The 70,620-nt window shown below is 29.1% G+C and overlaps 8 protein-coding genes and 1 long non-coding RNA gene across 17 annotated transcripts in view; 2 read left to right on the top strand and 7 right to left on the bottom strand.

Annotated features, from left to right (window-relative positions):
* The window catches only part of LOC145185631 (UDP-glucose 6-dehydrogenase-like), a 6,540-nt gene extending 4,148 nt beyond the window's left edge, over positions 1-2,392 (bottom strand). Inside the window, exons 1-4 of one of the 3 annotated variants that reach the window (XR_016455585.1) lie at positions 2,122-2,386; positions 1,621-1,722; positions 1,133-1,284; positions 54-102 (exon numbers count right to left, since the gene is read on the bottom strand). Coding sequence is in view for 1 of the 3 variants with exons in the window: in XM_090097602.1 (XP_089953728.1) it covers positions 54-102; positions 1,133-1,284; positions 1,621-1,722; positions 2,122-2,283 (465 nt within the window). In the remaining 2 variants the exon portion in view is untranslated. Of the gene's footprint in view, positions 1-53; positions 103-199; positions 270-1,132; positions 1,285-1,620; positions 1,723-2,121 lie in introns of those variants that run through there. The other 2 variants (XM_090097602.1, XM_090097603.1) reach the window with 2 other exon arrangements.
* Positions 2,393-9,958: 7,566 nt separating this feature from the next.
* On the bottom strand, positions 9,959-11,311 carry LOC149884115 (uncharacterized). Its single transcript, XM_090099149.1, has 4 exons — positions 11,202-11,311; positions 10,954-11,052; positions 10,520-10,616; positions 9,959-10,173 (listed from the first exon to the last, which is right to left on the bottom strand). The coding sequence occupies exons 2-4, from the start codon at positions 11,050-11,052 to the stop codon at positions 9,995-9,997; spliced, it is 375 nt and encodes a 124-aa protein (XP_089955275.1). The 5' UTR covers positions 11,202-11,311; the 3' UTR covers positions 9,959-9,994.
* A 7,155-nt stretch (positions 11,312-18,466) lies between these two features.
* Positions 18,467-19,402, bottom strand: LOC145185671 (uncharacterized). The gene is made up of 4 exons (XM_080061649.2): positions 19,313-19,402; positions 19,135-19,233; positions 18,936-19,035; positions 18,467-18,759 (listed from the first exon to the last, which is right to left on the bottom strand). Exons 1-4 carry the CDS (start codon positions 19,349-19,351, stop codon positions 18,575-18,577), a joined length of 423 nt encoding a protein of 140 aa, XP_079917775.2. The 5' UTR covers positions 19,352-19,402; the 3' UTR covers positions 18,467-18,574.
* Positions 19,403-28,419: 9,017 nt separating this feature from the next.
* Positions 28,420-30,031, bottom strand: LOC149884114 (uncharacterized). The gene is made up of 2 exons (XR_016456050.1): positions 29,908-30,031; positions 28,420-29,726 (listed from the first exon to the last, which is right to left on the bottom strand). It is a non-coding gene; the product is annotated as an uncharacterized LOC149884114 (long non-coding RNA).
* A 3,864-nt stretch (positions 30,032-33,895) lies between these two features.
* Positions 33,896-35,666, top strand: LOC149884113 (uncharacterized). Its single transcript, XM_090099195.1, has 3 exons — positions 33,896-34,054; positions 34,981-35,074; positions 35,435-35,666. The coding sequence occupies exons 1-3, from the start codon at positions 33,959-33,961 to the stop codon at positions 35,617-35,619; spliced, it is 375 nt and encodes a 124-aa protein (XP_089955321.1). The 5' UTR covers positions 33,896-33,958; the 3' UTR covers positions 35,620-35,666.
* A 7,490-nt stretch (positions 35,667-43,156) lies between these two features.
* On the bottom strand, positions 43,157-47,529 carry LOC145183439 (uncharacterized). 3 transcript variants are annotated; one of them, XM_090099053.1, is made up of 6 exons: positions 47,420-47,525; positions 46,460-46,664; positions 46,107-46,200; positions 44,904-45,507; positions 44,161-44,336; positions 43,157-43,531 (listed from the first exon to the last, which is right to left on the bottom strand). In XM_090099053.1, the coding sequence occupies exons 1-6, from the start codon at positions 47,507-47,509 to the stop codon at positions 43,369-43,371; spliced, it is 1,332 nt and encodes a 443-aa protein (XP_089955179.1). In that variant the 5' UTR covers positions 47,510-47,525; the 3' UTR covers positions 43,157-43,368. The 3 variants fall into 3 exon arrangements, with proteins under 3 accessions (XP_089955179.1, XP_089955178.1, XP_089955180.1); XM_090099052.1 differs by having other exon boundaries at positions 44,171-44,336; XM_090099054.1 differs by lacking the exon at positions 46,460-46,664 and having other exon boundaries at positions 44,171-44,336; positions 47,420-47,529.
* A 1,902-nt stretch (positions 47,530-49,431) lies between these two features.
* On the bottom strand, positions 49,432-56,052 carry LOC149884112 (uncharacterized). 3 transcript variants are annotated; one of them, XM_090098589.1, is made up of 7 exons: positions 55,837-55,901; positions 54,597-54,866; positions 54,065-54,205; positions 53,213-53,595; positions 52,568-52,925; positions 52,266-52,432; positions 49,432-51,003 (listed from the first exon to the last, which is right to left on the bottom strand). In XM_090098589.1, the coding sequence occupies exons 4-5, from the start codon at positions 53,555-53,557 to the stop codon at positions 52,758-52,760; spliced, it is 513 nt and encodes a 170-aa protein (XP_089954715.1). In that variant the 5' UTR covers positions 53,558-53,595; positions 54,065-54,205; positions 54,597-54,866; positions 55,837-55,901; the 3' UTR covers positions 49,432-51,003; positions 52,266-52,432; positions 52,568-52,757. The 3 variants fall into 3 exon arrangements, with proteins under 3 accessions (XP_089954715.1, XP_089954712.1, XP_089954713.1); XM_090098586.1 differs by having other exon boundaries at positions 52,266-52,925; XM_090098587.1 differs by lacking the exon at positions 54,597-54,866 and having other exon boundaries at positions 52,266-52,925; positions 55,837-56,052.
* Positions 56,053-56,209: 157 nt separating this feature from the next.
* Positions 56,210-66,819, top strand: LOC149884111 (uncharacterized). Of its 3 annotated transcripts, none has more exons than XM_090097655.1 (6): positions 56,210-56,368; positions 57,293-57,504; positions 59,553-59,825; positions 59,997-64,589; positions 64,770-65,102; positions 66,102-66,819. In XM_090097655.1, exons 2-6 carry the CDS (start codon positions 57,426-57,428, stop codon positions 66,221-66,223), a joined length of 5,400 nt encoding a protein of 1,799 aa, XP_089953781.1. In that variant the 5' UTR covers positions 56,210-56,368; positions 57,293-57,425; the 3' UTR covers positions 66,224-66,819. The 3 variants fall into 3 exon arrangements, with proteins under 3 accessions (XP_089953781.1, XP_089953783.1, XP_089953782.1); XM_090097656.1 differs by having other exon boundaries at positions 56,216-56,372; XM_090097657.1 differs by lacking the exon at positions 57,293-57,504.
* A 537-nt stretch (positions 66,820-67,356) lies between these two features.
* LOC145185632 (protein Wnt-1-like) lies at positions 67,357-70,208 on the bottom strand. Its single transcript, XM_090098505.1, has 4 exons — positions 69,990-70,208; positions 69,380-69,609; positions 68,451-68,722; positions 67,357-68,255 (listed from the first exon to the last, which is right to left on the bottom strand). Exons 1-4 carry the CDS (start codon positions 70,073-70,075, stop codon positions 67,770-67,772), a joined length of 1,074 nt encoding a protein of 357 aa, XP_089954631.1. The 5' UTR covers positions 70,076-70,208; the 3' UTR covers positions 67,357-67,769.
* Between the last annotated feature and the right edge of the window lie 412 nt (positions 70,209-70,620).

Below are 70,620 nucleotides of genomic sequence, written 5' to 3'. Positions count from 1 at the left end.
AAACATAGTTGTCACTTTTTAGATGTTCTATTTATAGATAAAATAAAATTTACCTGGAACTTCACATCATTTGTCTGGTTTGCACTTAAAATTCGGCTGATACTAAAAATGTAAATTAAACCATTAACTTAAAACTCATCTGATACTAAAAATTTAAATCAAAATCAGAAACTTAATTCACACATCACATTGAACTTACATCCATAATGTTAAGTGGGTGTTTATATTAGGATAGCTAGCTCAGATGATAGAGTAGTCTTCTTAGATAGCTATGTTTAGAGAAGAAAATGAAGCAAGATGGCCAGATTAGATATAATAAAGAATATATAGTCTAAAAAAAATCAGCACATGCCATTGGAGTTACTTTGAAGCGAATTGTAAAAAAGTTAATTTTTTTTTTTTAAAAGTGGTTTTAAATTTTGTAAATCTCTAGATTAAGTGCATAAAAGTCAATGAACTCAACAATATTTTTTTTTTGTTTTTTGATACTGAAATGGCAGCAAATTAAAACTTAAGAAAAATGTAAAAATACTTTTTTCATCAGAACTGATGTTTAAAAAATTTTGATTTCATATACAACATTGATAAAAATATTGAAAATGGAGACTAAAAAATAAAACACTTATTATCTTTTATAGACAGAATAACAAAGTGTGATACTTGATATTTTTTAGAATTTATTTAACTGTTATTGCAGATAATTGACTGTTTAGTATTGTAGTTATAAGATAATTATCTACTAAGGATGAAAAATTTACCCTTTGTTTATCCTTTAACACTAATAACCCTAAAATACATGTTTCAAACACTTAAAATAGAAAAATAAAGCAGTGTTTGGCATCAGATCTGTAGTCATAAACTAAACAACTTTAAACAGTTAAACAATCTTTCCCTCTCTGATAAGTAAGTTAGTCAAATTGATAGAAAAAATTTATAACGAATTCATTTAAGGATGTAGTTTTCCTAATCATAAAAGGAGTGGCAGCAAAAGATAATACTGCTTATTATATAAGGGGCTTAAAAAATTATTGAATACTTAATATTATCTATTCTCTGTTATTTATAACATTATTTATTTTTTTATATATGTTTTAACTACAAAGTCTTTTGAAACAACAACAAAATTCCCTACCTTTCTGCAGCTTTGACAGGAACAGTACTCTTTTCTACTATGATTTTACTTTTTTGGGCTATTTTAGCAATATTTCTTGCTGCAGCTTCTATATATTTCAAGTCAGGTGCTCGTCCTTTTCCTAGTCCATAGGTTTTAGTAGGAGTGTTAACCTAAATTTTATTAGTATTTGAGAAATAGAAGTTGATTCAGTCAATACTAAAAGAAGAAAAGGAACTTGAAAATGTATATATAAATTACATAAAATCTAAAAAAAAGGTGCAGGTTATTTTTTAAAAGCAAAACAACATTTTTATTCTATATTTAAACACAAGTCTTAAACTTATTTTAAAATAGTTCTTAGTACCATCTGCAGACAAAGACTAGTAAAATCTAAATTATTATTGGGGATTATAAACCAAATTATTACAAAAATGTAATAAACCGGTTTATAAAAATCACTATACATTTAATAAAATATAATGTATCAATAACATATATCCACATACTGAGATGAAAATCAAATCTGCCTTTTCAATAGCTTCATTTATGTTTGTTGAAAAAAACAAATTTCTTCCTCGACATTCCAAAACAACTTCTTCTAGTCCAGGCTAAGAAAATCAAAACAAAATAGAACTGTAAAACTTATATATTTGTGCTTGTAATAACCTGGCACTTCAACTAGCAAAAATTCTATCGTTTGTTTATTGCTAGTAGCAATAAAAAAATGATACAATTTTGTTTTAAAAACTACAATTAAACTTATTAGTAAATATGATTATTTTCAAAATGCGTGACCAACAAAATTTGGCTTTTGGTTGACAAATTTTAGTAAACTGTTGGCCCAACAGGTAGCGGAGTGCAACTCTATTAATGAAACTAAACACTAAATTAAGAAAAAAGAGTCACATAAATAAAGTTCATACAGATAATATTTTCTACCTGTTGATGAAAATAAAACTAAAAATATTTACAAGTATATTACAAATGAAACAATGTCTCCTATAAACCTCATATATTGGTAAAATATTAGAATTCCAAGCATCAATTCGAGATTGACTTAAATCTACTACAGAAACTGTAACATCAGGACATTTCTGAGCTATTATGCTACATGTGGGACCACCAACATACCCTGCACCTATGCACGTTATGTTCTTTATAACTACCATAGTTTAAGAAAACGATTTTCATTAAAAAACGATGATTAAATCTAAATATAAACAAAAATAATTAACGGCGAGCCACGAATACATTTGATTTCACATATATGCGCACACCTACCCAGGTTTTTTTATGAAGAAAAACATTAAAAACGTAAGACCACGACCATGTTCATTTTCAGTGACGTTAAAAATAAAAATTTCTGAGAAAAGTGTTAAATCAAAGGGTGACATTTTAGATATTTCGAGTTTCGATCATTCTTCTTCGTCATTGAAATACCAACCCGAAATTTTATTTTTTTAAATTGAACCGTCCTCAAATTTAGTTCATGATTTAGGGCAGGCCGTATTGTGACGTGGCCAATAGAATTATTGAAAACAATAAACCTACATTTCCGCTTTTTTTTCGAAATTGAAAAATTTCAAGTTGAAAAAAATCCGCATTAAAAGTCTCCTTCTAAACAAAACTTTCTATTATGAATAAAAAAACAAAAGAAAACAATTCATAACCAAATAAAACAATAATCTGGAAGTTTTTATGCCGATATAAATTTAATTATACAAATTGGGAATTATAAATAGACGTTTAAGTAACTTTACCAATAATAATACGGTAAAGTGAATCTATTTTTATATCATATTTCTAGAATTATGCAGAAGCAGACAATTTCTGAAGTAATTTACTTAAGTTTCAAAGCACAGTGGGACAGAGTATGCCAAAATACCCGAAAATCATTGTCAACATTACTGAATTGAACTGAAATAGCATAACTGAAGAGTTAACATAATGATCAACCTATGTTCATCAGCAGAAATACTTATCAAAATAAACATTAAATATTAATCAAAATGTTATTTCATCCGGTTATTGAAACACGAGTTATGTAAATGAGGTTTTTGCCATAAAGTTATAACAAAAAATTCACGTTCGGTTGATAGTCGGTCATAGTCGGTCGGTCATGCAAAAATAAATTTTTGATAAGTTGTTTTTACACGAAAATACCCAAATTACAAATACCCAAACACCTTTTAGCTAATACCCTGTTATCCAAAATGTGTAAATATAAATATATAGCGGTTACTTTTTTGACAAACACTAACAATCAAAAAAATACTTTTTGTTGTGTATTTGGCGGTTGTTGTTGGTTATGGTTGTTGCTTTACCCCGAAACAAAAGTTTAAAACTTTTTAACTTTTGCAGTAAAACTATTTTTCACATTTCCTTAATATACTAAGAATTTTTTTATATTTATGTCTGCTAGAAAAAATAAGTACAACTTTGTTTTTAGACAACTCTTTACAAGATAATGGCATCTTTACGAGATAATAGCATTTCTCCCAGTGGGCACGGCGATGTTGGTTTAACGTTTAGGCGACGTCGAGTGCGACATCGCATTAACGTTGGAAATGGAAAGTTGGATCGACGTTAATATTCGATGTCATCGCGATGTCATCGCGATGTAATCACGATGTAATCGCGATGTTTTACGTCGTTTTGACGTTGATTTAACATCGCAACTCGATGTTATTTTTCGACGTCATTCTCACGTTGGTACGATGTTGAATTTACGTTGGCGACGTCGCTAACCTAAAACTAACATCGAACCGACGTAAGATTGACGTCGATGCCCACTGGGCTATTAAACTCTTTTGGAGATAATACTTCTATTAAAAAAAATTTCAAAATCATGTAATCATTTCAGGGGCGTGTACAGGAATTTTTTTGGGTAAGTCGCAGTTTTAACCCCCCCCCCCCCCCAAAAAAAAAAAAAAAGTTAAATTTTAGCATCCCCCTCCCCCCCCCCCCTTCCTCATTCACAAACGCATATATGAGGTAAGACGGCTTAGCAATCGCCCGATATTTTATCGCACATGATGCTAACCATTATCAAACATCATCGCTTCGCACGCTATCTATTTTTAGAAGAAAATGATGATAACCATAGTCAGCACCAACGCTTAACAATTACACACGACCTATTCTTATATGAAGCAAAAAAAAATTGTTGAAAAACTGTCTAAACTTTATGTTTAAGAAATGTTTAATAAATACTCACTAAACAGGGTGTATGTACAAAGGGAAGTCCAAATTTTATTTTTAATGTTTAAAACCCTTTCTTTCTTTTTATATTTTTTAAAATGCAAGTAATTAAAAAGATACACAGCTTTGTATAAAATAGTTGGGGATGTCCATTGATATATTTTAATATATGCTTGTTGTTAATTACAGTCTTCTCCTCCTGATGATAAATATCAATAGAATTTGACTAAAACTTTACTCAGGGTGTAATTGAAAAGGGAAGTCCGGAATTTGTTCTCTAAGAAATAATAACTTTTATTTTTTTTAAATTAACAAAAGAAAATATTTAAAAAATGAAGTACCTTATAACTTAATAAAAAAAGGTATGTCCATTCAAGTTTCTTATTAATTTGTTTAAGTCAAAAATTAAAACAACCTCCGTTTAAATATATAAATCGTTTTTTTTTTTTTTTTAATAAACTTTAGACCGTTCTCGATTTGACAAGCGCTATGCGCGAGGTTAGAATTATTTAATTCTATCTCCTATTTTAAAAGTTGGGAGAAAATGAGTTATTAATTTTAGTAAGTAATGATTACTTCTAAAATGCGCTCTATTTTACAAGTTTTTTTCTAATTTGTTTAAACATAAATTATTTAAAGCATAAGTTATTATTTCTTTAAAAATTAAGACTAAGTTTTTAAATAATTATTACTTTAAGAAAAAAATCAAAAACTTTCTCCCAACATTTAAACTTGGAGATAGAACAAAATAATTCTAACTTGGCGTATAATAAAATACTAAACCGTAAATCTAACTGTTATCCCGGATTAATAACTTCTTACCATCCGTTCGAACAGTTAACCTTGTATAGCTTGCTTAATTATTGCTTTAGTTTATTATAATTATTCGCTCTGTTTGCTTTTATCTACCGACGCATCATATTTACTTAACGAAATATTGAAGTTGTGAAAAAATATGTATATATACATATTTTGGGTATGTCCAGCGACGTAGCAGACATCCCCTAGACACGCCCCTGCATTTAATAATTTTCTTTGAGTAGTTGTTTGATCAGAACAATAACAAAGTTGGGAGGTCAACACTTATGAATATTCTTGCCCATCTTAAATTACGCTGGAATATCTCTCAACGCACAGAACCTGTGTTTATTAAGAACAATCCTAAATAATTAGATTTTAAAATTAAATTCACTATATTTAATGCAGCTGCAATAACTCTACCTCATTCAAGTTCTACAAGAACTAAGTACCATCGTTTAAGCAAAACTTCAATAAAGTTAGTCTTCAAATGAAGAAACCAAAGTAGAAAAGGTAAAGTGATCAACAAAGTATGTATATATAAAAATGCAAAATCATCCATGCTTTTTGGAAATGAAGCAATGTCGTTAATACAAGATTCAAATATGATTAAAGCTCAATTTTAGCTCAATAAAAATGCTGCAATAGCAAAACAGTATGACCTGTATCCTTTATGTAACAATATTAAATGATCCAAACTTTTGTGCTACCCGAACGACATTATTTTTAGTAACTTTTTTAGTAACTATACTGCGAACATACCACTTTGCACATGTTCGCAGTATGGTTATTAAAAATAATGTCGTTCGGCAAAATCCTATTTTGTATATCAAGTGTAAATTGATGTCAGCAAGCTTTGCTTACCTTGTCTAAAAACCGTAAAGCTCTAATCTTGCTTCAACGATTAGTATTAAATCCCTCTGAGTCTTCACGAGATCCTAATTCATAGACTGGTCAGAAATAATAGAAAGTCTTGTTTTGCCAAAAGGTCTAATTAGTGAAGAAGCTAAAGAAGCTCGAAACATAAAATTAAGTGAAGAAAAAAGAAGATATTATGAAAAGACACCTGATCCAATTTACCCAGTGGGCACGGCGATGTTGGTTTAACGTTTAGGCGACGTCGAGTGCGACATCGCATTAACGTTGGAAATGGAAAGTTGGATCGACGTTAATATGCGATGTTATCGCGATGTCATTGCGATGTCATTGCGATGTCATCGCGATGTAATCACGATGTAATCGCGATGTTTTACGTCGTTTTGACGTTGATTTAACATCGCAACTCGATGTTAATTTTCGACGTCATTCTCACGTTGGTGCGATGTTGAATTTACGTTGGCGACGTCGCTAACCTAAAACTAACATCGAACCGACGTAAGATTGACGTCGATGCCCACTGGGTACATCCTATAGAAAATTTATTTTATTCATACAAAAAAGTTTCTGTCTGATAAAAATATTTTCGTATACAAGGACGAAGATAAAACCAATTCATAAAGTTTTTGACGAAATTTTTTAAATATAATTCTACTTTCTATATCCATTTTAATGTTCTAACAATAAATATGGAAGATAGGCGCTTGATATTACTTTTCTGGTGGCTTTTATTCATAAACCATAATAGTTCTGATAACAAAAATCAATAAAAAATTTGGCACAAAAAACATGACTCTTTTCCAATGTACAAAAGCCAAAGATTTAACATTCAAAGCTGAAACAAACTCCTCAATTTCAAAAAATATATATCCAGACTCAGCGTTATCAAAAGACCAAGGGCTGCAAAAATGAACAAAATGACTACTTCTGAAAATTGCAAGACTCTAGGCGCATCTAAGTCACTTGTTGATTACATTTCTATGTTTCGGGATTGATTCAGAATTTTGAAATAAAAGCATTTTCCCAAAGCAATATTGTGGAAAAAGGTTTTCTAAAAAGATAAGTGTTTATCGCATTTGAAAACTCATCCTTGATGAAACAAAAACATCATTGAAGCATTTGACGTGTGTATGGTAAAGCTATTTTGTCCGATACTTGATTATCTATCCATTTGCATAAAACTAGGACTTGCTCTTTACAAAATGACAATCAAAAAGTTCGAATTTTCTAATTGTTCTACCAAATGTCTACTTCCTGTAATCTAACTTTGGATATTCAGTTGCAAAAACTCTCTCCAGCTTTCTCCTCTTTGGATATTCAATTGGAAAAGCTCTCTCCAGCGGACGTTTTGCTGAAAAGTACCTTCATTTTTATATTAAACATTCAAAGTCGCATTTAGAATCACCAAATGAACTTAAATATTCGAAGTTGAATATTTTTTTGTCCGTACCAACTACAGCAAAAAGGATTCACTTCAAAAACTCAGAGTCAAAATGCTAAAACCACGTCCTAACGCAATGGTGCAATTGAGTAAGTCAGTGTAGAAACTACATACTTCGCTCAATAGACTTTGATGACGTAGTCAATAATTTACCTAAAATGAAAACAGGAAATGATATGTTATAGAAAGTGAGTCAAATTGAATTTACCATTTAGCAAAGATTATTTTTTTTAATAGAAACTTAAAAACCTAATTTTCTTGATATAGAAACAATAAATGTTTGCTCACTTACTTTTAACTTTTCTTTCGCCTTTGCAACTTCAATCTTCTTACCTTTGTAACTAATCCCTCTTATGAAGTTGGGTCACATGCTCACTATTAAATGTAATTGGGATAAAGGTTACAAAAAATCATATTGATTGAAGTTCAGGTAAAGTTCTGGAAAAATATTTTGATTCTGTAAATCTAAATCTATAACATTGATAACTTTCTAACCGTCTTAGATTAAACTCTAGCCACATGATCATTTAAATAAATAGATATTGTTCTAGTTGTCATATTAAATGATGCACAAAGATAGCTATACTTTAAGTAATATTTATAAGTAATATTTATAACATGGTTCTAATATTTATAAGTTAATCAAAAAAAATGTTGTTACCCAGCGGGCACACAACGTTGAAATAACGTTAAAATAACGTTGATCAACGTCGATTAACGTTATTTCAACGTTGTTTCAACGTTGTGTGCCCGCTGGGTAATTACAAGAATGCGAAAACACATTAAGAGAAGACATCTGTAGGGAGATGACTTCATTAAAAATCTTTAGGTAGTTATTAGTAGCAATGAGGGAATAAATAAAATCTGGTTGAGTTGTGTAACGTAAAAATGAGTTAAAACGTTTAAAAATAGAAAAAGATTTTTCATTAAATTTTTCACTTTCTATGACATGCTTTAATAACATTAATTCAAAGGAAGAAGTTCGTATTCACAAAAAAAAAATGGACATGACATAGAAATAATTTTTAACATCATTGTTCATACACAAGATTGGAAAGAATGATGAGCATTTAGCTGAAAAGTTCTGACAAGAAATCAGTAAAAAAAAGTAGTATTACTAAATTTACAAAAAAGAACTTAATGGAGCCTATGATGAAACACTGTAGAAAAAAAATAGATCGCTGGTCTCTGGAATATCCAAAGAGATGGAAATACTTTACAGATCTAGCTAATGGTTTGAAGCTAATTAAATCAAGTTGTTCTTTATGGAGATGATGTTATCTCTATTAATGCAGTTACAGTCACAACTCTATAGATACACTTGCATTTATTAGTCAGGCATTAAGTTTTTATTTTCAAATATTTAGTCTAACCACATCATCCGAAGTTGAAGTCTTTTAAACTTTTATCACTCAATGAGGAGTTATGATTTCAAAAAAAGAGTCGTTTAAATATTTAAGATTGTAAGTTTAAGTATAATATAATAAATATAAGTTTTTAATAGATATAAATATAAATATAAAATATTATATAAATATATTATATAATCATGGCCGCCGAGAGGGCGGGGGGTGGACGAATAATTTTTTAAAGTAATTTTTAAAAGATTTGAACAGTTTTGACTTTTAAAAGATTTTAATTAACTTTTATTTTTAATTTTCAATGTCTAGAGCACACTTCTTTTGTCCTGGGTATATAATTGAATATGAATATGAATATGAATATAATATATAAATATATAATATAGTGTATGAATATAGAGTATAAGTATAAAATATAATAAATATAGTATTGTAAATATAGCAAACATAGGTTTAAATAAATAATAGGTTCTATTTATTGGTATTATTGCAACTAGGTTGTTGTGTATAGCTTCAGTTGTGTTATGGTTACATTGTAATTAGCTCATAAGTTCAGCCCAAACTTTTTTTTTTCTCTTCTAAGATAAAGGATTAGATTTTTTTATGTTCTTAAATTTTCTTTTCTAAATTGATTTTAAAACAAATGATAAGTTCTGAATTCAATTTAATACCATGAAGGAGATAAGTCAATTTTTTTTGAAGGAAACAAAAAAGAATCCTGATCCGGTTGTCGCTTGCGCTGATTCTGAAAAGCTAATGAAAGAGAATCAGTTATCAGAGATGCTACTTTAGTTATTGAATTAGACAAGCATGACACAACATAGTTCAGTCATTATTCATTCAGTTTAGATGAGCGTAGAGCTTCCGGTTCAAGTTTTAAGCGAGTTGGAAGGAAAAGTATGACTGGGTTAAACATTATTGCAAGAAAAATAAAGCGTTTTCTACAGTTTGCATCAAAATTGTTTGAATAAAAATGCCTCTGCCTCGCCGTTTCTAAAGAAGAAGATTTATAAGTAGCGTTCTCTTTGAAACAACTTTTAAAATTGGATTCGAAAGTCAATCTTTTGACTGTTTTCTAACATGTCTGATGGACTTAAGATCTTAATTTTAGAAAGCTTGATTTTTTTAAGGATCGCAAGAAGTTTAAAGTTTAAAAAAAACGAGAAATGTTTTAACGTTTTACTTCTTCAATAATAAGTAACATTAACCAGCAAATGAAAGAAGCATAGGTATAAGCTTTACGAGTCCTGAAATTCCACCTCTAACCACGGAGGCAATAAGCTCTTGGTTGTTGGCAACAAAGTCCTGTAATTTATCACCGACTAATGGTATTTTGCTCAATAATCCAATTCGAACGAGAAAATCAAGTTTCATTTTGAGTGCTGTGAAAAAAAAAAAAAAAAAAAATTTTATTGTTTTGTGTTTACATTTACATTTTATTTTTTAATAATCTTATGTTCAAAAAATAGCCTTACAAGTGTAAAAAATACATTTATAAGTGTAAAAAAAGCCTTAAATTTGTAAATACAAATTCTTATGTGTAAAAATATTTTTAAAAACTGTTAACTGTTACAATCTGACTAAAGCTGACTAAAGCTGTTAAATTATTGGAACTTTTTTAAAAATTAGAAAGAAGTTTTTCTTATAAACAAGTTTCTAATGTTAAAAAAAGCCTTCGAAATATCGATGAAATTAAAAAGGAAAAAAACACACTAAAAATGATCTTACCGTTAGTAAGAAAATCGACATCTTGGTACCCATTATAAGCATATACAAAGCTGGAAGTTTCTATTTCTTCTTCAACACTTTTAAAAGCTGCGCAAACCTTACAAAAAATAAGTTCTTTTTAAAAACATTATGGTTGCTTTTCATGTTAACGCATTTTCATGATAGTCATCTTCTGATAGTCATCTTCTGAGTCATCTTATGATAGTCATTTTCTGATAGTCATCTTATGATAGTCATCTTATGATAGTCATCTTATGATAGTCATCTTATGATAGTCATTTTATGATAGTCATCTTATGATAGTCATTTTATGATAGTCATCTTATGATAGTCATCTTATAATAGTCATCTTATAATAGTCATCTTATTTTCATGATAGTCATCAAAAACATCATAGTTGTCATGGCATTAATTTGCACATAAACAAGAAATACCTCGCTACTGTAAAGAGACTCGCATTCCTCTTCTTCAATTGGAGCTGACAAAGTAATATTAGCAAAGAGAAGTGTGGCAAACAAAATTAAAACCTTCATCTATAAAGCATAAAAACAAATATTGATAAATTTTCTTATTTGATCTCATTTTCATCGTATTACTAGAAAATACCGTTCCGAGTCTTTAAAAGAAATAAAATAATTCATCTTAAAGAAAAGCAGAATGCTTAGAATGAAAGTATACTTACTTTGAAGTTTCTTGAACCAACTCAAAAACGCATCAAGTGGTTTTGTGTTATTCTATTCATCAATTTATTGAAAATGTATCTAAACAAACCTGGAAAAGCTAATTAAACATTTGGTTTTGATTTTTTTTGTGTGTAATCAGTATCACTTTGTATGTAATCAGTATCACTTTAAACTTGAAAGAGTTTTTATTACCAAAACCTCTGTGTTCAACGCAGGTGATGAAACAGTGAAGTTTGAAGCAAGTATGGAATGTGGAAATCTTAAAATAAACTAAATGTGTATTTTCCTTCCACATTCCTGGAGTTGAATTTCACGGACTAAATCCTATTTAAGTTCTTCTATAACTGAAAAAATACAAAGAATGAAAATATCTCATTAAAGACTGAAAATATCTCATTAAAAGCGAAAGAAGGACAATTTGATATGTTTTTCCGGAAAGGGTCGCCTTTTACAAAGCTGTTGAATTAATTTTTATTATCTCTCATTCACTCTTACAACAACTAAGGGCGAAATGAAGTTATAAAAGTTTATTAAAAATATGGCGATGGTTGTTTTTTACTTTCAAAAGTTAATACTTTTATTTTTAATAAACCCAAGTGCTTAACGGGGATATGCTTGTATGCCATTTGTTGCATATGTTGCATAAATTAGCATTAACTTATACAGCTAAGGAGTTTTCAAAAAAAAACAAAAAAGTTCCAAAATCTTAAAATTTCAAACGTAACATGTAATTATTAGGGCGATCAAAATTGGGATGCTAATGGTAAGCACCCATCCCACCTGATTTTAAGCAACACTAATATATCCTTTTTTGCCTTTAACCAACAAGTAATTTTGTTTTAAAAAAAAGCCCGAAACAGACTTGTAAAATGTGAATTAGAGAGATTACAAATGGCATGTGTCAATACGTCCATATTTTTTCATTACTGCAGCACCTTAGTAAGTGGATGCGATTACATTCGCAAACTGCAGCTCAAAGTCTGTCAACTTTTGTTTCACTATTTTTTCGGTTGTGAAAGCATAATAGAAACCGTCGATTTTCACTTGAGCCGACTACACTGACGGCTAAATTTTTGAGACCATTATAAAAAAATATGAAGGCTAACAAATAAATTAACAATTAACAAAATCAAACAAAACTTTTTTTAAGCTTTATTTGACTTATGCGATAACGTGATAAACTAAAAAACACAAAATAAAAAGGGGTATTACAAGATTTAAATAAAGATATGTCAAGACATGTTTTTCATAAAAAAACACCCTTTTGATTTATTTTTTTACAAGTAAGGGCAATCGAGCCACTAAATTGTTTATGATTTCAAATGATATATCGTCACGGCTATCTTTCAAGATATTTTAAATACCCGTATTTGATGACGAACACCTGTCACGGGTATCTCTGTCCTGCTGTCCCATAGAAATTCAATATCAAGGGTTTGTAGAGGCCAAATCATATTCTTTAAACATTTTCACCTGCTTTTCGTTCGAAACCTCTGCATGATTTGTAGTTATGATTGGGATTATTATCCTACTGGAAAATTAATCCAGCATCAATTAATCGTAACCATGAATTTTGAACTTCGATACGTCACTCAAAAACACTCTTTCAAAGTATTCTATTCACTATTCATGGTGAACCCATTAAAATCTTTTTCTTATTTTTAGGGGTAAAGTAAGGGTTATTTGAGAGAAAATCGGTCAAACAGATAAGAGTCTTTTAATTGTAGTAAGAGTTAAAGTTATGCCAGTGTATCACTTAGAGGCGATTTCTGGTGCTATGAAGTTGCCCATTTTATTTGCTGGCTACAACAATAAAGACTCTTCTCTTGTTGTTGTAGCTTTTGGTCTTCCTAACCGAAAAAGATCTTTATGACTTCTACTTTACCTGTACAGCTGTATCGCACGATGAATACAAGCCTTTGATATTTTTAGCTATGCTACAATATTGCGCTAAACTTTTTTATATTGTGTAATGTAAATTAGAATATCGTTTTTTCGACACTTCACGTAAAACCCTAAAACAAAAAATAATTTAAATTGATGCTTGTTATTTTTCTTCTTTTGGACAAATCAAGAAAAATTTGCTTTAGCTGTGGCTGTTTAAACATGTTGTGGTATTGTATGTCTACACTTTTTGTTACCTATGCAATATATTTATTTTTGTTACCTATGCAATATATTTATTATCTATAAATATATTGCATAGGTAACATAATATTTTTTATCTATAAATAAGCAAGAAAGTTGGTCACATGATCACGACTAATTTCAGTATTTTCTATCATTGAGAGATTTTTTAAAAATTTGTTGTCTTTCATTGAGTGAACATAATAGTGAAGCTTTTTTGCTTGCGTTAATTGAGACTTGGTTTGTCCTGAAGCATTTTCAATGCTTGAATAGTTTGCTGCTGTCAGCAAACATTCTAGAGAGAGTTTTCGACGTCATCAAGAGATCATCTGCGTACCGTCAGCTTAATATAACACTCCCAAAGTAAATTCTATTTTTGCAGAACAACTTTTGATTTAATTCAGTTGATACGTTTATTTTTTGAAAGTATATTGTTTGAAAAATGTACGCCTCCTCTATAATAATTCAAATAACACTTTCATTTATAAATGAGGGGAAAAAATTAAAAAAGAAAATCACTTGAAATATTTGCTGTATTACTATTAACTAAAGTTGCATGAAAAGTTAGTTCATTTCATTTGAAAATTGTTCTCATCTTTGTAGCTACCTTTACATGCAATATCCGCTTTAACTTTTGTGACATTCTGCATTACAAATTTTCCTGTTTATAATAGTCTATTTTATGCCACTCATAAGTTTTTTTGCCGCATTTTTTTCACTCTTGGAAATTAATCTTTTTGACGTTTCTGTCTAATTCATCCCTCACAATTCATCCCTCACAATTCATCCCTGACAATTCATCCCTCACAATTTCAATTGGGGAAAAATTGGGTAATCAGGGAAGCCAAATTATTCTTTCAATTATTTTATCATTTTCTATTTTAATCGAGTACATAGTTTTGAAGAATGCTTTTGGTTATTATATTCTTAAAAAAATGATTTGTTCTCTAATTATCCAACCTCTTTAAGGAATGGCGGGATTTTTTAATATCCCCAAATACATTTCTTTTGTTACTATTCCATCTTTTTTAAAAGTACCACCAATATAATTACCATCAAAGTTATCCTACACCATCACACTACTTCCACTATGTTTTACAGTTAGTACCACTCACCGCTCTATTATTCCCCCCCCCCCCCCTCATTCTTGGCGGCTATGTATATAATTATAATAACAAACATTTAGCTAGCAAAAACCACAAGGTAATAGTATTATTAAAATGAATATAACACAATAAATTGGAAAAAAAAAAGTAATACATTACAAACAAGAAACATTTTGCCAACAAACAAAAAAAACAACAGCATAAAAAAGTAAATGAAACTGACAAATTGAAAAATAATTTAAAAAATTCGATCACTGTATCCAATTCTTTCTTCGTTAGTTCGAAGTTTATTTGTTTGCGTAAGAACTTTGTTATTGTAATTCGATTTCTTTTTTTTATTATTATTATTATTATTTCATTTACTTTCCTTTTTTTTTCTTCCTTTCTAGTTTTTGGTTTCTATACTTCTCCTTTATCTATTGTTTTTTTCTATTTGTTCCTTTTTTATTTTTCTATGATTTATTTCTATCATATTTTTTTTAAAACTTTCATTCAAACATCTTTTTTTAAAATATAAAATATGCCTTTATAAAAAAGCTTCCGCCATCGTGGAAGTTATTGCATTTGATAGTAATATTTCATTTAAACTGTAGTCATTTACATTACGGTGAGTAAACTATAAATGAGTTAAATTGATGAGATATCGAAATATTCACAAAATTTCTTTTAACTGTTAAAAGATTTTATTTCGATATCTCATCAATTAAGTTTTACTGCATTCCTTTTCTTCTTTTAGTAAGTTGAGCAACCTAAGCAAAAGGTTATGTACTGAGACGAGTACATCAAATTATTGTTGTGAATCAGAGGAAGAGGAACCACGTTCTACAATAAATTTAAAAGACATTGATTTCAAGCTTTCAATAACTCTAACACCGCTGAAATAAAGCTTGAAATGTGCGCTTAGTTAAACTTTACGGACCACTTTACTATGGCCACCCCGAAATGAATATATTTTTTATTTCGTCCGAAATCAAAACTCATGTGAACAATTACGATTTTCATTCCGCTACCACTTTAACTTTTGTTTCGCCCGAAATGAAATTCCTTGTAAACGTGCTTTAATTTTAAAAACTCCCCAAGACTTTTTCTTTTACTTTAGAAATGAGAAACTGATAAATATAAATATAGGATACGAGAAAAAAAATGTATATATTTTAAGTTCATTATTGAGACCATTTTATATGAAATGTGTGAACCGAGTGGCTAGAAATAAACCATTTATTAGCAAACTATATCAAAAAAGCGAATTTTCCAAAAACACAAATCATTCTGGGAAACTTGTTATTTTTACTGATCAAAGTTTATTGTGTGCCTAAAAATTTGGATTTTAACATAATTTTTACTTTTGCAAAGACGACTCTAAACATACTTCAAGAGACAACCCCATGAAAAGTTGCTTTATAATTGCCTGAAACAATAAATTTCATAATAAAAACAATAATATTATTTTAAATGAGTAGGCGCTCATCGTAGAAACACTATGCAAAACATTTACCAAAATTTGATAAAAAGAAAAGGTTGACCATATTTTGATAAGTTTACAATAAGATCAAAACAAAAAAAAAGTGACATTTGAAGTTGCATTTATTAGGGTTAGTGCATGTATAATTTCGCAACTAATTTGATGTATGAATTTCAAAAAAATATTGAGAAAAGTTGTTTACATTATAAACTTAAATATTTTAAGTAAAATTTTGCGTTGCTTTATGTATACTCTTGTTCGCTAAATTCTAAAGAAAAAAGAACAAAAAAAAAAAAGAAGAAGAAGTAGGAACATCTTGAGCATCTCGACCTTTTGGAGGTTTTTTTTTTTTTTTTTTGAGTGAACTGCCGTCAGAACCTTGTTTATATCAAAAAGGATTTGCATTTGAATAAAATAATATCTATTAGTACTCCAAGAATCTTTTACTAGTTTACTAGTTTAACTTTAGGACCTGATGGTCAAAACCTTTCTGTGTAATCTATCAATTTTAAGCTTTATTTTGTTCTCTTTTTGAATTTAGGTTAGGAAGTTGCAATAAAAGGTTATTAATGTGCCTGTTAATGAAAGGATAATAGAACGGTGAGTGGTAGGTACTAACTGTAAAACATAGTGGAAGTAGTGTGATGGTGTAGGATAAATTTCTCTCGTCTGCTATGATTATATATATTTAATTTGATTAACTTGCATTAACCTGCTGTATTTTAATTTTTGTTTTGTTTTTTGGAATATGTCTAATTTGTATTTAACAAATCATTTAATGTTTATTATCTAATCATTTTATTATTATATAATTTAGCATTATTAGGTATAATTTACCATTAGCATTATGAGCGTTTGTCTGGGGTTTGCATGCTGAGCGTGCATCGTGAAAAAATACGCTACAGAAAAACTGAATTTATGGAACTAATTGTAAATAAGTTTGGCAGTGAACGCAGACGACTACAACTTCTATTTACTGAATAACTAATAACTAATAAACTGAATAATAAACTAAAATACTGAACTAATAAACTAAAATACTGAATAACTAATAAACAATCATTCAATTCTTGTGTTTTTATTTTTACATTTTCTTTAATTTTCTGTTGTCACTGGTCTAATAAATTGACTTGATTAATGATGCATTAATGTAGTTTTTGAAATGTCACTGTTGAATTTTATCCCCCCCCCCCCCCCAGCCTTGTAAAAAATCCTGACAGCGCCCATGTTTGTATATAGATTGTTATTTAGTAATTAGAAATAAAATAATACTATATAACAAATGTAGCTAGACATAGAATTGTAATTATAAAGAGCTTATTTACGTAAAAATTTTACTTTTCATATTTTAGTGCAGTATTTAAACTATACTTAATGATAACAATAATAATTTATATTACCTTTTGAAAATCTTTTTGGAAAATTGCAACTTAAATCGTCCATTATTTATTTCAAGTAGTTTCGCGCGTCAAATGTGACAATATTACATCACAATAAAATTTTTCGATTGTTTGAAATTAACCAATACTGCGTTAAAGAAAACGAAGTGTCTTCGTAGAGCGCAATGCGCTCTACGAAGGATAGGGATAGGGATAGGGATAGGGATAGGGATAGGGATAGGGATAGGGATAGGGATAGGGATAGGGATAGGGATAGGGATAGGGATAGGGATAGGGATAGGGATAGGGATAGGGATAGGGATAGGGATAGGGATAGGGATAGGGATAGGGATAGGGATAGGGATAGGGATAGGGATAGGGATAGGGATAGGGATAGGGATAGGGATAGGGATAGGGATAGGGATAGGGATAGGGATAGGGATAGGGATAGGGATAGGGATAGGGATAGGGATAGGGATAGGGATAGGGATAGGGATAGGGATAGGGATAGGGATAGGGATAGGGATAGGGATAGGGATAGGGATAGGGATAGGGATAGGGATAGGGATAGGGATAGGGATAGGGATAGGGATAGGGATAGGGATAGGGATAGGGATAGGGATAACATCAACAAGATTAAAAAAAAAAAAAACTTTAGCGCATGCGTAAAAAGTATTGGGCTCCGAGTAGCATATGGCTGCATAGAGCGCATTGCGCTTCAAGTAGCAACGGCTTAAAGAAAAACTAATGTGACTATCATGTAAATTTTAAGCATGCGCGTTTCGATTAAAAACTGTTTACATGATAAAAATGAAGCTCTCGCCAAAACGAATTTCATTTCGCCAAGTGAATGTAAACAGATATGTGTGTTTTATTAAAGACCGAAATGGAAATATTTCATTTCTCCCCGACATGAAATGCTATGTAAACGTGCTCAACGAAAGTTTTGTTGATTTGGTGCGATAAAAATATCTGATGATTACATCTGAATTGGGATTTATGATAAGAATTACTGAAATATTAAGAATTCTTGAAGACTTTTGAGCATTTTTATTTAAAAAGTTAGATTAATCTTAAATCTTTTTTTTAAGAAACTTGATGAAAAGATAAATGTTAAAAGAATTTTTGTTGAAAGTCAATCTTTTAAATGGATGCTTTATCTTACGAACCTTTTTCCTAAAACAAAACAATTTTTTCATTCTAAGATTTTTGACTTTATTTAGGAACTGGTTCAAAAAAAAATACATTTATTGTTCTCATTTTATTATAAATATATTCCATCATTTATTAAAAATAATTTATCCTTGAAGAGCCCTTCCAATGATTTTTTGACCAATTTGGATGAGGCCAAAAATTCCACCCTTTAAAGCGTTAGCAACGCCTTCTGGATCGTTAGCAACCATATCGTGGATAAACTGTCCAATAAACGGTACTCTTTGTAATATACCAAGGCTTACCAAGAAGTCTAATTTTGCTTTCAGTGCTTAAACAGAAAAAAGTAAGACATACGTATAATAGATGTATAGACACACACCTATGCAGCATTATAGACGAATTCAATTTTATTGCAAGAGATAAGTTAACACAATAAAATCATTTATTTTCAGCAAGTTCACTAGTTAATTGTGTAAGAGAAAAGGTCTTTTTTGAATATACTACCGTTTTTTAAGAACTCTTGGGTAGCCTCATCAACATCTCTTGCTTCACGTCTAACTTCACTCGAGATTTCATCATCAAGACTTTTATAAGCTGCACATACCTTTATAATAAATTTAAATAAAAAGCAACAAATCAAAGTCTTTTGTAGTATTTTTATCAGCAAAACAAAAGATTTTAAATAAAGTAAGTTACTCTTTACCTCTTTGCTAAAGAGCAACTCACAATCATCGAGATCAGTGGATGCGGATGACGAGAAGCTCACCAACAAGAGCGAAGCAATAACAATAGTAATCTTCATCTTAAGGCAAGCAAAATAATTTTACAAAGGTATTAAAATTCTGACTTTGAATCTGAATAAAAGATCAAATTTTACTTACATTGATGATATGAATCTCGATGAAATCCAAGTGATTCATATCATCAATCTCTCCTTTTTATACATGAAAAAGCAATCAAAGCTGGACAGATTGTTCAAATAATGTTTGCGTTTTTAATTATTTTGTCGGTAGTTTGCTTTATTTAGGTGCTAATATTAATTGTAAAGATCAATTTATAATTTGAATTTGATCAAATACAGTTGCAAATCATTTTTCATTATTTGTTATTGAAAGTTTTATTCCATTCTATATCAATACTACTTATCTAAAAAAAAAACCTGCTTTGGAAAATCAGGTAAAAGATAAAATAAATAAAATGGGTAAAAGAAGTTAAATCCAAATTATTTGCTGTAATATTTTTTCTGGGGATTTAAACATCTTTTTGATAAAAATTTAAAATTGTTTCTATCCTACGCAGGGGCCATAAAGTGGGAAACATTGTTTTAATGCTCAAGATAAATTATATATTTGTTACAAAATTCTATCTTTAAGATAGAATTTTGTTATAAATATATAATAACCTATAATAACTGTTATTTTTTAAGCTAACAAGTCAAGTATGGATAGAAGAATATCACCACTATTATTTTTTTTTTTAGAACTGCCTTTAATTTTGGAGGGAACGGACATCTTTGATATGTTTCAAAAATATAGAGCTTTATTAGTTCTTTTAACACAAAAAAAAACTTAAAAAAACCTTTTGAAAATTTAGTTTTGATAGTTACTTATTGTTTTTTTAAGTTTGGAGTAACACAAATGGATAAGGTCTCATCGATAGAGAGGACTATTTGATATTTTATTCGCTGTAATGTTAAATTCCATTTGCTTTTTCAAAGTGTTAAAAAAGTCTCATATTTTAGGCTAATATCTTTTTAAATAAATTTACAACAGTGTTTGATAAAACAAGCCAAATTTTCATCTTCAATAAAAAAAAATCCTTTATGTGTTTACAATCTAAAGAATATTTTACTCTGAAGATTTTCATTTTGTTAATTTAAAAAAAAAATTGTTTCGTGTTTTGCATGTTTTAAAAGGTATTTTTTTTTTGTTTGGTGGTGTTGAAATAAATAATTATAAAAGTGAGTTCTTAACTATAAAAATTAAAAAATATCTGTTATTTCCATTTTATCAATTTATTCTTTAAGAAACCTTATCATTAGAATTTTGACTAATTGTTAAAAAAAAAAAAAAAAAGTTCGTAAAAAAGTGAGCCTCCGTTAAATTTACGGAAAATCTTCCTTCGAACGAAATTCCGACGTATTTAAAAATAATTTTCAAAATGAAAAATGGATTGTTCATTTTGTTGCTGTGTTCGAGCAGCATTTAACATTTATGCGCGACATTTATCAAAGGATGTTTTAAGATTCTAAATGATAATCCTAACAGCAAAGAAATTGTAAAATCCCACAAGAAAACTTTTTTTTTGAATTTTTAAAACTTATCTCCTTAGTATTTAATCTTACTAATATTTCTTAATATGCAATTTTAATGTACTTTAATGATGATTATTTCCTCAAAAATTTGATATAAGCATAGGAATAAATTATAAAAGATGCTTCACCCTGATTATGCATTTGTAAAAACTCTTCAGCTTTGGAAATTTTTGACAAAAGTAAAAATACTTTTTAAATAAAGCTCAGGTAAGACAAAAAAAAATTCCTTTATTTTGATATATCTATATTAAAATTGGCTTATTTTAACAAATAATGCAATTTTAATATAACTATTTCAAAAATATTTGTAATTGTATAAATTTTTATTAAAAATCAAGAAGATTGAGTAAAAGAAATCTTGAAATAGAAAGTTTATATCTCTAGATCCGAGTAAAATTTTACCAGAATCAAGAAAAAAGTTGTGACAACAAGTGAACAACGAAACCTAAAGTTGGTTCTGGACTTTTCCTTTGTTTAAGTTTAATACAACGGAAGTTTTTTGAGAAAAAAATAGCATAAAAAACGGTCAAAAATACATTTGAAAAAACTCTTTGAAACTTTATTACTTGGTAATCAGAAATTGTAAATTTTTCTTTTGCATTTGTCAATATAAAATGAAGCCGTACTTGCTTGCATTTATTAAAATAAGTTGCTGTTACATCACAAGAAAACAGAATTTTGCTGAGTTCTTACAAAATTTATCGATTAAGAATCTAAGTTTTTAAAAACCAATTATTTGATATTTTAGCAACTGCATTAAAACACTATAATCAGTTTAAATGAATTGCTATAAACATATTGATTTTTAACAACACCATGAGAAATGTCTAGAAGATATTTATTTAATTAGCTTATGCAAATGGTCGTTTTTCAGAAAGATAAAAGAAAAAAAATCCACTAAATTCTTGTTTTCAAAATCCAATATTTAACAATATTTTTTTGAAGATTGTATTTGCTCTCGAAAACTAAGTATTTATCTTTCTTTATTAGTGTCCAAACCTTTATAGCTCTCTCTATATAAGGGTTACAATAATTTGATTTTTTTTTTTCACATATATGTTTATCCTAAACTTTGGACTGTTAGAACAAACTGGCGTCATGTATTGCTTCTTTAAATGCAAGAACTTTTTGATAAACAAAAATGCGTTACGTCAGTAACCATCATTTTCAAACAGGAAAACCTGTTTATTTAAAAAATTCATTTGATTAATAAATACATTTCAATATCCACTAAGATTGCTAAAACAAAATCAAAGGCTTCTGTAAATTTAGGTTTAAGAGATAAAATCGAGATGTCAGTTCAAAAATCAGTTTGATCATTGAGTTTTCAAAAGTGGAAAAAAAAAAAAAATACAAATACAAATAGAGATGGGCGTTATTCGCACCCACGCTTGGTCGGCCCGTCGTTGACAGAATTTTTTATGTTATATTCTATTACAGGAAAATAAATTAAAATTTATTTTAAGTCAGATTTTTATGAAAAATTACAATTCCTTAAACTATTGCATTACGTCAGTAACGTTTTTAAAAGAAAATTCCCGAAAAGAAACTTATCTAAAAGTTTCTTGAATAGAAACTCATGTAAAAAGCTCATTATAGACAAATATTTTTTTGCAAAGGGCTTTTATCAAAGATTTTTCTTGGATGTGAAAACCTGAAGCTTAAGATACAAAATGCAGTAAGTGAATCAAGCAAAAGTAACAGATAATAGCTATAAATAATGGTTCCTGGTACAGGAACATAGAAGCAGCATATAAATGATTAATCTCCTAAAATGGCATCAGAAATACTTCATAAAGAAACACTTTGTAAGTATATAAAATATCAGGTGGCATCTAAAGTTATTTAGGATCTGGAAGCTCAATTATCATGTAAACACGAGCACAAAAACAATATTACAATTTTTTTAGTAACTACTTTATTGTACCAAGGTAGTATGTTAGCGGTAAGATTGTTGGTATTTAAGGTTATATTAGCTTTAATGAAGCAGGTTTGTATAACATCTATATAACTTTAATCAACCAACCCACCTACACTGAGAAGCTAGAAAATTGCATGGTTCAATCAGCAGGTATTCTAATTAATTGAAACGAATGGTGGTAGTTTCAACAAGATTTAGAGCCTGGGCACACAGCTCGCTCAGAAAAAAATTCAGATTTAATTCCCCAGCCAGCTCAACTACCAGATTTTAGTCCAACTAAATTTATTTTGGTTTGGAACAACAATTGATGAGTCAAAGCTCAAATTAGTTCAATAAGTAACTTAAACAAGAATTAGATACCATTTGGAGAAGAGTAACACCCAAAATTTGCAGTAATCTTGTTAAACCGATGCAATAGAGATCATATTTATCAAAAAGGTATTTTAAATGATAATTTTGATGTTTATTGTTGTTACACAAATTTATCGTAGTTTATTATTGTGTTCAATAAGATTTTAAAATAAACATTGATGGAAATGATGATAAATACACCATAGTAATGCTCCTTAATTTTAAAATTTTACAAACTTTTATTGCTTTTTAAACATGTATTGTACTCTAGTTTTAAACAATATTATTCTGTATATTTATAATGGCAAGTTTAACATGAGTTCTATGTCAGTAGCGTAGCTTAGCATAACTGGCAACCGGGAGACGACACTTTTTTAACGATTCAGTCCAATAAAACATTAGTTAGGGTCAAATTCTTTGAGAACTGTATTACATGAAATACACTAATGCAAAATATTGTGTTGATATTAACATATGAAAACAAAAGTACGACGGATCTAAAATAGAATATTAAGTATAATATTGTTAACAATTAAATGTAATATTATGGACAGAAAGAGAAAATTCTTTTTAAATCTAATTCAGCAACTCAAAAACAGTGGTATCGAGAGATTTCAAGACAAATAAAGTGCTCTGTTGAAATGGTTTAGAACATCTTAAGCCTAATAGTGACTTAACAGAAGTTTAGAAAATAAAAATGACTTATTGAGAAGATAAATTGTTTTCTTCCAAAGTTAAAATGGATCCTTTTATCTCTAGCAACAACATTAAAAACAAATCTGAAACCAATTTAAATGTTATGCATGATTAATTTACTAGCAAAAGTATACTTTTATTGAAAAAATGTCATTTGTGTTGAAAAGTCGTTTTCATAGAAAAAAAACTACCGTCCATATTTGCAAGACTTTTTTTTTTTTGCACTAAACTATGTTAAGTTTATTTATTGTATATTTTATTCAGCATATGAAAAAAGTAAAGAAATGATCTTTACTTGTCCAAAAACTCCACCTTAACAACAGAGAGAATAAATTCTTGATTGTTGGCAACGAAATCATTGTGCTTGGTTTTAACTAATAGAATTCTGTTTAAAATTCCAATTTGAACGAGGAAATCTAATTTCGCCTTCAAAACTAAAACTGAAGAAAGAAATTAAAAAATTTGTTAAAAGTATGTAACTGAACAATTATTCCAATTTCTTTTTGTTTTTGCTTTAAGTCTCAATAATAGGGAGAATAGAGGGGGTTGCAGTGAACGAGAGGTTTGGATAATATCGCTATATAATAACAAAAGGGTATGGAAGCGCTTCTTTTAAAATGAATGTTTAAATAATTTGGAATTATTATTTAAAAGCTTATACTTTAAACCAGGGGGTTATTAACGAAAATTTTCTAACATTTTTTAGCCCTAACTTTCATTTAGTTTTGAAGCATCACGCTTCATAAAACGAATTTTATATCTCTCATCTCTCTTTTATAACCAGCACATACCTAATGAGATTTGAATAGGTAATTATAAACATAATAAAAAATTTTTTTAAAAAAAGTTTTTTTTATTAATTATGGTTTCAAAAAAAAGTGCAAATAAATGGTGCAAATAGATAACCTCATTGCTGAATTGAATCTCACAGCCATCCTCTTCAAGATACTCGATAATACGAAACTCATGAGAAAAAAAAAGCAATCTTAAAATTATATCTTAAAAAATAATTCTTTTTATTGAACTGATGCAAACTTGTTCGTATCAAAAACATAGAAGATTATGGTAAAATTAAGTTTTTCTAGCCACCGAACCTTTCTGTGACGACTTATGAAATAACTGAAAAGCTTAGCAAATAATATCCGTTTTTCTTCTTGCTCGATTTATTTTGAATATAATTGGATAATCTGGTAAAATATTTGATCTGTTTTTGTTTTTATTTTTTTCAAAGTAATAACAAGTAGTTAACTAGTTGTTCAACGCTCATAACTGAATTAAACAAATAAGAGTATTTGAAATCAGATCATATGTGCCTAAAGGCAAAATATATTTACAGGTTGGACAAACCAGTATAATGTATACAGTGCTTGAAAAACAGATCACATTGAGTACTATTTTCAATCAATCATAACTTAGACAATGGCAAACAGTTTGTAAACTCTTAACTGATGCTAGATCACAAAACATTGTTCACTGTTTAACATTTGTAACTGCATCATCAGGAACTTGTATCTTTACATTGACTTCTGTTGCATTCTTCCCTTTCGGTTTTCGGGCTCCCTTCCCCACGGTCCCGTGAATTTCCAAACCACGTTGAAAGTTCCTTCTCAAGCATCTCCTTGGTTGTGTCCTTAGTGGCAAAGTTTTGTTTAGCAGTACCTAAATACATATAAAACAATTATGTTGATGCCGCAGTATACATGGTAAATTATTATTATCATTATTACACCAGCAAGTTTTTTACTTTTCTAGGCTAAATGTTGTGATCTAAGTAAATAACTCATGATTAACATGTTGCTGTTAAATGTGGGTGTACAAATTTGAAGTGAATACTTACTAAACAAAATACTTACTAAACAAAATCTGAAAGTGTGGTAGTGCTTAAAATTTAATTTTGCTTTGTTGGCCAGTCAAGTTATACTGTCGCGCTTGCTTAAATGTCATTAAATAGGTCATGTTTTGCTTGATAAATTGTGTCAAGCTGCCTCCACCATTACTGACAAGAACTAGAAAAGACATTGTTACCTTCAAGTTCTACATTCGAACCAAGAATTGGCCAGAGAGAAATGTTTGAGCTGTTAAATGAAGGAATACCATAAGTATTTATGTGAGTTGTAAGCTGTATAATATCAGATGAAATTGAAGAATTATTTAGGAGCAAACCAGTTTTTTAATCCTATATAAGAATATTCACCATCAGCTACAGAAGCAATAATAATGTTTCGATCAGTTCTAAGAAGTGTTCTAGCATCTTTATGCAAACATAAATTTGATTTTTGAAAATTCTGAAGCAAATTATTTATAGCACTATGAGATATGTTAAATGCAATCGTCCATTGCTTTAACTCATTTGATACACTTTTATTCACTTTTGTTATGCAATTGTTGCCATCAATATCATCACTTTCTAAATCATCATGCAAATAAGCTTTCCATTCGATGTTATCACTAGATTCTTCTAAACTAATGATAGAGTTAGTAAAAAGTAAATTTATATTGTCATCCGACCAGCATTAATTTTTGGGAATTTTAGGAGAAGACTCGGGTAACAAAGTATTTTTGACAATTGGACATGATTTAGAAGAATTAAACACTAAAATATTATTCAACAACTCGGATTCATTGCATGATACTTCTTTCAAAATTCCTGAACTCATAGTAAGGTTACTTACATCTTCGTAATTTTACAAAATGTTTTTCTGTTAATTAATAAAATTAATTTATTAACAAACAATAAATAGATAATAATATAATAAAAAATAATATAAAAAAAGGATATGGGTAATAAAACCTTATTAGGTTATAAATATTCCCCAATTATCAAAATAAATTTATTATAAATTAAATGAAGATAGATTTTATAAATTATATGCGGTAAAAATTATTAACAACATATATGTTGCTTTCTTGCGGCGAACGCAACGTTTCAACTCTACATTTTCTCTTCTAATAAAAAACTCCCATCCACAAAAAATTCACCTTCAATTTATACTTTACAAATCAACTCAAATATGTCCATAAAAATACCGCTCAAAGTATGTTTATAGGATTTTAAGGAAACTGCGCAATGTCCACCCTTTGTAATTGCTTTCGCGCGTAGTGTAATTACAGTATCTCAGACAACTCAAAACCAGTGTTTTCAACTTAATGTTTCAATCAATTTGCAAAAATCAACATAGAATTATCTATAAATAATAACCAAAACATTATAATGAAACTGCAATAACTAAAATACTGTTAGTAAAAAAATTATCGTCAAAAAGATTTTACTATAGTCAAAGAGTAAAAAAATTGTTCTTATCCGACAATCGTAATCTAAAAACGGATAACTGCAACAAAATATTTGAAAAGTATATGCAAAAAAATATATACCACTATTTGAAAAAGAAACAACTTTAAAGCGTAAAAGAAATATAATATTAACAAAATATCGCAAAAACTTTCACAGAAAAAAATGGCAATTTCAAACTTCGCGCATGAGGTAAATTCTAATACAGTCGATATGTGGCGTTAGCACCCGCGAAAACCGTACGGTTCCCGTCTGATTCCCAGTGCCATAACCCGGATGATAACCATACCAGATCCCCGGTTCAATACCGTACGGGATCCGTCTGTATAGGCCAGCTGGGTTATGGCTTGGTGAGCCATTTGTTCTCGTAGTTTCAAAACTCAGCCATTTTTCACGAATGTAAATATGAGCTCCGACGTTTATGTGAAAGAATATTTAAAAAAGCAAATTATGCCAATGATCCGAAGGCATGCTGATCCGCCCGTCATCTGGCCTAATCTTGCATCTTGCCATTTCTAAAAAACCGTAATCGGATGGTATCAACAAAATGGCGTCAATTTTGATACCAATAAAAACAAATCCAGCAAACTTGCTAAAACTTCGAGTAATTGATAAATTTTGGGTAAACATGAAAGTGAACGGCATAAGAAGAGTAAAGTTGCGACAGAAATCAAACAAATCCGCCGAATTTGGGGTGTGGCATCATAAAATTTTAGAAAAACTGTTGCCCAAAAGCTTATGCTAGGTGTCCGCAATAAAGTGAGAAAATACTATAATTAGGTTCAAGATGATGTTTTCTAAAAGCTTTACTGTATTTGAAGAGAAATTTACTATAAAACAAACAAAATAAATAAATATATCAAATTTAAGTATTTCTCGAAATACTTCAAAAACTTCATGGATCATAACCATTCCGGACAGTTTTTACTGTGAAATCGCTAGAAAAATGGTAAGCATCTGCTTCTCGTTGTTTTTTTATTCGAGATGAGACGAGACAATGATCTCCGGGACACAATTTTTAAATCCCGAGACAAAATTATTGTCCCGATTTATAACATTATCCCGGACAGTTTTTTCCTTATTTTTTTCCGGGTCATTTCCGGGACATTTCCTGGTTATTTTTTTCCGGGATATTTTTCGTCTATCTACGGTTTTCCCGGTTCATTTCGAGAAAACGAATCCGAGACGCAGACCCTTAAAAAATGGTGCTCTAATAACACAGTTCAACAAATTTCAACTTTTTTAATCTTCAGAAATATATGCGTACTTTTCGTATAGCATTTTTGTCGCTGATACCAAATCTGTTCTTTTTTTTTTCTTTCACCAGAAGTTTTGAAAATATTCATACTTTAAATTTTCCTGAGTCATCAGTTTTAGCATTATATCAGTATGTAGAAAAATATAATGTTATTAAAAATTACTCGTAAAAAATATATTCATTTACATATTACATTTGAAACAATTCGTTATATATACCCAAATAAACAAAGCTATGCATAAAGATATTTACATTAAAAACGAAGGAATTAACTAAAATTAAATTAAGTTCCTTCTTTTAGCTTTGCTGCAACAACTTTTGAAAATTTCCAAGTAAGATCCAGAAAGCCTGAAGAGTATTTTTTTTCCATTGCCTTGCTCAAAGCTGCCCATCAGTTTTCGAATAATGTTGTTTAACATCTCTTCCACGCCATAGACAAAAGAAGTAGCAGTGTCTTGTAAATCCAGGCTACATTCTCATCAGCTTTCCTATAGCTTTGAGATCTCCACTAATGAACCAAATTCGACTTTCTTATTTAATTGCCTTCATTAAAATTTCCATATTTTCATAAGTTTCTTTTAAATGAACTGAATATCCAAAGGGGTATAGAAGGCAATATATTACAATTATGCAGTAAAACTGCTTTGAGACTCCTTTGCGAAGAATTGATAAAAAGACGCCAGTCAAAAGAATTGAATGGCTGGTCGATCAAAGAAAAGAGTCCCGGAATATCAAGACAAAAGCACAAAAGATCATCCACTGAGAAGAACTCTTTAAAATCAAAATATCTTTTTCTGCAGTATGATATCTTGACATCTTGCTCTAGTAGGTTGTTTTTTTTCAAAATCTGGATGCAAGAATTTCTTCTGGTTTGTTGGACTCTGAATCATTTGATAATGATTGACCGGGCAAATCTTCAGAATATTCTATTTTTTCATCTTCTCAACATAACCGGTAGTTGTGATTCTCTAGATTATAATCTGGATGACAGGGGATGGGTAACAACTCGTCATGTCTTAATGGTCTTCTAGCTAAACCCAAAACAGGGTATTGCATTGTTTAATCTTACCAGAAAAGCCGGAGATGTTTACAATTCAAAAAAAGCAGTAATCTACATGATTTCTTGGCTCCCTCCATATAATTGGAACAGCAAATGGCATTTGCTGTTCCAATTATATGGAGGGAGCCAAGAAATCATGTAGATTTTGAGGATTTCTTTTTTTTTAAAACAATCTCGCAATCCAGTTGAACAGTCTGAACACACATAATGAGGTCCCTATAGTTTATCTTGATTCTATAAATGACATTCGAAGTGGATTCCATACAGCTTCTTTGTGCTATTGCTCTTTGTTGGGGTTCGGTAGTAAATTGGCCTCAAATGTAACAGAATCTGTCTGATTTATTTTTGCATTTGCAGGAAATCTTGATAATTTTTTATTCGTTTTATATCAAATTTACAAGGAAAACTGAAATAAAAATATATTTTATCAATCTGCAAGTGCAAAGAACAATACACATTTTCAATAAAACACAACTAATACACTTATGAAACTAAGAAATATTTAATAATTCAAAAAATTCTTTTGATAGAAAAAAAAAGAACAGATTTGAAATCAGCAGAAAAAATACAATAAGATATAAAGTTACTTCTGAAAAAATTCGTTGTTGACCAGTGTAATTTAACTGCTTAAAATCGATCTGAGTTGAAATATCTTTAAAGCCTCGTTTCATTTTTTTCGATTTTCTTTAAAACTTTTTTATTTTATTAATTCTTAATGTAAAAAAGTTTAATTTTATTAACAAATTTTAATTTAAAAACAAATTATTATATAATAAATTATTAAAAAATTCCATTTTATTATGTCATAAACATTTATTAAACCACGCGATGACGTCAAGTATTTTTACAGTAATTAATATATGGTATGAAGTTGGTAATTATTATCTTATTTTTAGTTACGAATAATTGTCAACTATGTCAGATTTAGTATAAATAACGCTGTTTTCTTAATAAGAATATATATAAACAAGTTACAAAAAAGGCGTTGAATCGATCTTCCTTCCGTCAGTTAAAAACAAAGAAATATTCACAACAATTAAATATTTTTGCATTAAGAATTAAAAAAAAAAGTTTCAAAGTTTAAAATTTAAAGAAACTGAACTTTTCTTTATGACTACAAAAAGTTCATAACAAATATTAAATTTTAACTTTAATTTTTTAAATTTAATTTTTTGCAGTTGCAAAACTTTGAAGTGTACAACAACCGCTATTTTTTTCTGAAAAAATGAAAAACTTTTCATTTACCGTTAATTTCTAGGTTTATTAAAAACTGCTCATTAAAATTTTCTTCTTCTACGGTTCTCTCGGGGTCAATTTAAAGGAATTGTCTATGCTAGAACAACACTTGATTTAAGAAATATTGTTCTATCGAATATACGTAATTTTACTTTAAATATACGTAAAATAAGGAAAACCATTAAAGTTCCCTTATGAGTATGCTTTTATGGGACCGTTTCATAGAAATGCTATTTGGCCTATTCTGCATACATTCGTTAAAAAGCAAGTCTGTTTTATTTTCTCAAAAACTTTATTATCAATGAAATTTAAACGTATGTCAACACTTAGAACACAGAAACATTATACTGTAACACTTGAATTCCTGGAACTCTCCGATATGCAATATTACAATGGCTAGGGACAAATTTTTAGTCTTTAATAAGCTTTTGCTTTATGTAACTTGTTCTTTAAAAGATTTAAATGTCGCCCTTATTGCCTTGGGATTTAAAAATCTCTCAACATTGAAAAACACAATTCCCAATTATTTTGTTGAGTAAAGCAAAAACTTGTAGAATTTGTAGTAAGCTTTCTTTGTCATTTAACAAATGGACTTCACGTAAAGTTATTGCTATATGAATATTATCGTTCGCGTACAAAATTCTCAGTTACTTTGTGCGATTAACAGGTGCAATGCCAGCAGAAAAGTGTATTGAGTCGTTTGTAAAAAGCTTAAAGAGCATTGTCTTGATTTATCAAACAATTTGACGATAAAAATTTTGACACTAACTCGTTCAAGGAACAAGAAGTTAAGAAGGATTTGCAAAAAAGAAGACTTGTGAATTAAAATTCATTTTGGAACAATCATTGGTACGAAATGGTAAGAAAAATGATGGCGATGTTTAGGTGATTTTACAGTGATACATCATGAAGTTGGAAAATGAAAAATGAAGTTGGCTGAAGTTGGAAAACAAACATCTCTTTCAATACTCAAACAATTTTTTCAAACAAAAAAATGCATACCAAAAACATTAACTTATATTTGCCCTGTCCAGATAATTCTTTAGGTCTATCACATGACGAAGTAATAACAATATATATCAGAGGAAGTCTAACCGTTTCTAATTCTGTTTTTATTACAAGCATCACTTGGGCAACGACATATAACTACTTGAACGAAGAAAAGTGTGAGGCAGCAGAAACACCAGGTGGACACATACAACTGCATAAAAAATACAACAGTAAAATAATTGAATTTTAAAAATGCTATTGCAATAACGACCTGATATAATTGTATCCACATCGATAAAATGACAATGGTTCAATTAATAAGGTTGGCGACAGTTCTATAACTATTTTATGATTTTACTAACAAGTTGAGACAAAAGACAAACGTTTATCAAAAGATAACTGGCAGAACCTGTTTCAGGGTTTCAAAATCATGACTCAGAGATCGAAAATGTCCCGATTTATAACTTTATTTCGGGACAGTCTTTTCCTTTGTCTCGTTATTTTTTTCCAGGACATTTCTCGTCTTGTTACACTTTTCCCGGTTCATTTCGAGAAAACGATTCCGAGACGCAGACCCTTATTGTCTATGCTGGAATAACACTTGAATTAAAAAATATCTGCGGGCAAATAGAAAGAGGAAGAGAAGTTTTGAGAAATTTAGGAAGAAGAGGTTTTTTTGAGATATTTTCGAAAGAGAGACTTTGGGAAGAGAGAAAAAACGTTTCATAAGAGATATTTTTAGAAAAAGGAAGAAGCAGTAAAAAAACAAAAAACAAAAAAAGCAGGAGATTTTAAAGTTGAGAATAATTCTAATACAAGTAGAACATTGGTCATGAGTTTGAAAGTAAAAGAGAGAATGTTTTTTTAACGAGATTTGATTGCAGATTACTATCTGTATTTGTAAAGTTTTAAAAGAATATTTTTGAGCTAAACTTTTGAAAATATTTCTTATGTATTATAAAAGACGAAAAAGACCAGTAATAAGTATTATTATAATATTAGATCCGGCAGAAAGTTCTGTCCGTTTTTAGAATAAAACAAAATACAATTTTTTCTTGCCATCAATAAATTTTATTGCCTTTTATCACGCGGTGGCCCTTTCGGATGCCTTTCTACTCACGAATTCCACAAATGCTTAGACTTATAAACATCGCTGCGTCAAACAATTTGAATGACGCTTTACAAAATGATCGATCCAATGCAATCCTGTAAATTTAGGTAGAATATGTCAAACTTATTTGTATACAAAATAAGAGGTAGATTATTAACAACAAACTTGGCAAGTTTTTCCGAAAAATAACAACGTTTTGGCCACGTTTATCCGAGTATGAAATAAACCAAATAACTAACATCAAGTTTACTCATTGGAAGACCCTAATTTGCACAAGTATGTATGTAATCAACCATAATTACTTCTTCAAGATCCGATAAAACCTGCTTTATGAAGAGATATGATTAATCCTGTTAAATAAAGAGCGCCTTTTTAAACAGGATATATCTTTGGTTTTCCTACAGGCTGATCATGGCGACCATTTATTTTGATCTGTAGTGTCGAGCGTGGAAACAAATAGATTTTTGAAGGTTGGATTAAAGTTGCTTCGCCAGTTTGAATTTCATCCAGTGCTTGACAAAACGTTTCATCAGAATATTTAATACAATCATGTTTTTTGGACATATTTTTATATATTTATATATTACTTAAAAAAATATGGACATTATGTAGCACATAAAAATAAAAAGCAGGTCTAAATTAAGTGAAAAATGCTATTTTTTTATTGTACACATTTTACAGCAATTTATTTAGTTTCTAAAAAAATTAAATATGGATTCCATTTTACATTTGATAGGAAAAAATGTTTGAAAGGTTAAAATTTTGACAAAATGTGTACAATAAAAGTACTGCAAAAGTAATGTGCGCCGATAAAAGTACAGTAAAAGTAAGAAAGAAAAAAAATTTACACTGAGAATCTTTTTTTTTTTTCTTACTTTTACAGAACACTGTGTAAAAATTTTTTCAGCATCACCGGATAGGTGTATTTACAGAGATGTAATAAAAAACGATAAATTTCCAGAATGTTGTCAAAGTTAAATTGAAGGCAAAAGTTAGGCGATTCTACGGTAGCTTTAGAAAGTGCAGTTATCTCTCAAATAAAAAACTACTTTTAATCAATGTAAATGCTAGAAAAATAATGGTAACTATTTTTTACTGAGGGAGAACTTTTGAAGTTCAAACTTTTAGTATAATACTGAAATTAACTAAATTTTAAAACATTTTTTACACTGCAAACAAATATTTTATCTATTTGAACAACTTTGACAGGTCTTTAAATATCGTTTTAAAACTTTGAAACAAAGTAACTTATCTTTTTTGTGTATGAATATCTTTTTAAACCTTTTTCACCAGTTTCGAGGATGATATTAGAGTTAATATTAAGCTTTGTATTGTTTGATTGTTACATGTCGGTACCTTTAGAACGTCAGGGCTGCCGGTCGCTGTTAAGCAACAATGTAAGAACATTTTAAACTTCTTTTTAACTTATGTAAGACGGGAGGAAAAACTTTTGTGTAGGTAAAGTTAGTTAGTTTTTTTCAGTGATGTAGTTAAGGCCAGCGTTTAAGGCCATGGATAAGATCAGCATTCTCGAGTCCAAGGGCAAGGTTAAGGTCATTGCCATTAAAGACCAAGGTACATAGAGTTAACACCTGAGAGCCAGAGAATCGTAGCATTATTACCCATAAGCCACTTAACACATAACAAAATTTACTTTACCAACACTAATTAATATAAAACGAAGCGTTGTTCAAATAAGGATTTTAAGTAAAATGATTTTTATGAAGTTAAATATCAGATCAGATGAAAGCAAGTTTGTGATCTTGTTACATTCCCTTAACAAATATGATGTTTTCAAATGGTAATGTAACGTTCGCAAGTTTCATGCTTGATTTTTAATCCTTTTAACTTTTTTTTTTGAAAGTTATAACTGGTCGTAAAAATCTATAGCTATGGGCAATTTTGGTGCATGTGTAGCTTTTTTTGAAGCTGTATTTATCTTTAAATTAGACAGCATATGTTGATTACTGAAAAATCTTTAATTTCCAATATCTCTAAAAGTGCAAACACCAAAAACTTCCAAAATACTTCAAATTGATGTTATAAAACTATATCTAATTTTTTTTTTTTTTATTAATTGCAGAAATATTTTTTTTGTCCTAAAAATATAAAAGGAACAGCTGTAAAGTTTTTGCTGCTGCTTCAAAAATCAAGAAATAAGCCTTGAGGGTAAGGTCACGGTCTCTAGGACCACATCTCTGGTTTCTATTCACTTTCTTTGTTAAATTTATCATACCGTTCTAAAAGTCCAACCACTTTTAGAAGATCATAGATTTTGATTTTATGTAAGATTTTGCTATTTTATCTTCAAAAAAAACTTTAGGTTTGTGTTGCGTACGAAAACTTAGAGAAAGGCATTAACAGTGAACAAAAACGAAGTCAAACTGATAATGATAAAAACAGCTACCTGATAAAAGGTATGAAGAAAAATTTGAACTCAAAATTTTTTCAACGCAAAAACACGTCATGAACTTTAAAAACTTCTCAATACCGTTCTTCCTTATGTTAAACAAAATTCGATATTCCGCTGTTAAGTTCTGCATAAAGTGTAAATGTAAGTTCTGCATAAAATGTAAATGTAAGTTCTGCATAAAATGTAAATGTAAGTTCTGCATAAAATGTAAATGTAAGTTCTGCATAAAATGTAAATGTAAGTTCTGCATAAAATGTAAATGTAAGTTCTGCATAAAATGGCACCTTCGTTTCCAGGTGAAAGCTTTTTTTGTGATTTATTGAATGTTTTTCTGGATTTCGAAAGAAATTTTTTTTTGTTTCAGCGCTAATGTCTAAGTTGCAGTTTGCTATTGACTTGGGTTTATTAAAAGTTATTCCTTTTTTTGGAGAGACTGTACGTGAATTTGTTGTGAATCATCCAGATTGTGTGGAGCGATCCCTTAATGAAGGAATACGTGGTATAATTCGAATCGGCCTAATCATCTATCGAAGAACTGTATACGATTAGATAATTAGTTTTTATAAAAAAAAGTTTGCTTCAAATTTTATATATATATATATATATATATATATATATATATATATATATATATATATATATATATATATATATATATATATATATATATATATATATATATATATATACACACACACTCTTGTATTTGTTCTATTTTTACTTTTTTTTGGGTCCCTCGAGGTGCGCTACTGTATAAATGTATTTAGTACTTTGCTGTGTATAAATTAAAGCTTAATAGACTAAAAACTAAAAGATGAAACAAGAATTAGCTGTGCAATTTCAAAAAAATGAGGTACAAGACCATCTTGAATGATGAAAAAATAAAGAAATAAAAAAATTTCTCTCGACGATTATGTGCTATTTATGATCCAAGTGATACATGAGAACTAATTGTTTATTAAAATTAAGTTGCCTTAATTAGTTATTTTGGTGTAATATTTTTTCGAAATACAATTCTTAATATTGCTTAGGAATAAAATCTTTTGCGGTTTCAAAACTGCTTTGCGCATTTTCAATTGTTTCGCTTTTTTTTCGATTGTTTCGCTTTTTTTTCGATTGTTTCGCTTTTTTTTCGATTGTTTCGCTTTTTTTCGATTGTTTCGATTTTTTTTCAATTGTTTCGATCATGAATAAAGTGAGTGTACCTAGCTCAGATACTTAATAGGATGCTGATTTTCAACTCAATCATAGTCAGAACCAGTGGAATGTTAATGTAATGGCGCACCAATTTGGTTTCTAAGTTATAATTATTGTCATAAAGCGATAATTTAGTTGATTATTGTTTGAAAAGGGTTGTCACATGAGTTTGTAATTTGATCTGCATCTCAATCCGCTTCATGTTCTGTAAAAATTTCTTTTTCTGTCTTTTTTGTCATATTTAAACAAGCAAGAATTTGAATAACAAAAAGTAATAAAAAAAAGTCTACATAAGAGTAAACTAATAATTTTATACTTTTGTCAGAGGTTCTCACCATTTAAAGGCTTGAATTTATCTAATTAATATATAAATTAAATTTATGTAATAAATTTGAAGCTTATGAATTGTGAATATATATATATATATATATATATATATATATATATATATATATATATATATACACAATATATAATGTATTGTTATAGTATGATAATAAAAATACTCTTGTTCGTTTGAGAGTGCTCGATACTATTTAATAATAGAGCAATATTTATTTATTTATTTATTTGTATAAAATGAATAAAAACATCTTTTTATGGAACTCTGAGTTTCATGCCTTTCGGCAATCATCAGCCATAGTGTATGTCGTTACTTAAAAACCATTTAAAAATTACAAATTAAAATCACGGTAGAACGAGTTCTGACGTTACTAAACCGAAACTAAACAAAAAGACGTCAAAGGTTTTAGTCCCTGGTGTCGAATAAGGATAGCAAAAATTTCTTTGCATGACGGCACTTTGATATTATTTCATATCTTTTGTTAAGTAAGTTTTCTCCTTTGTATGATAATATATGAAATTTTTCGCGGAGACAAAGATTACAAACTTTTGCTGCTTGATTGTAGGGTTTGCATTGTGCTACAATCTTCCATGTAATCACCGGTTTCAGATTTTTAGATTTTAGCATCCATATTTCTTTGGAAAGTTCGGTGTCATTTTTATATTTAAGTGCGTTGAAAGATTTAAGATGGTTGGCATATCTAAGTTTAAATGAAGTTTCACTTATACCGAAATAAACTTTGTCTTTGAATTGAGGATCCCCAGAATTTACAGTGGCTTGGTATACGACATTGCTAGAAAGGCATTGGTTATTTAACGGACAATTTTTTTTGTCTATGCAGTTGCATTCTTTTGTTGTTTTATATTTATTGCTTTGAAGAATTTTGTTATTATGTGCATTTATTAAAGAATTGATATTAGGCATGCAACTATAACTAACTTTAATATAGTTTCGATTAAAAATTTTATGAAGCCTGTGTCCTACTGGAAAGTGTTGGTCGATTAAAGCTAAGAAGCGCTTTCCAATATTAGTTTCAACATTTTTGCTAAACGGGGGGTTATACCATATAATGTTACGTTTACGATGTTTACTTTGATGTTTGTCTATTTGCGGTTGGTAGGTGAGTTTTGAATTGTATCCTGATTTACGTAAAGCCTCTTCATACGGAAGAATAGAGTTATTGAACACAGTTTCATTTACTGCCATAGTTGATAATCTTGACTCAAGAGTGCAAGGGATTTCTTTTATTATATTAGGTGGATGGTTTGAATCAGAATGAACATACAAAAATTGGTTATTAGGTTTACAATATGGTTGATAAGAACTGTCGATCAGGTTCAATGTTACATCCAGATAATTGACAATTTTAATATTAGATTGAATGGAGATATTTAGGTTGTTACCTTTAAAAACATGCGTAAAATGCTTTTTAATTTTCTCCATTTGTTGGCCGCTTTTGTTTTCAAAAATAGCAAGTATCTTTATATTGTTTCAGCTTTCTCAATATTACGATAAAAATAATTTTGGCTTGTATCGTGATGACGGACTTGCTATTTTTTATTATCATACTATAACAATACATTATATATTGTGTGTATATATATATATATATATATATATATATATATATATATATATATATATATATATATTCACAATTCATATATATATATATATATATATATATATATATATATATATATATATATATATTGATTGGTTATGTATTATATCAAAATAATACAAAGCTCTTGTGCGTAAAAGAGTGCTCAATATTATAATAATAGAGCAATATATATATATATATCTGTTATTTAAATGGAGAAAAACAACATTTTAATAGTACTTAAAGTTTCGTGCCTTACGGCAATCATCAGCTATTAATTACAAATTAAAAACGTAAAAAACCGTTTAAAAACGAATCAAATTTACGGTAGAACGAATTCTGACGTAATGAGCAAAAAGACGCAATCATTTAGTCTTCAGTATCAAAAAAGGATAAAAGGAACTTGTTAGCATGTCGACATTTAGATAATATTTCGCTTCTTTTGTTGAGTAGGTTGTTTTCTTTATGCGATAAAATTTCAAACTTCTCGTGAAGGCAAAGGTTACAGGTCTTGGTTTCAGGGTTGGAAGGTTTGCATCGCTTTACAATTCTCCACTTTATTATAGGTGTGATGGCTTTTTCTTTTAATTTCCAAATTTCCTTTGAAAGTTCTGTATCATTCTTATACCTGACCGTATTAAAAGATTTTACATGGTTAGCATATCTTAGTTTAAATGGTGTCTCGCTAATGCCAAAATAAACTTTTTCTTTGAGTTCAAGATTTTCGGAACTCACGATAGCTTTATAAACGATGTTGCTTAATAAACATTGATTGTTTAAAGGGCAAGTAGTTTTGTTAGTACAGTTGCAAGTGTTTTTTGGTATGCTTTTTTGGTCTTGTAAAATTTTGTGGTTATGCGAATTAATGATGGATTTTACGTTTCGCATACAGCTATAACTTACCTTGATCGAATTTCTATTAAAAATTTTGTGCAATCTATGATTTACCGGGAAGTGAAGGTCAACCAATGCAAGTAAACGGTTTCCTATTTTTGTTTCCACGTTTTGACTGAATGGAGGGTTAAACCATATAATGTTTCGCTTGCGATATATATAATAGCTGATGATTGCCGTAAGGCACGAAACTTTAAGTACTATTAAAATGTTGTTTTTCTCCATTTAAATAACAGATATATATATATATATATATATATATATATATATATATATATATATATATATATATATATATATATATATATATATATATCCTTTCGATTTTAAAATTCATTGATTTTATATTTATAATTTCATATATAAAACTGTGAATAATTACAAACAAAAGTATCTAGAAATAATTTAACTAAACATGACAAAAAAAGAAAAAAAATAATACTTCAAATGTCCGCTTTTTGAATTGATCACAGAAGCATTTAGTTGGTATAAATTTGTAATAAAATTTTGTGAAATATTGGCTCACTTCCTTTTATTAACATTCGGAAACATTCTTCAACAATTTTGAGGGTATGTTCGACCTTTTTTTTTTATATTCGACCTTTTTTTATACAAATAATCCAAAACATGTTCAAAAATGTTCAAATCTGGAATTTGAGAAGGACAGTTTATTACTTCGAGAACTCTCTCCTCACAAATCTCCAGTAAATATTTTTTGGCCACTCGAGAACAATGTTTGGGATTATTGTCATGTAGTATAATGAAATTTTTACCAATAAGTTTTATTCAAGATGGTATTGTATGATATTTTAAAGTTTCCCCATATTGTTCTTATGTCAGTTTGCCATCAATTCTGATTTAATTACCGATTCAAATGATAACCCCTAACAAGATTAGAACCTATCCCATACTTCTTTTTAGATGTAGACAACCAGGGCTTCTCCTACCCTTCTTCTTACATAATGTCGTCTTCTGCTGCCGAAAAATTCAAATTTTGATTCAAGTATAGAACACGGTTTAACACTTCCTGCGTCCAATGGTTCTTTTACATAGTACATTTAAGACTTTTTTTTTATAATTCCGCGACATTAAAAAAAGGATTTCGATCTGCAACACAAGGTGTTTTTAACTCGGCTTTTATCAAATGTTGTCGAATGCAAGATGAGGAAACGTTGGCAACAGTCGCAGATTGAATGTTTTGGGGCAGTTCACTGGAGATTTATTACCGATTTCGCTGAGACACATTTTTAAATACTTTATGTCGTGTTTCGTAAGCTTTGGAGGTCTTCCACTTCGAGTTTTATCCTCAAAAGATTCCGTGTTTTTAAATTTTTCCCTGCTGTCCTTGAATACTTTGGTTTTTGGACAATTTGTCTTTGAGAAGACTTCTTCAAGAAGGACAATTTTTTTTACATTCCAGTGGTGGAAATTTACCCATTTAAACATTTTAAACATAATAAACACAACAATTAATAAACAAAGATGCTAGAGCCAACTAAAAATAGACGAGCTGTAAAATTCAAAATTTATTTTTTGGAATATTTAAAATATATTAAGAGAGAGAGGAAAAAATAAACCTGCTCAAATTAAGAACACTGCTCTCCTTAACTATTAAACAATAAGAAAAAAAAAACAATAAGAGCTTTTATCTTTTTATTGCGGAAAAAAGTTGCATCGTAGTAAATTTAACTCTCCTTTTTAATAAAACATTAAAAAAAAATTTAAACTTTAAATAATTGTTATGATATAGAGATTTTAAAAGTTCGTTTTAAACTGATTCATTATTTTGCTTAATTTTTGTATGAAAATTTGCCATGGAAAAAAAAAAGTTAGTCAAAAAATCAAACAACGTGTTATTGGCTTTAATGTGGGAGGTCACTCTAATAATGAAAATTCTCGAATTTTAAATTGTGTTTGACCTTCATGTGTAAGTAGAACTATTGCCAAATTTAACGAAACTGGTAACGAAACTGGTTGTTTACTGCTGACAAAAAGCGTTCTGGACGATCAACAATAACAAGTATAACTGGTGATTGTTCTATTTACAGAAAAAATCCTTAATACTCAGCAAAACAGATGGCACAAGAAGTAAACCTGGCACTTAAAAATCAAATATAAAGAAAAACAGTTAATAGAAGACTAATAGACCATAAATTGTGGTGTTATTTTGCTGCCAGAAACTCATTATTAAAACCAAAAGACCGTTTAAAAAGAATTGAATTTCGTAAAGCATTTTTAAAAATGAGTAATTATGAATTAAGAATTGTTTTTAGTGACGAATCAAATTTCGCCGCACAGTGAGTCAAGAAGGTAAAAAAACGGAAAAATTTATATAACCATCAGATATAAACATGTGATACATCAGTACTAGAACTTTTGGGTCAGAAAACCTAAATTTGTTATTAGAAATAAACTTTACTCATACCTAAGACGCGTACTACGCGCGCTTATGTGTTTCAGTGCCATTTATGCTCGCAAACAATCATTTAATTAAAAAAGTAGGATTCTTCGATCTCAAATACCACGTATACAATACATACCACATATTTTTAAAGTAAACTTAACGTGTATCTAAGGCGCGTACTACACACGAGTATGCTTGTGAGAGCATTTTACACGCACGAAGATAGATATAAACAAAAATATTTGGGTCCTTCAAGCCAAAGCGTCCAAATATACTAAAATAAAAGATTTGGATTTAAAAAACCAAAATACCGTACTATCTTACTATTATATGACCAAAACAAAAAAAAAAGAAAGAAGTATTTTTAGCAAAAACAGCTTTATTTTGTTATTGCATCATTAAAAAAGACGAAACATTAGGGGGAAGTGGTTTTCCATTTTCATATTTGTGGTTTTTGAAACTAATGCGGTTAATGAAACTATTATTTTCAGGGGTTGCCTTCTGCTACTTCTAACTTTACCTCAAACTCGACCAGTCAATTCATTTCAGCTTTAAGATGTTCATCTTCATTTCTGATCAACTCTTTCGTTTCTTTTTGATATTGGAGATGTATATAATAATGATGTGTACTAGAGGGTTTCTTATTCAACCATACTGTTTTCTTTATGATGGTTAAGTTAAGTAGAACAATAGCTGCCTGAAAAAGACTTTGTTCGTTAACTTGGGTTTCGCCAATATTTGTACCAGTATACTTTTGTTTACACACACTCAGGAGACACCATCTAAACCCCCTTTAAAGTAAAGTACACCTTAAAACCTTCCCCCACTTTCAGCAAATATTCTCATAGAGTCTTGGCGTTCAGTAAAAGTTAGAATCCTTGTCAGAGTATGGTTAAACATACTCTGTAGAGGAGTTGAAGCAGATATTTCTGTCAGAACTACACCCTCAGGATAACATTTCTGTCTTTCATTCTTAGTTTTATGAAGTAAAGGATAAGTATCTGCATTCTGTATTATGGATGAATTTCTGATCATTTGATGCTGTTCATCGAAATATCACACTGAATTTAAAGCTTAAGGCATCTTCAATCTTCATTTTTATTGGAAAACTAACCTCCATGCTTTTAACTTTGTCAGGATTTCCCAATAAGCAGACACTATTTGGTCCAATAGCGTACCAGGCTTGGCTGCCACGCTGTACCAGGTCTGGCACGCCAGTGCTGTGCCAGCGCCGGGTTGCCCATTGGTTTTGCAATGGCCCGGTATCCGTAAGCCAGTACTGGTTCAATTCATGGCCAAGGCTGGCAACCAGCGCATGTTGCAACGTGGGTCCATTAAAGGCCCACATTATGCGTTTACCTAATTATTCAATTTATCGTAATTAAACATATACTTAATTATTTAAATTATACATACCTAAATATATAATTATAAATAAATTATATAAAAATATTACCTAATTATTATATTTATATTTACAATATCTATTTTTAAATTTTTTTAACAAGGTGGTAAGTTAACAATAAAAAATAGTTAAAAGTGGTTAATAAATAATTCAACAATTTATGAATGTTTTCCTAATTATGTACTTTTTAGGTATTTTATTTTAAAAGTTAAAGAAATTCAAAAAAAAAAAAAAAAAAAATTACATGCTCATATACCATTAATAATAGAAAAACTTGTAAAGCTTAAAATAATGCCAAATATACAATTAACATACAAAACATATAAAACAGATAATGTAAGACACCCTAAGCACATTAATCTTTGTCAGATTCGTTAGAATTAGAGCGTTCAAATCGTGGTAATGATAATCGCGGTTTCGATGTTAATGATTGGACGGTATGGTTCAAATTACCACGACTTTCTGTTGAACTGGCTTTCAGAATTGACTTTCTTTCGGCTCTTTCTTTTCTGCCTCCATTTTTGTCGAGAGCTCCAGACAAGAAAGCCACAATTGCCTTTTGAATTTCGCTGTCTGTGGCATCTTTTGTTGGCAAATTTCTTCGTATTGCTTCTACAAACATGAAACAATCATATACAAAGTGTTTTTACAAAAAATTTTACAAATAATATAGCCTTTGTTTACGTACGTACTAATAGTTTTGTTATACTATACGTAAAATGTATTATACACGCTGTATTTTACACTCTGCATGCTTAAATTTTTATTTCATAATTTTTGTAAGTAAACTTCGAACAAATAGCAACTATTTGGTCGAATTACAACTTAAAAAAACAACAGATATGTAGTAATAATGTAGTATAAATACAACAGAAAAAGGCTAATATTATATATTCATTCTGATTTAATGAAAACTCTAAACAAGTTCATGCAAGTAAAACTAATCATGCAGTAATGAAGGGATGTACGATTTCCTAATATAAATTTACCGTTTCAATTGATAAATGTTATATATATTATATATAACAAGACAATTTTTCATTTTTTAAATATACATAACACATCCATAAATAGTCAAGGAAGCTAAATAATCTTTAAGATATTCACAAAATATTCTGAATAACGTCAAACATATTTAAAGATTTTAGTATATGACAACTATTAGAATTAAATAAATGACAATTAATTAAAGAAAACAATTGCATACAATTACTTTTAAATATTTATATTTAATAACTTACAATAACTTACTTTCAATAACTTGGCAAAATTTAAGAGCTCGGAAAGACTTTTTATTAAGTTCACCTTGTCCCGTCCAATTCAATTTTTTTGCCACTTCATTATTTATTACGGATGATAGCATTCGCTTTGTGGCTTCCTTGAGATTTTGCCTGCCTTTTGCTGCTACTCCCTTTACCTAAAAAAAACTGTTACTCTTAATAAAACAAATTTTTTTTTTTTTTTATTAACTTATAAAATCATTTGCAATATACTACAAATTAATTACAGATGTGATTAAGATTTTTTTGACTTTAGAAATATTTGATTAGCTCTTTCAATAAATCCTTTAAAAAAAAAGTAAAGTTCTATACCTAACCAATTACCAGTTGTAAAAAGATAATTTTTATGTAATTACATATATTAATAACCATTACAATTAGTTCTCAAACTTTCATAAGCATTTTTTAGACAACTTAATCAGTATGGCTCTTTATTGACAAAGATTATGTCTTAAGGTTTTACAATTTGAAAAAAATTGTAAATAGCATTTTTACTGTTTCAGAATCACTAATATATACACAAATCAATAGCCTCTTACAAAAATCATTGCTTTAAAATGATTATTTGAATTATGTTGTTAGGTTAAGACATAAGTCAATGGTCCGCTTGAAAATTTTAACTATATATAAATTAAAAAAACTTAAACTATTAAATTTGGAAAAATAATTATTAAAATCATGTTTGAAACAATTCTAAAGCTTACAAGCTTAATAAAAACAATTTTATCCTGCTTTAGTGCATCCTCAAGTTGCTGCAATTGTTCGATGTCACAAACCGGTAAATCAAGAGAATCAAATATATCATCATCATCTTTACCACCTTGTGTAAGAGTCTGTAACATGGCAGTGTTGTTGTTCACTTGCTTCTGTAGATTATTCATAGCAGCTTTAAGTTCCACCTGAAGAAGAATAATCTTGTTCAAAGTGGCATTCATTGATGAAAAGGCAGTAGTTGATGAAACTAATGAAACAGTTTCAGCATTGTGAACAAGCTCAGACTCAAGCTGTTCTCTATTAACATTATTATTACTGTCATTTGAGGAATTATTTTGAATCTGGCTAGTTAATAATTCTTCTTTTGAAACAACTGCTTTTATTAATGTTTGATTGGCATCAGGAAATGGAGGAGGTATTGGTGCACGAGAAGGAGATAATTTTTTTTTTGCTGTTCTATCACTTTTTTCAATCATGTCCCATTCTTTATTGACTATAGGAGTAGGTGGTAGCAGATAAGATTTTTTAAATTGTGGTTGTTCATAATAATCTTCAGAGTCACTATCATAATTTTCAGCAGGATACTTTTGTATTCTAAACAAATAAGTCATATGTTTAAAAATGATTTAAAGAAATCCATCTTATGGTATCTAATAAATACCCTAAAGTATACATTATGAAATGCCATATAAGACCTTAAGATATTATAACACAGCAGTGAAAACAATTTCAAGGTTAAACATTGACTGAGTAAATAAATTTATACATAGTCAACAAATAATAATATAAACTTAGTAAAACATTTGTTTTACTTAAGGCCAAATAAAAAAATATATATACATAAAATAAAGGTGGAATAAATACATATATAATGTGAATTTTAATAAAAAAAAAAGAAGATCTTACAAGGATGCATCAATATTTATGCAGCCCCGGTCATAAACCTGGCCCTGGCTACGTTTTATCAACCTGATAGCTTGCTACAAACAAGTAAATTTATTTAACTAGCAAATTAATGTATGGATAAATTTTTATATTTATTGGATTATGAACCAACCTACACAATATCATTTAACTAATTTACTGCTACAACACCAAGCAATCGCCACTATATTATGCAACAAGTAAAGCAATACATTTCACTTTAAAAATATGGTGTGTATCAAATTTACATATAAATTATAGTAGCTTACCGTTTGGGGCGCAATCTTTGGCTTTCGGTGTCACTCTGCACATCTGATGTGACAGTAGCTTTAGAAAGGCAAAATTGAGCCTTCCCATAAGATTCTGAAAATTGTAGAAAAATTAATAACACAGCTTAAAACCATTGTATTAAAGTAACTGGATTTAAATTTGTGGCACAAGTTTAATGGAAGTACAATTAATTAGATAAATGATAAACTATAAACACATCTAGACATCATTTAAGAAGTAGAATACCATTTTATTATACATTTTTAGAGAAAACCTAAAACAATAACTTTACATCCTATCATAAAAAAGAGAGTATTTAATTGTTTTTTAAATTAAAATATGAGTGCATTACCTTTTGTCCCTAAAATTCTGACTGAATGCTTTCTCCAATTATCAGTTGGCATTTCTTCCTCCTTGGCAGCTTTATTGTTTCTTTGCTGGCTTGTATAAGGAGGCCAATAACACATATCCTTACCGATCAGCCATGCACCTGGTACAATTGCAACATCATCATTTTCATCAACAAAAGCAACAATTGCAAAACAATTTTTATCCATCTACAATACAGAACAATAAATCCAACACAAAATAAACTTCAAGCCTTTTGTAATCAACTCAGTTAAATAAATAATTTAAACTTATCTTATTTTAAATGTGTTAAATTTATTTAAAGTTTAAATTTCAATTCTTATTAATCTTAAAAATAATAACCACATTACAAATCAATTATAATATCGTATAGGATACATAAATAACATATATAAAAAACTTCTTTCTTTATAGGTTTCAAATTAAATTATTTACTTTTTTCTTATAAATACTATTATAGTACAATTATTATTACTTAACAAATAATGTTATTAAATAACAATGTTATTTATAGTGAAAATTAATATTGTTATTAATAATATTATTATCGATAGTGAAAAAGTAATAACAATGATTATATTATTTATAAGGAAAAGTAAAATAAATAACTTACTTTGAAACCTATAAAAATTTTGTAACACATTTATTTGTGTGCTTGTATTATTTGATCCTCATATTTTATTTATTAATAAATTGTGAATAGATTTTTTATTAAAATAGCTTGTTTTTGATCTCATATATATATATATATATATATATATATATATATATATATATATATATATATATATATATATATATATATATATATATATATATATATATATATATAAACTATTAAAGAAAAGTGTTATAGAGGAATTGGAAGATTATATAATTTACAAAATAATAACATTAAAAAAATAATATCAAAATAAAACATGTAGTTATAAATTCAACAAACCTTAAACTTTTTCAATGGATTCAATAATGAATGGATAATAAAAATTGATCTTTTTATATCAGTCAAAAATAAGGAAGTCAGACAAATCATTATAATGCCTAAAATTAAAAAAAGTCAGACAGAAGAATCACACAGAGTTATTAATGCAATAAAACAAATAATTAGAGATAATTAAAAACATTTTACTTGTTAATACTCTTTTATTATTATTGCAATATATATATATATATATATATATATATATATATATATATATATATATATATATATATATATATATATATATATATATATATATATATATTTATACACACACATAATATGATTTTTAATTTAAAATAAATATTTATAGGCTGTATATATATATATATATAACATAATAACTTAAACAAAAACAAAATACACATTTTTATAAATAACTTTATTGTAGTAAGCAATATATACAAAAAAAATGTAAAAAAATTATATGGAAAAAATCTTAAAAATGTAACATGGGTATAGCAGCATAGTTAGTTTTAAAAGGTAAAAGAACATATTTCCTTTTTATTTCTGACAGTGAACAGTAAAACAATGCTGCATTCAAACACGATACTTTAAAAATGTTTATGGCTGATGAATTGCAAGGGTATATAAATAAATTTTCAATGTTTTCAAACACTCTATATATGATACACACATCATCAATCGCTTTCACAATATTCATCACTACAATTATTTTGTCATCATTTAAGCTAAAGCAATTATCACCATCAGTTATTTTGATACAAAAATGTTTCATTATAGTGTTAACACAATAATGAATTGGCGGTACGCCAATTGGCGTACTTAGCTGGCGTGCCACTTAAGATACGCTTATGACCCGATAATGGCTAGCCAGTTCTGGTGCGCCAGCTACGGCACTTAACTGGATCACACGTATTTATTCGGAGCTGGCTCCCCAGCCCTGGCTCAATATGGTCCTGCTCATTGGGTTGTGGCATTTTTTATGACAACAACAAAGTCTTATTGTACCAATATTTATTGTACCAAGGTTACAAGGTGGAGGTGGTTCAGTTGGTAATTGGGGCTGCGTCACATGTGATGGCCCAGCTCTACACATGTCATACCACGGTCGAATGGGCCAACACAGATAAATTGATACCCTTAAAAAATATTTAATGCCTACCAAGGATTTTTTTTTTGATAACGGGTCCGAGTGGATGTTTCAACAAGACAACGCTCTATGCCATAATAATGCAAAATCTGTAACAGAATTGCTAGAGCAAAACAATATCAAGATACTTCAGTGGCAAGCGTTAGATCACCTGATCTAAACCCAATTGAAAATATTTGGACCGTGCTGGACCGAAAACTTACCAAGAACTAGTAACTTCAGCTGAAAAAAAAATCGTTTTGCGGTTTAACAATTGAATATTGTCGTAAGCTTTTCGATTCTGAAGATGTACATTATATATAGAAAAGTGGTCACATTCCTTATTAAGGTTCGGCCTAAAAACCACTTCAAAAATCACTTCAAAAACCGAGAATGCTAAACATATGAGAAGCTTTTTTTTTAATTGCTTTTCTTTTTTTTTTTCTCTTAACATATTCTAAATATTCTAAAAAGTAAACTTTGCATGTGAACTAACTAAAAAAATTTATCTTTGCTTTCATTTTTAAGTTTTAAAGAAAAAAAATTTAATTACGCTGCGTGATAAACTTGTGAGTGGTGTTGCGTGTGTGTGTGTGTGCATATATATATATATATATATATATATATATATATATATATATATATATATATATATATATATATATATATGCCAATTATCTATATTATTTTATAATTTTTTTTGATAAGGGGAATATTTTCGAAGGGTCATAAAAAAAAGAAGTGTTCATATAACCTAGACCTCTGGGTAATATGAGCACTTCAAACAAGTAGATGAAAAAGTGATAAATTTCCCACAAAAAAAAATTCAAAATGATGCATTTAATAAACAAGTATCTAGAGGAAAAAGACAAAGCAACCATTTTAATATCTAATAATATAGCATCTCTTTTTAGACATAATTGTTTAAAGCAACTTTTAGTTTGCAGTTGCAATACAACAATAACAGATTTCTGATTACTTGTTTAATAACATAAAATATATTTATTATAACATAACAACATGCTTGTTAATTTATCACAAAATAAACATAAAATAATAACAATATTTCTTAAACTTAAAAATATTTCTTAAAAATGTAAAAATTTTTGTAATGTACTTCTTTTTTGTTTTAGAATCTTCAAGTAAAGCTTTATGTGGTGATTTGGTAACTGTATTATCATGTTGAACAGATTTTCATTTTCTTAATGTTTCTTAACAGATGCAGACTCATTAAGCAGTTGCACAAATGTTTTAGACTTGAATACTGGATTCTTCTGATATAGGGTATGTGCTAAATGCGTTGGGCTAGTAGATTGTTAATGTTTTCTATGAATCACTAATTCAAGTTGAGATATATTCAGTTTTGCAGACTTGCTCTGGTCTTGGATTATTCAACAAACATACTGTGTGCTCCACAAAAGGGGCGTTGTTAGAAGTGTTCTGTTCTTAATTAGTCACTGTAGTTGCTTTAAAATCTTCATATGTGATGATGTGAAAATTAAAAGGATGAAGTCCTGATTTAAGAGGTCCACTTTCATCTTTACTCACAATATAATTTTAATATCACTTTTATATTTTTTACATGGCTACCATGACCATCTAATATTAGTAAAATTGGTGTATTCCAATTTGATGGCTGTGTAAATTGGAAGAAGTAGTCAAACCGATATCAAACAGTTCTTCATTTATCCAACCTTTTTTGTTGCAATACCATGTGCTTCTTGGTGTGCTTGATCCATGAAAGATGATTTCATGCATCCATGTGAAAAAATGATCATGGGAGGTAAATATGCTATATTACGCACTCACACGACATAACACTGTAATATTTTTGCCTTTTTCAAGACTTGTTATTGCTTCTACTGATCTCTTTCCTCTTAGAGCAACAATCATACCAGGAATATGGCAAAAACTGAGAACCTAACTTTCATCTGATTGAAGATGCAACTTGGTGGGATAGCACCATGTTGATAAAATAATATTGACTCATAAACATCAGAATAGTGATTAACCTTCTATTTGTTAAACTCTGATGCATTTGCCAGGTTTTCTCGAGGATAAATTAGAGTAAGATTTTTATAATGAACATATGAAATTCTCTCTGGCACATTGCCTTTTTTTATTAAACTTATGTGGAATGCAATTTATCTCACAGAAACAATATACAAGATGCCTTATTTCCATTTTTGTTAACCCAAACAATCTTTTTTCAATTTCAATGATAATGCTTACTAGTTCAACTTCTTGAAAAGAATTCAGTATTCTTGGTTGACCAAGACTTTTGTTTAAATCAGCCCATTTTTAACTTTATCCAGGTAACTGTCTTGGTATTTCAAATAATTGCTGCATACTTCTGACTTCTTCAAAATATTAATTCATCATCAACTGCTTTTCTGAGATTTTCCAAGGACCATTTAGCTATTGAAAACTTTGATTTATTATTTCTTGGCATCTAAAATAAAGCAAGAAAAAAAAGCAATATATATATATATATATATATATATATATATATATATATATATATATATATATATATATATATATATATATATATATATATATATATATATATATATATATATATATATATATATATATATATATATATATATATATATATATATATATATATATATATAATCTTAATAAGCGACGTTAAAAAAAGTTAATGGCGACAAGCTATGGAGTTCATACATTAAAACCTAGACAGATCTTTTCATGTGTATGGAAAATATTTTAACAAACCAAATTATTTGCTCGCGTTTTAATTAGTTCGTTTAAAATATCAAAGGGGCGGGCTTTTACCACTCCTGTTAAAATTCTATGTATTTTTAAAGAATTATTGTTATATTAATTCTCATTCAAGTTCTTTGTGATACAAAAGATACACAAATGTTGGACGAGTTCAGGGTTGAAAAAAAGAATAAAAAAAAAGGAAAATAATTATTTCATTCTTTGTAGCAACCTTGTTCCGAGAAACTTTCATAGTTTTAACAATAGGATTGGGTTTTGAAGATAAAAACTTTTAAATTTTTTATCTTGAACGTTAAGTCACCACATAAGCCAGTCAAGCTTTTTTATGTTAACGTCTGTGTTGGTGGAGCGCCTAGAGTATTAGCTCGCGTGACCTGTGAGGTTTTTTGAAGCTTAAAAGAGAAAGCAATTATTCTTTTATTATCTTTTTCTTACATAAACTCATTTTTAAAAAAGCATGCAGTTTTTTTCCATATGATTCGGAAGTGCGAATGAGAAACGAAAGAGGAAAGAAAATAGCAATTCTTGATAATAAAAAATCACTTTTCTCTTGATTCTTTGAGTATTTGACTATTTAAGTTTGTACGTTTTTTTTTAATAAGAACTAAACTTTAAGAGAGATTTAATATATATTTGTCTTTCTTCTCTTTTCACTCCAGTTTTATGTACCTTTGATTCGCGTTGATGATGTTGTAACAACAGTTTCATTAAATCTATAGTTTACGAAAGTTCCTCCATTTTAGTTTTTTGTAGAGCTTAACAAAATTATGTTAAATGGTTAAAAAACAAGATAAAAAAAAGGTTCAGTTATTATTTATTTGAAGAATTTCAAAATTATTCAAAAGAGCTTGAAATATACAATAGATTGACTTATACTTTGTAAAATATAAATCAATATAAGACTATATATGCACAGTTTGGTTAAAATCGACTATTTCTTAAAATAGAGTAAGAATGTACCTCTGTTTGTTCCTTTTTCACCGGGTCTTTCCAAATGTGACTATTCGGATCGCTTAATTGTTCCTCAAAGAATAATTATGATGCTATTTAGCAAGTGCATTCTCCTTCTACAATTTTTCACGTTACTTTATCTTTCCTCACGTTCTGCGTCATGATCGATAACGGAGCTAACACATTTATATCATTAAGTGGTTATTTGTATTAGTGATTTAAACATATTTACTTGCATTAGACTAAGAGTTAGAGGATAAAAAATGGGTCAAAACATAAATTAACACTTATTAGTATAAAAATTATCGCACCAATGTGGTACAAGTTGTAGTAAGCAATTCGATTATTACAATTTTTTTTTTTGTATAAAACAAGACCATTTTGTAATTCTTTTAAATCGTCACCCAACGTACGCTAATTCTGATAAATCAGATATTATGCTTTTCAGTATCTACAGCTTCGGTTTTTTTATGACGGGTACAATGTACAACTCTCCGATTTTTATTTCTTCAGCTTTAATATTCCAACCAACATCAGAATTAAAACAATAAACAACAAACCAAATGTAAATCGCCGAACCAATTGGTTACTATCAATGTAACATCTCATGCGTGAGTCAGGTGACGAACGTCCCAAGTCGTTATCTTCCTCTTCTTCATTTTCTATATGCTAAAAATATATTTTAATAGTTTTGTAATTTTTAGTTGTTGTTTTTTGTTTTTTCTACGTTATTTTTCTACATATTTGAAATAAAAACAAAATTTTTTTTTCTTTTGGTTAAAAAGAAGAACAAAAAAAAGTTAAAAGCCTACCTCGATTCCGGGACCCGTAGGTTTTGAGGAAGATTTAGAAAAAAAAGTTAAAACTTCTTTGAAATAGTTCTGGAAACGAGATACGCATTTTTTAAATTTTTTTTATTTAAATTTTTCTTTGACCAAATTTTGTAAACAAATTACCTGCTCGTGATGCAACGGTTTCCCAGTTACAACCTCGTACCTAGGTGGTTCATCGCCTAAAGAATCTAAACTTTTATAAGTTGGGAGCGCCTTTACAGAGTGCTCTTTATCTGAGTGCTCTTTTAAATCTCTAAACTTGACCTTCCGTGTTGATTTGGTTCTTATAAAATTTATTAGGCCAGTAGACTTTTGACCTTGTTTGTCTAATTCTTCAACAAATAAGTTTTCTTTATTACGAGGTTCTGAGTAAGCATACCCTGTGACACATATAACCAGTTCTTTTTTGTCTTGACACGAAGCATCTTCTTTGTTAATCTCAGTTGCGTTCATTGCTGATTTCTCCATGTGACCATTATTTCACAAATCTTTTCTTTCTCTCTAAACTGAGAGCATATTTATCTTAACAAACAAACAAAAAATCTCAAAGTTGTAAAAAAAAAATCATAATAACAAAAAACATATCTCAGTAAACTTTTAATGTAGAACTTAGTGATTTAATTATCTATATAACGATTGATTGATTACTTTCAAAAGCAACTAATCTTTTTAATTTGTTTGCTTTCATTACAGTCGTTTATTGTTCAAAAAGATCAACACAAGAATGCGTACAAAAAACGGACTCGCATAAAAGCATAGTTGTTTTTATTATTTATAGAGTTTTTTGATTTTTTCATCTTATATTCTTCAAACAAATGCTAAATGTGTTTGGCTCTAAGCATCTGTTTTCAACTTAAAATTTTAAAGGATTGCTAAAAGTGAACTTACGAACTAACTAAATTTCATTCCTAGGGTTAAAAATTATTTTATTTGATAAATGCTCTTTGTAAATTTTGTTTTGCAAATGAATTTCACCTTCTTTTTGTACAATATCGAAGTTTACGAAGTTATCGAAGTTTAGTTTTTTTTCATTACCAATCGATTGCACCGTCCTTGTCTAACAGTTGACGCCAGCAATAATACCTTTTTTCACCAGAAGCAACTGATACTGGTAATCTGATAAAAAAAAAAAAAAAAAAACGTTGTGCTACTACGATATTAGAGAACATGGCAAATTAGATAAGCATTCTTTCGTTTTTACTTTTTAAATGTGTTTTAGTTTTTAAAATGAACGCCTAAAACTCTTTTAAGAAATAAAGTCACGTCAAGAATATCTTTCAAGGGCTCTTCTACATTTATGTTGTTGACATTTTTTAGTAATCGGTAATAAAACTTTGCCATTCAAGTTTTGAAATTCTCAAAGAAATATAAACAAACTACAATTGATTTATAATGACTGAAGGTGACTTGTTTGCATTAAGTAAATCATTAGGCGAGTCAATAAATAGTCAAAAACATTACTTAATAAATGACCTTTAATAGAAAGTTCATTTGAGATTTTTCTTACCGCTTGTGTAGTTCTTTTTTCACGCAAAATTTAAATTTCGTTAATGTAACGTGCAACATTATCGATTTCTGCATCAAGACATCAAGAGTAGTAGTTTATGCCCCAACAATCCCCAACAATTGGTTCGATGAACAATTGTTAGTATCTTCATCCATACAAATGACATAGGAATGCATTCAATTTTGTAACTCACTTTTTATTGAGACTGTCTGACCCTGGTTCTTGCCCTTCACATGATTTATTTACCGTAAATTGTTTAAAAAAAAACATCTAAAAAATAGGGAAACTTTTGTTTAGACTACAAACAAATTTATTATCATGTGTCATATTATTACTCCCCTCTGTCCCAAGATAATACTCCCCTCTGTCCCAAAATAATACTCCCCTCTGTCCCAAAATAATACTCTCCTCTGTCCTAAGATAATACTCTCCTCTGTATCGTAATTTTTTTTGACGTATCGGTGAATTTCTTTTGTTGATTTTGGTGCTTCGAATTATTTTTCAAATTTCATCAAAAAATCTTTACTCCTAATTATTATTTTGAGTGTGAGGATTCTGTCAGGATTATTTTGAGGATTCTGTCAGGATTATTTTGAGTGTCAGGATTCTGCTTTTGCAATAAAATTAGTGTTAAGAATTCTGCCTTTGCAGATTTTTATTGCAAAAGCAGAATCTTTACACTCAAGATAAAAATTAGAAGTATTATTTTTACTTTTTTAACAATAAATTTTGCATCCGAAATTTATTTTTTATTTCTACAATTATTATGGAACAAATTAAATTTATCAACTGCTACTAATAATTAATATGGGAGTAATAGTTTAATGTGCCCCTTCTGCTTACTGATAAGTCGTCTAAGTTGTTGATTACTTTATTAAATAGTTAATTAATGACTCCATATTTGAGTTTTCCGAGGACCAATGGGTCGTCTTTTGTTGCTTTTTAATTTGCATACTATCTTGTTCAATATATCTTTACATTTTATTGAACTGAAAATGAGCTAAGTACGCATCCTAAATGTGTCACCCAATTCATTAGCGTTGACGCAACTTTTTAAACTTTTTAAGACTACAAAACTTCGAAATTTTGTAATCAGCATTGTTTGTATTGTAATCAGTATATATTTGTATGTAATAGCTATAAAGTTCTTTCAAGTTACATAATACCAGTTGGTGACAAGCGCCAGCAAGTTTTACAAAAATTTATTATCATTATTAAAGTTTTATGAAGAATATCTTACTTGGGGTTCCTTTTTTTTTATAAGTTTCCACTGTTTCCAGGGTTTTCGAATTTTAAAATATTTGGACCCTAAAACATTATAAAAATAATTTAAAAAGATTTTATACTAAAATTATAAGTATCATTTAAATTTTCAGCCAAAATAAAATGATGACATTTTTCTTGCACTTAAAACACCGAAATTGTAATTTTTGGATTAATTGATCTAAATATCTATTTAGTTGTAATAACAACGTTGGTTTTACTACGAACTTCTATTCTGTATTAAAACGCTGCGCGATGTCTCCTCACGCTGCTCTCTCTAGTCTTAACTCATTGGATCTTAGCAAGGGGCATATCTGCGAATACTTTTACAAAAGATATCAGCTGGTTGCAAATTAAATAAAGCTGAAGCAAATTTCAACTTGTAGTAGCATCACTTAATATTAATCAAAGAACGGAGCTGTGAAAGAAGAAAACTTGTAGTTGCATCACTTAAATATTAAACAAAGAACGGAGCTGTAAAAGAAGAAATTTTTCAATACTTTACAAGAGCAAGTATTTCCGATATTTCACTGAAATTTATTTTACTCTTTTGGAAAGTTTGAATGAAAAATCTTGTCTATAAACGTTTTCTCACGCCATTTTAAATTTAGACAAAGCGTTAAGTATTCCATTAGTGAAGATAAAAATTTCATCTTCACTAAAGGGCTTTTTCGTCTTCACTAAAGAGCTTTCCTTAACGGGTTTTTTGATATTAAAGATCCTTGTGAATTGTTGGTATTTAAAGTTTTTTCTTTTTAATTTTACTTTAAAAAAAAAGATAGCAGAAAATTTAAAACGCTGTTTTGTAAAAATTCTAAATAAAAAAAACAACTTTTAAACCATTTTTTTTTATGACAAGAAAAATATTTTTTTGTGCATAAATTATTAGACAACTATCATTACATAATAATTATTAGACAATTATCATTACATAATATAACAGACTGTAGTAGCTTTAAACATTTTCTATTTTAAATTGATGCAATTTTCTGCATAAATTGATATAATTTTACATATATAAATTCATTGATTCATCCGACTACTATCAGATTAGTAACAAGAGTATATCACAGCGGTTGTTGCGCAAAAATTATACGCAACTATAAATTCTCATAGATGAGCGAGAGAAAATTTTTACAATGAAAAAAAAAACAGCATTTTGGTTTCGATTGATCACAATTTCTAACGTTTCTTTCAAAAGTACCCCCCTATTTGCTAAAATTCAGATAGTAAATATGAATAGAATTTTCATAAAATATACACAAAGCTAAACAAATAACGGAAATTTCAATTTGAAAAATTTATATATATATATATATTTCTATACATCAAATATTTTTATTTCATAACAATAATTTATGGCTTTATTTTGTGTATTAACTTTTTCGGACGCCGGTTTAGTTTCTTTAAAACAATCTTTCATATGCTTTCAGCAAGTCACGTGACTTAAGTATCACATCAGCTCTTCAAATAGGATATTATCGCAGCGATTCATTGAAATACAAAATGTCTTCTTGAAAATGAAGTATGCTACATTTCAAACTATTTTATTATTAGCAGTGAAAAATGTCTGCAAAAAAAACGTGTTCAAACTTTATTTGTGTTTTGCAATGGTTGTTGTTGCTGAACGAGTTGTTTGCTAAAGGTATGGCTCTTTCTTCTAGTTACGCTCTAATGACTTTTTAAGAGTTTGATACTCGAAGTACACATTAAGTGCTTTCATCTCAATTAAATTAATTTATATGTTTCTTTAATTTAATTAGATTATTGGAAAAGCGAGTTAAAGGGGTTAGTTGAGTTAAATAGATTAAATTTATTGAATTGGAAAAGGCAGTGGCTTAGCGTTAAATTCAGCTATTAAATTTTCCATGTCCTCTTAAAAATAAAAAATATTAGAAAAAAATAACTACGTAGATTCAAGAGTTTTTTTTCTTTACTTGTACATTAAAGTCAACTCTACGAACTTAGGTCTTTGAGCAAAACACCTCAATAATTTTATTGTCCAACGGTCGACCCTTGTACTTTCGCATACTTTCAATAGAAATTATTGACATAAAAAATAGTTTTCAAAAATTTCTTTTTTTCTTATATGCTTATGTTGTAGTTATTGGAGAATGTTTTGTTTTGGAACAAGAATTTTTAAAAAATTTTAAAAATTAGAATTTTATTGTGTCCCTAAAATATGAACGAAAAGAGAGTAACTGGTAAGCGAAATATGAGAAGATAAAATTCTTTATCCTTTAATTTTATAGATAAAAATGGTCATAATGATTTAAAAAAAAGAAGAGACAGCAAAAACTTCGATTTTTCTGATTTACTTCCTTAGTTCTGTGATTAAGTAATAGAAGAAAATTCTTCTGCCTTGTGTTTCTTTTTGTTTCTTTTTGGAAGATTCACATTGTTTTTCTTGACAATCTTCGTAAAAAATTTTTATTATAGCCTTGTTTTTAAATATCAGTATTTTACCCCAAATTTTTTTTACGTGGCTTCACAGGCTTCTATCAAAATACTTAGAAAAGTTGACTTGATTAAACCAGTTTCTAATAGCTTAATGATGGTTAAAATTTTTTTTGCATCTATTTTGAAACATCTTGAAACAACGTTATTTTTAGTATGACACGGCAAAACACTAAAATTACTATAAAATATAATCAAAATAACTCAAGACTTAAAAGTATTTAAGCTTCTAATATTTCATCTTTGTCTTTAGACATTATTTTTTCTAAAGCTTTAAAAAATCAAATCGAATCGGTGAAGTTGCTTGTTGACGTCATTCTATCAACACCAAATTGAAATCATACTTTTCTAGTGTTAACCACAAACTGATAACATTTCACACAACATTTTCCAATGCTTTAAGTTGAAGACAAAAACAAAAATATAAAAGTACTAAAATATTTTTTAAATTACTACAAAAAATTTTGAATTTGAATTGCAGTAGTCATGCTACAATATACGAAACGTGCTACAACTTTTAAAACAAAGTTCAGGCTAAAGCATTGCAGAGTACATATTCTGCAAGAGAACAATGTGTTCTGATTTTTGGTTGTCTATCATTATCAAAATTTTTAACATTAATATCTTTAGATTTTATACCATCATCTTTCAATTTATAATAAGCGAGGCAAAAAGTCCAGGTGATCCTGCCTTGTTATTCCACTGGGAAAAAGAAAAAAGATCTTAAACTGCAAAAGACATCTACAATTTGTTGTCAAATTGTAACAATTGTGTATAATTCTAATTTATTTAAACTGAATAATCAATACTAATTATTTAGTCTTAAACGTACTTTTTTTTGTATTGGTAACCGAAGAATATTAATATGTAAACAAACCTTATTAATAAATCTCTTGTACAATAAAGATATTGTTAAGTATTAGACTCAATTTTTCTATTTGTATCAGTTGAGAAAAATGAATAAAATTATACCCAAGAGCTGCAGACTTAAAACCTGTTGTTTTTTTAAAAGTATCATTGAATCGAGTGTAGAGAAGCAGAGATCGAGCAGAGATCTTTTAAATAGATATGCAAGAAATTTTTTAATAATGTAAGGTCTTGAACTTTGCCAGGATGTTTTCTATATGATAATATATGATAATTTAAGCAAGATATGATAAATTATGAAGAAGCTAATGTTTTAATAATTAAAGTTTCTGAACTTTACAACGATATTTTCTATATTTAAAATTTTAGAATGTACACATGGAGGAATACTAGAAAATATGATCTTAGAAGGAGGCATAAATTCTAAAAAATACACTATTGTCAAAGGAGTTAAATCTATCAATAGTTGTATCAATAAATGTTGCACGATTAAAGAATGCGATTTAGCAATGTTTAAAAAGAAAGTATGCTATAGTGTAAACTGCGCAACAGATGATTCTTGTCGAATATCACATTCTTCAAGTCCTTCTATAGAGAACGCACAAATTGCCTTTATGACAAGAACAAGAGAAGAAGCTTCAAGTAAGACATAAACATTAGCTTGTCTTGGTGGTGCTATATATATATATATATATATATATACATATATATATATATATATATATATATATATATATATATATATATATATATATATATATATATATATATAAAAGTAAATATATTTTAAAAGTTAAAATATTTTTACTTCAGGGCAACATCAAGAAACTAAAAAAACGCAGCACCAGAAAAAAAAAGAGAGAGCGAATAATACACAATCGAATTATGCAGAAGACGAACTAGAAGAAGAGCTAAAAGAATCAGGCCTTGAGAAAGACTTTTTGCCGGCCGGGAGTGAAGCGACGGTTAAAAAAATTTTATCAAAAAAAGAGCAATCCTCGAATTATTCAAGTATAGAAACAGATGATTCGGAAGGATCTTCTAAAGATTTAGAAAACGAACAAATAGAGTCAGAATTTTCAGACAGTGATTTAGAATCTGGTGAGGAACTTCCATCCGAAAACATAAATAACAGTGCATTAAAAAACCAGTCTGTTGCCTACGGTATCCGAAATCAGAACACCGAATCATACTATGGATACAAATTCGCTCCAAACAAAGCGGAATATTCTATATCAGACTCAAAAAACTCACAAGCGTATAATAGCTCACTAAATTTACCGTTTAAAAATATCGGAAACAGCATTACTAAATTAGATAGTTTTACGACAGTTAAAAAAACAAACAACGCAGAAAATAGCTCAACGGGAATTCCTTACGCACTGAACGTGACGAGAAAAATTTCTGCTTTAGGTGTTGATGATTCCTCCCAACTATTCAACTTATCACATAGCGCACAATTGAAAAATGTCGAAAACAGTGACGGTTCAGTAATGTACAACCAAACATCACATTTAAAAATTAGAAACGAAAAAAGTTCCTTTACTAAAACTCCTCAGAGACCTCAAAATTTTATAAAGAAAATTACATCCAATGAAAGTTCAGCATTCAATGGGACTGTCATGCATATTAACGAAACAAAAAAAGTTTCATCAAGAGAAAACGTCTCAAACCATTCATATTTTAGGCCGTCCATTGAAAAAGAAATTGATCTTTTGAACTCTAGCCATGGTTTTTTGAATAAAGATTCAACATTTCTTCCGACGGGGGGAATTAAATCTCCGACTAAAGATAACTTTGTTACTGAAATTCTTACGGAATTTCAAAAGGATCAGGATAACACGACATTTCCCGCCGACGGTGGTTCTGATGTTGTTATTGGTGCTGATGGAGTATTGTCAACAATAATAGACAGTAAGAACGCAACTGTTTATGCCAATAATAAAAAGCAAGATGTTAAAGTCAAAAATCATTTTAATATTACCACTATTGTTACAAATGAATCTGCACTCATATTAAATGCAGTTAACAATGTGAATGCATTAAACACATCAACAATTAGCAATTCAAAATTCAGCATAAAGCCTTCGTTATCTATTAACATTACACAGAAATTAGAAACTTTCAATTTAGCAGACAATTTTATAGAATCAGAAGATTCAGGGGATTCGGGAGATTCAGGAGATTCGGGAGATTCTGCAGAGTTTTTGGATTTGGAAGAATCTGGGGATTCAGGGGAATCCGAAGATTCAGGAGGTAATAAGAATTCTGTAAAAAAAGAGCAGCTAGATAAAAAAAATTTGGGCAAGAAATTAAAAAAAAAAACAAGTTACAATCTTAACTCTGGGGACATTGAAGATGCGCTTGCCGAATCAACTCTTACTTTAAAGGTAGCAAAAACTCAAAAAAATGGTTTGAAAGGAAATGCTAAAACATTTACTACAGAAAAACCAACCCGCGACTTGTTTGTAATGGAGATTGAAGATGAACTTTCTTCAGGAAACGGATCAAAATGGAATATTACGGATGAATCACAAAGCTCAGGAGAAACAAATGAAAATTTTAGCGAATCAAAAAATATTTCAAATTTAGAAAAATCAAATTTTTCAAAAGAAAATGAAATTAATAGCTCCTTAAACAACTTTAATCTTATAAATATTTCCGCCACTTCGTTAAATAATCAGACGGCAGAAAAAAATACAACACATGATTTTGATAACATCTTTGATAGCAAACAAAAAGCGTCAAGCAACTCTTCAAGAATATTTTTAAACACCTTCAGTTCTTTTAATAACTCAAATGAAAGCTTGCACGAATCAGTTCGTTTCTCTCCAACAGCTCGAACAAAACAACATCAACCAATTGCAAACATGTCAGTAACTATACAACAAATAAACACGATAAATGAAAGCGAAGTTTTTTCTGAAGAATTTATAAATAACAAAAACGAAACTGATGCTTTTAAACTGATTAAAACACAAACAGAAAATACGGTTTTTGGCAGTGAAGAACTAACTGGATCTGATTACGGCAGACATAATGGTGACAATCAAAATTTTAGGAAAATACCATTAAGTCTATACCCTACAACTTTACTTTTGCCAGTCTATAAGCCGTCTAAAAAAAGCGTCTTGCCAAAAGCAAAACAAGAGTTTAATTACTTGAAACACGATAAAAATTTGGAAGAAAAACAAAAATTTAAGTGGAGTAAAATGGAAACTGAAACAAGAACCCAAAAGAAGTACGATTCCGATAGCACATACCGTGTTCAGAAAAAAGACGATGCTTTGAAAGTGTACGGACAGCAAGTTAAAGGGCTATTGCATTCGTTTGCCACTGAACAAGACGCTGAAAATTATTCCACAGAAAAAGGTGAAACCGACGTTTATGAAAATGGTCCAAAAATAAGTTCTAACTTGATTGACAATGCGGAAATTGAGCATGAATTACCTGAAACTCAATCAAACGGTAATTTATTAGATTCTCATCAAACTTTAATTCCATTGAAATCAAATAGATATCCTGATCTTGATTTTAAGACTGGAATACTGCAGAATACTGAACCCAATAAGTTAGTTTTACATAGTACTAGTAATAAATCAGAAAGCCAGAAAGTAGAATTAGCAGAATTAACCTCTTCGTCATTAGTCCCTGAACATACTGACCAAAATCCTACAGAAAATGATGACAATATAGAAGAAACCCAGGTAACCAACAGTCACTTAATCAATACTGGAATACCAGCCAATACTGTGCTAGGTCAGATGCTAACGGCTAATCCATCACAGGAAGATAACTTAATTGAGAGTTATCAATCAAAACTAACAAACGCTGCTTCAGACATAAAACCAAACTTTCATCATCATAATCATCATCATCCAATTTTAAAAAATTCTAGCATCAATAAAATATCTTTCCTAAATAATGAAGAGAGCTTAGATACACAGAGCAACGACATTGCAGATAGTGGATCAGAGAAACAACTTCACTTGATTCTTGACAGTGATGCTCTCACCGATTTTAAAGAAACAAACCCTCTGGCTTTGGACTCAAATTACATGTATCGTGATTCAACACATGCTGCAAAAGAAAATTTTATGTCATTTGAAAACCTTGAAAAAAGTCTCCCAAAAGTCGCAAAGAAAACCAACAGCAAAGCACACGAGAAAAGCGAAGATAAAAGTGGAAAAAAACAAGAAAATTTAACATGGAAAACATCTAATGGGACAAAAATTTTTCCAGTAAAAACAAAGAAAGAAAAAAAATTGAATGAATCATCGACTCAAGATTCAGATACTAAGAATGTTATACAGTCAGATTTTAAACTTACAGAAATACCGACAAACCTTACTCTTCAAACGAGTGAATATCCTTTAAGTATAGCAACAGGCAATAAATCAAGTAAAAAAGTAAATAATCCAGTAGAAAAGAGCGCTCATAACGCAGTAGTAAAAAAACCAATTTCAGAAGAAAGAGAAACTGTGAATCAAGAACTAAATAGTAAGTATGACAATCTATGGTTACACGAAGGAGGTAATTCAAATGTAAAAGTTCGCGGATCTATGGTAAAAAATGATGCTCATGCAAATTTAGATTATAAAGAGACAGATAAGGCAGCAGAAACAGAGTTTAGCGAGGAAAAAGAAGAAAACGAAGAAAATGTTATTCAGAGTATGAATAGAGACATTGATGAAAAACAAAACAAGATCTTAAACGAAAAACTCCCCCATGCTGCAAACTCAGTGGAAATAAAAAAAACAAAACTCTTGATTGCTGAAAGTAATATATCCAATGACTTGACACTTCCGACAGAAGGAAAAGTGAAAACAAAATCATTGCAAAATACAAAAGAAGACAAATTTTTCACAGAAAAATCTGCTAAAAAAATCAAAAACAAACACACAAATAGCAAATCAAAAACCTTTCATTCGCAACCAATAAAAGTTAGTAGCAAACAAACCCGCACCAAAAACGTCATAAATCTTAAAAACAATTATTATCTTCCATTAATAAATTACAATGGGAAGATGTGGAAAAATGATGCGCATTTTTCAAAATTCAGCGATAGTTATAAAAACGAAGACAAAGTCAATAGTAAAGAAACAAAAATGCGCCAACGAGAAAATGCTTTATCTGTAACTAACAGTGCAAAATTTAGGGACGTTGATAACAATTTTACTGTTGCTAAAAATTTTGGAAAAGGTTTTCCTAAAAAAACAGATCTCTTCGCTCGACTTCAATCTTTAATTGTCCGTGCAAAGTTAGGAAGGTATGCAAATGTTGCACACGTTTTGAATAGAAAATTACAAAAAAGCGAACAAATGCGTCCGAACAAAGTACAGAACACAAAAATGCTTCAACTCTCAAACCGAGCCCATAGTAAAAGGATTCAAAAGATCAAAGAAGGTAAAGTATTTATTTGAATATATTTTTTTTAAAGAAGAAAAAAAAAACTTCAACCTTTTAATTATTTGTTATATGAGTTCATTTATTACTTTGTGTACAAAATGTCGAGCGCTTAAAAAAGTCTTTTTATAAAAAAGAGCAAGTGGTAAATTTTTTATTTAACAATGACGTTTTATTAAGTTCGTGAAAAAGTTATGGAAAGGTTCATGAGCAATGATGGCACATGCAGACGAGGTTTAACAGTCCGTGGAGCCACACTAAGAGGAGGAGTGCTTTCTGGAGAATTTAAGAGTATGGGTGTTGTTGATACACAAAAGTCATGCGTGCAACAATGTTGTAGAAGTAACAGATGTGACGTAGCAATGACTATAGGTCGAGAATGCCTTAACATCAGGTGCTTCAATAGAAAATTATGTAATATTGCTCCTGCAGGTAATATAGGCGTTTACAGAGATGTGTTGCCAGTAGTTACCTTCGTAAACAGACCCAAACGTATTGGACGGAGATCAGAGAGTAAGTGCAATCTTAGTAGCAAATATTCTTCTTCCCTCGCCTAATCCTCCAATTTTTATTTAAGTACCAAGAAACTGTAAGTATGTTTCAATAAGTACAACCAAGTTGCCATTGACAAGTTCTAATTAATTTCCTTATTTTCTCGTGAACAATTATGAACTGTGGTCAAATTAACCCGTTTAAAGGTAAGCTAGCCCTTTCATGATATGAAGGTTTTCAATATTTTAAAGATAAAATATAAAGCTGTAAAGAGTTTCAAAGTTTGGCTACTCTTGATATAGTCTTGATATATACTCTATAGTTGATAAAGTCTATCTTCATCTGGGTAAGTGTTCTTAATGACTGCATAAAGAAAAACTAATTCTATTCCAGGCAGGTAATCTTGATAAGCTAATTTGAGTCAGGTATGTAGATTTTTTCATGGTGAGCTGTATAAAGGAATATTAGTCTTACTTAAGCTGTATAAAGGAATATTAGTCTTACTAAAGCTGTATAAAGGAATATTAGTCTTACTAAAGCTGTATAAAGGAATATTATCATTACTTCAAAAGTAAAAAATTAAATTAAATTTTTTTTTCTGATCTTTTGACATTTTTGTTTTTAATTTTGAAAAACCAAATGGAGCTGTTATAAAACTAGTAAAAAAAATAACTTTTTTTTTTTTTTATTGCTTAAACTTAACTTTTAAAAATTTGATACATATAATCAATTAAGGACTGCAAGGGAAAAGTAAGGCATTTCAGTTTTGGGACTCGAAAAAAATCACTCAATTTTTTTTACAGACTTTCTCAATTAATATAAAACCTAGAATACAATGTGCACTACATCCAGATAACATTTAAAAACTGACACTACCTGTTTATTACATGAGTTATCATGATAATTATATTTTTTATATCAAGTTTACTTTTTTATTCAAATAAATCTAAAATGACTTTTCAATCTTTGTAAAAGTCTTTTGTTATTATGAATCAAAGCTTTGACGAAATTTCTTTTTAGTTCCTCATCCGTTGCTTTTTTCGGAACAAGATCCTTATTCAGTATCCGAAATAATCCAACAATTAGACGAAAGTGAATTTGCTGAAGTGCGCAAGATCATAGATGAACTCGATCATTATTGAAGCTACCAAGATTATAATTGAATCTTCATAAAGCTCATTTATCTAAGTGAGTTTAGAAGATTTTGCAGATAGTGTTAACTAATGATTAAGAACAAAACAACTGTTCTTGGATTCTTATTTCAGACAGCTAAGATAAAGTAGAGCCTGAGCTTAATTAACAACAGACATGTTGCATTAAGATTTTACAAAAAAATAATCGACTGCATGCGCTGACGTTCTGCAAAAACTCTGCGTTTATCGCTAATTTTCAAGACATTTAAAGTTTATCCTCGCTACTTTTTATTTTAAAATATTCAGCGGTTGTAATAGAAGATTCTTCAATCATCAGAAAGTTTTCTTTATCATAAAATGACTGAAATATAACCGATTGGAAAAATGATTTTAGCGTTTCAATCACCAAAATTTTTATCAACAACTTTTTATATCTTTTTGTGTCTAAAAAGTCTTTTGTTACATAAAGACGAGGTCTCAATCAATGAAGGAATATAAAATATGCTAAGTAATTTATTAAGCAATTTATGAACTACTGAAGTTTGTTTTTAATATGAATTTTGTATTTCAAATAAACTTGTAAATAAATAGTACTTTTCTTTAAATTTTATTTCTCGCGAAAAACCAAGTAAATTATTCTGCAAATAAACTTTCCTTACAAAATGGTTAACAATATAAATTTTAGGGGTGAAAGTTTATAAAGCAGGTACTTAAATCATTCCATAGTTTTTTCAAGGGTATTTTTTCTTTAATATATCAAATGATTTATATTTATAGATATATATTTACAGATATAGATATTTAATAGATGATCCCAATTCAACATTAAAAAAAAAACGATCTTGATGAAAAATAGGGTTTTAAAAGATTTTATTGTTTAGAATTGAATCGGATTTGTTAAAAGAGTGGAAGTCAGCAAAGTCAAACTTTTGGAAAATCAAAAATAACTCTTTATGAAAATTTCAATAAAAACCACTTTCCAGCATTCTTCTGATAAAACATAAAAAAAATTTTTATTCAAATTTTTATGAGTTCTTTTTGATTTTTTAAACGTTTGGCTATGAAAGTTAATTTCGAAAAAGCTAAACAGAAAAACTCCATTTTAACAAAAATTGATTTGATTAAAAACTGTACAACAAAAGTTTAAGGATTTCTTTTTTTCTTTTCCAAGATCTTGGCTACAGTGCTATTTAATTTTCAAAAAAATACAAAACGTTAATTTTGCATTGTTTAAATAAAACGCAAAACTTTTTTAACTCTTATAAATAATATGCTTTTTAATAAATACAATTGAGATTTCAGTTGTTAATAAATATCAACTCAAATAATACAAATTATTTGATATAACTTAACACCACTAATTTTGCGAATATCGCATAAAACGTTTCTACTGATTTCATTCAAAAAAAAAATTTGTTATCCTGTTGTTATCATAAGTAAACTGGATTGACTTTTAAAGGAAGCATCGCGTGTGCAATAAACTTTCTTTATTTTATTTTCGCCGTTAAAAATGGTCTCACGTTCGAAGCGGCATCAATTACATATGAGTTCAAATTCATTTGCAAAAGCCGTACTCTTTTGTGATTTTACACTCTTGACACTCGACTTCACAGCACCATTTAAAAACGCAATTGCAACTTTCAGTGCGGGTTAATTTTTCTGTTTTCCAACTACGTCCGCAACATAATTTATCACATCCTTCAATGGCTCTTAACGAAGCGTTGCAATAACGGCTTTGAATTCCTAAAGAACCAACACTTAAATCGCGCTTACAAAAGTTTGGAGATTCTTCTCCATATACCAAATCATTTTCGTTAATACTTTTTGGATATTCAATGTCTTGAGTTATCGCATAATTACGAGACATTCTTCGACTGCTTGCTATTTGGGTCGGTTTAACTTTAGTGGCTTTATTATAACGTTCTTTTAACTGACTTCCAATTTCTTGAAAAGAGTTTAATTTACGACGGCAAGTTTTTACATTACAATTTCCTGATACCCCATGACATTTACATTCTCGTCTCATTGACTCTACCACTATCTGAATCAAAAAGATTTACGGTTAAAAAAATAAAAGGTTCAAAAGAAGTGCAAAACGGAAAAAACACATACTTCAATTGATTCTCTGTGTATTAACTTATATCTTTTCATTCTCAAATTTAATGATGGACATTTTACCTAATGATGAAGATATGCTTAAAAAAGTTTTCTTTTCGCAGAAAGAAAAGCTATTTACCATTCTTCCGGCTTCATTATTGTGCAAATTAATTACAGCTTTAAAATCACGGCTAGTTTCTATTGCGTCTGTAAAAGCTTTACCGTTTTCATACCCATACTTTATATTGTCGTGACAGCCTTCGTAAACCCACTCGTTGTTCTCACGTATACGTCGACCTTGGTTTCCATGGCAATTGCAGTCTTTGACAGCTCCTTTCGCACAATCTTCTGTCAATGCGTACGTTGTACCAGCTGAGGTGATAGCGTAAATAAAGGAGGTCTCACGGCAAGCTACAAAGTATGTTTAATCGATATTTGATTTGATGTTTTATTTACTCAGGTTTTACCATTTTTTATAAATTTGTGGTTGGGGGAAAAACTATAAAAAATCATTACGTATTTAAAATATAATTTTTTTTTTAAAAATGCAATTACATTTTTAAAATATCATTTTTTTCCAAGAATCTGAAATAAATTTTATTTCCCTTTTTTTTTAAACGGAAAAAAACTTTGAAAAAAAATTTTTTAATTTTTACTTTTATTATTAAGTCGTTCATTATAATTCTTTTATATTCAAAGATATTCATAAACTCTGTCTTTATTTTTATCGCCATAAAAAATATGTTATCATTATTAATAATAAGCATTGAAGGTAGTCTGGTACTTAATACTAAGCGATCAAGCTCAAAAAAGGGGCGTAAATGTGTAAAATTATCAAACTTTTTCAAACGAAACTTTTATCATTTAATTCATCTTTACTACTATCATAAAAAAAAACTTGTTTGTATATATTGGTCTGATTTTGACAAATGACAAAAGTTTTATGAAACATTTTAAAATTAATTTTTAAAAAGAATTTTAAAAAGAATTTTTAGAGATTTTCAGTTAAAGCAACGATGAGAATAAAAATGAATTAAATGATTAAAGATTCATCATCAACCTTCTTACCTCTGTGAAGTATTTTACCAAAAACCGACTCAGGACTGTAATCAGAACAATTCCAACGATTATTACTGAACTGTCTTTTGCATTCTTGAATTGCCATGGCTGCTCCTTTTCCGATAGCCAGCAAAAGTTCTGGAGACTGTTTTAACAGTAAACGTTGATTTCTACTAAACTTGTGTGAGGCCAGGATAGTTTGAGTTGAAGCATCTTTCATGTTTGTCTTACCCACAGTCCTTAAAATGTCGTTAACATTAAAAAATTGTGACATTTACGTACGACCTCGAGGGTCGTACACGTTCGGAAAATGTTACTAAAATTCATTACCCTAATAACATACCCTTACTTTAGTTACATCCTTAAAAAAAAATTTTTTTTTCCTTTTTAATGTTTCGAATGTCATAGATTTTCAACCTGAATGTCATAGAATTTAATGTGCTATCTCAACAAATTCAACAAAAATGTTCGACTTTTTTCTTTTAAACCAGATCTGAAGTTTTTCGTCCATATATTTCTAGTTTCAAACAACGTTGGTACAAAAAGTTAATACATATACCATCAATAAAAATGTGCCCCGATACGAAGTTTCAATTTTGATGAATGATAATCAACTTACCACCAGTAAGCATGAGTACTTTTGACCAGCTGCATAACGCTCAAATACAAAACGAACGAAAAACTAACCATGTTAACAGTCTTCATACCCTGATGTTAATCAACATTAGCGCTATAGCTTTTTAGAAATAGATTTGATAAAATGCATAATAAATAAACTATTCCCAACGTATTCTAGAGTTGGATTGTCGTAAACAGAAAAACAAACAACAAGAAAAATGTCGGCATTATTCAAAATTTCCTCAATAATATGCTTGTTTTCGTTCTTACAGTTTTCGAATTTTTCAATAGTTAAATCTAATTCACACATAGCTGTTCGGCCGATCATCTTGCAGAAGTTTTATACAACGATAAGATTTTACATTAGTTAACACTGAGTCGATAACACAATCATAAATATAGCACAATTCGTCACCATGCTGGCAATAAACTCGTCGTTTTTCCATCACTCGTGACTAGCTCGTCATAGCAACAGTTGTAACTCTAATGATTGTAAACTCAATATGGTTTTAAAACGTTAGTATTTTGCGAAACGATTTAGAATGCTGAAAGTCAACGTTGTAACAATTCGTTTCCTGTCGTCACTACATCACTCCAAAGATTACAGGGACATTTGACCATTAAAAATCTAA

The sequence above is a fragment of the Hydra viridissima genome, unplaced genomic scaffold, assembly GCF_058129835.1.
Source record: "Hydra viridissima isolate aposymbiotic clone 2 unplaced genomic scaffold, HvirCarnegie_v1 scaffold_9, whole genome shotgun sequence".
NCBI classification, from domain to species: domain Eukaryota; kingdom Metazoa; phylum Cnidaria; class Hydrozoa; order Anthoathecata; family Hydridae; genus Hydra; species Hydra viridissima.
This window is presented reverse-complemented; position numbering and strand designations above follow the sequence as displayed.

Coding starts and splice junctions, on each gene's coding strand:
- LOC149884115 (XM_090099149.1), bottom strand. CDS start 11,052: ATGAAGGTTTTAATTTTGTTTGCCACACTTCTCTTTGCTAATATTACT. Junction 10,617..10,953: donor AGTCTCTTTACAGTAGCGAG/GTATTTCTTGTT, acceptor ATTTTTTGTAAG/GTTTGCGCAGCTTTTAAAAG. Junction 10,174..10,519: donor TGTCGATTTTCTTACTAACG/GTAAGATCATTT, acceptor TTTTTTTCACAG/CACTCAAAATGAAACTTGAT.
- LOC145185671 (XM_080061649.2), bottom strand. CDS start 19,351: ATGAATCACTTGGATTTCATCGAGATTCATATCATCAAT. Junction 19,036..19,134: donor AGTTGCTCTTTAGCAAAGAG/GTAAAGAGTAAC, acceptor TTTATTATAAAG/GTATGTGCAGCTTATAAAAG. Junction 18,760..18,935: donor CCAAGAGTTCTTAAAAAACG/GTAGTATATTCA, acceptor TTTCTGTTTAAG/CACTGAAAGCAAAATTAGAC.
- LOC149884113 (XM_090099195.1), top strand. CDS start 33,959: ATGATATTAGAGTTAATATTAAGCTTTGTATTGTTTGATTGTTACATG. Junction 34,055..34,980: donor GGTCGCTGTTAAGCAACAAT/GTAAGAACATTT, acceptor AAAAAACTTTAG/GTTTGTGTTGCGTACGAAAA. Junction 35,075..35,434: donor AAACAGCTACCTGATAAAAG/GTATGAAGAAAA, acceptor TTTTTGTTTCAG/CGCTAATGTCTAAGTTGCAG.
- LOC145183439 (XM_090099052.1), bottom strand. CDS start 47,509: ATGATTTGTCTGACTTCCTTATTTTTGACTGATATAAAAAGATCAATT. Junction 46,665..47,419: donor ATCCATTGAAAAAGTTTAAG/GTTTGTTGAATT, acceptor TCTGTATTGTAG/ATGGATAAAAATTGTTTTGC. Junction 45,508..46,106: donor CAAAGATTGCGCCCCAAACG/GTAAGCTACTAT, acceptor TTATTTGTTTAG/AATACAAAAGTATCCTGCTG.
- LOC149884112 (XM_090098587.1), bottom strand. CDS start 53,557: ATGGAGAAATCAGCAATGAACGCAACTGAGATTAACAAAGAAGATGCT. Junction 52,926..53,212: donor AACCGTTGCATCACGAGCAG/GTAATTTGTTTA, acceptor ATATATTTTTAG/CATATAGAAAATGAAGAAGA.
- LOC149884111 (XM_090097655.1), top strand. CDS start 57,426: ATGTCTGCAAAAAAAACGTGTTCAAACTTTATTTGTGTTTTGCAATGG. Junction 57,505..59,552: donor GAACGAGTTGTTTGCTAAAG/GTATGGCTCTTT, acceptor TTAAAATTTTAG/AATGTACACATGGAGGAATA. Junction 64,590..64,769: donor GATTCAAAAGATCAAAGAAG/GTAAAGTATTTA, acceptor CGTTTTATTAAG/TTCGTGAAAAAGTTATGGAA.
- LOC145185632 (XM_090098505.1), bottom strand. CDS start 70,075: ATGAAGACTGTTAACATGGTTAGTTTTTCGTTCGTTTTGTATTTGAGC. Junction 68,723..69,379: donor TGGTAAAATACTTCACAGAG/GTAAGAAGGTTG, acceptor CATACTTTGTAG/CTTGCCGTGAGACCTCCTTT. Junction 68,256..68,450: donor ATAATGAAGCCGGAAGAATG/GTAAATAGCTTT, acceptor TTTTTGATTCAG/ATAGTGGTAGAGTCAATGAG.